The 60,948-nt window shown below is 33.1% G+C and overlaps 1 protein-coding gene across 1 annotated transcript; it reads right to left on the bottom strand.

Moving 5' to 3' along the window:
• Positions 1–23,953: 23,953 nt before the first annotated feature.
• Positions 23,954–60,716, bottom strand: LOC143056825 (aromatic-L-amino-acid decarboxylase-like). The gene is made up of 14 exons (XM_076229990.1): positions 60,510–60,716; positions 45,756–45,869; positions 41,993–42,044; positions 40,165–40,229; positions 34,259–34,393; positions 33,428–33,538; positions 32,572–32,604; positions 31,689–31,850; positions 30,891–30,958; positions 30,014–30,084; positions 28,883–28,902; positions 26,502–26,600; positions 25,782–25,883; positions 23,954–24,514 (listed from the first exon to the last, which is right to left on the bottom strand). The coding sequence occupies exons 1-14, from the start codon at positions 60,708–60,710 to the stop codon at positions 24,059–24,061; spliced, it is 1,689 nt and encodes a 562-aa protein (XP_076086105.1). The 5' UTR covers positions 60,711–60,716; the 3' UTR covers positions 23,954–24,058.
• Positions 60,717–60,948: the final 232 nt, after the last annotated feature.

The raw sequence follows: 60,948 nt of genomic DNA on the forward strand, positions 1-60,948 counted from the left end.
CTGAGACATATCTAAATTGCAGTCCCGTGTAATCTGAAGTTATTTATATATTGAGTAAAATGATCCGAAATGCACAATTATATATGTGTATAAATATATATGTGTTGATACGACCGCAAAAAATGACAAAAATGGTCGTATATTGCTATCACGTTGTCGTCGTCGTCGTCGTCAGCGTCGTCCGAAGACAGATGGTTTTCCGGACAATTACTTTGTATAAGTAAATAGAAAAAAAGAAATCAATAGCACAAGGTTTATAACCACTAAAGAAAGGTTCGGATTGATTTTGGTGGCTATGGTCTCATCTGTTTGTGAATAAGGGGCCAAAAAGGGGCCCAAAAAAACATTTTTCAGACATTAACTTCTTTTTAAGTGTATGGATATCTCTGAAATTTTACCACAAGTTTCCATACCACAAAGCGGTGGTTAGGATGGCTGGGGGTGAGGGGGGGTGGGGGTGTAATGACTCAAACCGTTTAGGAATTAGAGGCAAAAAAGAGGGAAAAACAAGGATTTGGTTAATGGCCATTTAAGACAATATGAAACCAGTGTAAGGAAGGTAAACAGCACAGTGTATTGCGCAAAATAAATTTTAGAAAAAGGGGATGTTGTTTTTTTGATTTTTGGGAGGGGGTGGGGCAATTCACAACAGCGTAGTGCAAAAGCAAAAAAATAAGTATAAATTCAAATTATATCACGAATTCTAAGTTCTTTGACTACAGTTATTCTGTGTCAGAAACCTATTATGTGTCAAATATTTAATTACAATCGAAATTCAGAACTGTATCAAGCGTGAATATTGTGTCCATTTTTGTCCCAACGGTTCATGGTTTGACCTCTGTGGTCGTATCCAGCTGCGCTCGGCGAAGCAATTTATTCAATACTTAAAGTATATACATATTTAGTTGTGAATATGATGAAACTGATAATTAAAATAGGTTAAAAATGCCCTGGTGTGGAATAAATTTGTGGTAAATTGATCATACTTCTTAGTTTCCTTATTTCAATCAGTTTTAAATATTGTATACTGCTTTATTAATAACATGACTTCACTAACTGTTTCAATTTGTTTGCTGGGCATTACAAATTATGGATTCAGTAATTTCCGCTAATAAAACCCGAAGTTTACCGAATCTAAACCACCACCATCACATACATCAAACATCATCATCATCGTCACTGATCATCACCTTCATCAACAAAAATCGTTTAATGTTGTAACCACTGCATATAATGTTGTGAGCACTTCATATAATGTTGTGAGCACTGCATATTATGTTTGGACCACTGCGTATAATGTTGTGAGCACTTCATATAATGTTGTGAACACTGTATATAATGTTGTGAGCACTGCATTTAATGTTGTGAGCACTGAATATAATGGTGTGAGCACCTCATATAATGTTGTGACCACCGCATATAATGCTGATCATCAACATAAGGCAGTCATGCCGTTCAATAGTTTGAGATCCTCTTTTCATTTATTTGCGATTGCCAATGTTTGTCACTGTTGCACACATTGTGCAAAGATGAAACAAACTTTAGATGAATGATCTGGGAAATCCTGGTTATTCATTTCATTGAGTCATTAGGGATTGAAATTTGTTATGCACACTGGAAGTTATTATGGTTACGGCAAGGCTGAAAAAAGTCTTGTATAGCTGACTATTTGGTATGTCTTTGCTCATTGTTGAAGGAGTATGGGGATCTATAGCTGTTAATTTTTGTGTCATTTGTGGAGATCGAGTTGTCTCATTAGCAATCAGTACATCTTTTTCATGTTGGATAGTACTCTTCCATCAGAATATCATGTTTTGTATTCTTGTCTTTTTTGGGGACATATTTGTTTGCTTTTACACTGATTAAGATAACAACAATGTTGGCTACTGTACCTATAATTAAGACCTATTATGTCTGTTTGCTTTATTTGCACATTGTTGTCAACATAATGTCATACAAGTCAAGTGAGAGGTTTAGCTAGTTTTAAAACCAGGTTTAAGCCACCGTTTTTCAACACAAACCAAGTCAGGGGTATGACAGTTGTTTAATATCCAGTCGATTGATGTTAGAATTTATGTTAGAATAAACAATGGCACGTTTATTTAAAAGAGAGACAGATTCCATCACATGATAAATATGTACATCGAAACGGACACGACTTCACTGTAAAACACATATGACCATACATAAAACATCTGAAAATTATCAGACTTGAAGGACAACATAAACTTCAATGCACGTAAAGTTAAAAACAAATGTACGTTTTACCGTTGTTTTATCCAGGACATATTTGTCGTATTGTGGATACGTATTACACAAGTATAAACTTTTTTCTCTGAAAATTATTCGACTTGAAGGACAACCATTAAAGTTCAATATAAAACGTCAAGTTAAATATTTTACCGTTGTTGGTCGTGTATTATACGCACGTTATCCCAAGACATATTTTTCTTATTGTGTATACGTATTACACTAGTAAAAACCTTTTTTTTACAATTGCTAACTATGAAAGGACAACACCAAATTGTATTGAAAAACGAGTGGACGTCCGATTGATAGTAGTTTATTTACTAAATGTTTCAGATCGTGGAATGTTGGCTGAATTGCGTAAAATTGATATTTAATCATGATGTCAAGGCGGATCTATAATGAGTGAGGATTGAGTCTTCAAACTCAGTGATTGAGTTGCCGTACGCTTTCTTCTTGATGAAGATTCACAACTTAACAATCCACTTATCCCCTTCTTAAATTGTGAACTTAGACGACAGTACAACAAAAATATAAAAGGATAGCTGATGTAAATAGCAAAATGGATTAAAGTACTGGTACGGCCTAATATATCTTCCGATATCGTTAAATATCCCATCATATTTAGAGTCCACAAAGCCAGAATTGTTCCGAGACTTAATTCCAACACACAAACTATAGCTAGAATTGTTACTATTATTTTAGTTGTTCTTATACTGTCACTTTGTTTTCGTTTACTAGCCTCCTTTTGGTTTTCAGTTTGAAAAATACTCCTTTTAATTTCTGATTTTCTGATCTGTCTCAGCATTATTGTGTCAAGGATAAGTAAAACAGAGCAAGGAATAATAGAAATACAAATTATATGACACCAGTAGTATATGCATTCGTAGGTCCTCTGGTTATTTACATCACCTACCCAATCAGCATATCTTGCCGAGCACGTGTTAGTTGAACTGTTTGATACAAACTCGGGTACGTACTTGGTATCTACGAATCGACACAAATGAAACAAGACTGAGACAGTATATATGAAAAATATCGTTTGCACAGTTGATTTAATCGTACACCGTCTTCGCATCACGAACGGATGGCATATTCCAAGATACCTATTGATACCCAGGTACATAGTTAGCCAAACCGAGGCGGTATGTGTTACTGCGCAGATGTTTTTCATAAAATACTCCCAAACTACGCATAGGTCAAATGGAACTTCTTTTGCGAAATTCTGCCAGTAAATCGTTACTAACAATGGTGTTGGAGACAGAACAGTCAAAGTATCAGATACGGCAATACCAATCATAATGATATTAGCAGACGACACAAGTTTTTCCTTCACAATCACGATGCCAATGGTAATGTTGGTAACCAGGGCAACGAGTGCTACGACCGGTAGAATGAAGACATAATGTGGTGTTCCTCCTTGTGGATCTAACCAAGTCCACGGATGCAAAACGTAGCTGTCCTGGTCCGCATCAAAAACTTCTACGTATCTATCGACTACTTTAGTAATATTTGACATACCAGTATCCGATACGTTCATATAGTCCTAAACTTTACTATCGTCTCCTATCTGCAACAGAACCAAAGTTGATATTCATTTTCATGTATAAATGCATATATTCTACAAAATAATTATCCATTTGCGAAATACCCTGGATACAATTCTTGATTACAGAATAGGAAAATAATGGGAAAAACCTGGCAGGCAAAACCTGGAGAAAAGTATGACAAAAGTATACAGAATAGAAAATAATGGGATGCTACAATATAGAAAATAGTCAGTCGCAATCAACATGTCAAGGCAGATAATTTATATTTTATCTTTCAATCAGCCAACAATTGTACAAAAACAGGTACCCAAATACTTTTTTGCCCTTATTTGTATTTGTACAAATAAAGTCTCTTGTTGTCCCCGCCTCATGTTTAGAGCAAACGGTAATATGGACATTTCTTTTTGCATAACAGTTCATTTTGGGATCCTCTTCGCGGTCCGCGTTTAAGTTGTCGATTTCTTTGAAAAATAAGATCGACAATGACAGTTTCATGTGTTAGATGTAAATTTCAGGATAAATAAAGGCAACAGTAGTATACCGCTAGCTGTTCGAAATTCATAAATCGATTGAGAAAAAAACAAATACGGGTTACAAACTAAAACTGAGAGAAACGCATCAATATAAGAGAACTACGACACAACAGAAACACAACATTACAATGTAAAGTAACACACACAGAAATACAATAAAAACAATATATGTACATTGTCGGGAAAAAAATATGTGTACTCGCTACGAAACATTAAAAAAGCTCGGCGAGCCTCGCTTTTCTTCCTGTTTCCAAAGCTCATACAAATAAATTGTATTTTTTCCGACAATGTAATTATATTATGTTATACTAGATGTTAATAACTGTTCTCTGCTGTCTTTTGTTTGTTTGTTATGTATTGAATATATCTTCGTTTGTCATAGCATGTAGTACTACATGGTTCTTGCAATTAAGGTTCATGTTGAGCCTCTGGCTAAAATAGGTGTGTTTTCACCCCAAATTATTTTCTGATAAAAAACCTGGAAAAGTTTTAAGACAATTCATGCATGATCTATGTAAATATTATTAGCAAATTTTGAAGTTTAATACGATTAAAAACTTAACTGGGTTATATGTATTAAAACCATTATGATGGACATAAAGTTCAGAATAACTTAGGGCAATAAGAAAAGGAAGAATAGAGAATTATATGTGCTAATATTTATATGAAGAATAGGGATTATTCAAGGGCGTTAAATGTACAGAATGGAGAAATTGGATAAAAAATATATCTAGAGGCTCTCAAGAGCCTGTGTCGCTCACCTGTATTTACTGATGCTTTGTAAATCATGTGAAATTAGGTTAAAACATAATTAATAGTATTAGATATTATATATTATCAGATACTATGATAATCTAAGATAATAACCAAAAACTGCAAAATTTCCTTAAAATAACCAATTCAGGGACAGAAACCCAACAATGGGTTATCGAATTTTTCTGAAAATTTGTGGGCAGATAAATCTTAATCTGATGAACATTTTTACTCCCTGTCAGATTTGCTTTAAATGCTTTGGTTTCAGAGATACACGCCAAAATCTACATTTTACACCTATGTTCTTTTTTTAGCCATGTCAGCCATCTTGCTAGGTTGGCCAGGTCACCGGACACATTTTATAAACTAGATACCCTAATGATGATTGTGGCCAAGTTTGGTTAAATTTGGCCCGGTAGTTTCAAAGGAGAAGATTTTTGTAAAAGATTACAAAATCGTGTAAAAATTGTTAAAAATTGACTATAAAGGGCAATAACTCCTTAAGGGATCGACTGACAATTTTGGTAATGTTAACTTATTTGTAGATCTTACTTTGCTGAACATTATTGCTGTTTACAGTTTAATTATATCTACAATAGTATTCAAGATAATTATAAAAAACGGCAAAATTTCCTTTAAATTACCAATTCTGGGGCAGCAACCCAACAACGGGTTGTGCCAAAATCTACATTTTACCCCTATGTGCTATCTTGGTTAGTTGGCCGGGTCACCGGACACATTTTTAAAACTAGATACCCCAATGATGATTGTAGCAAAGTTTAGTTAAATTTGCCCCAGTAGTTTCAGAGGAGAAGATTTTTGAAAAGGTTGCGGACGACGGACGCCAAGTGATGAGAAAAGCTCTTTCAGGTCAGGTGTGCTAAAAAAAAACCCGATAAAATAGGCTAAAAAATGAAAGATTATTATAGAAATGAAAGACTTTTAAATTCTGGGGCAGCAACCCAACAACGGGTTGTGCCAAAATCTAAATTTTACCCCTATGTGCTATCTTGGTTAGTTGGACGGGTCACCGGACACATTTTTTAAACTAGATACCCCAATGATGATTGTAGCAAAGTTTAGTTAAATTTGGCCCAGTAGTTTCAGAGGAGAAGATTTTTGAAAAGGTTGCGGACGACGGACGCCAAGTGATGAGAAAAGCTCACTTGACCTTTCAGGTCAGGTGAGCTAAAAAAAAACCCGATAAAATAGGCTAAAAAATGAAAGATTATTATAGAAATGAAAGACTCCCCCCTTTCATTAAATTATGTCCCTTTATATGTATGCTTTTTCATTCTTAAATTTGTTTTAATCCAGTTCGTTATGCAATTATTTTCATTTACTTTTGGGTAGCTGCTTGAATTTCTAATAAAAATGAATACAACCAATATCGTATACATTTTCTTTTTAATTTTTCAAAAAGTTTAATAACAACTCTTGGATGAATACCTGCACTTATTTGAATATTGATTAATGGTGGAAATAAGAAAGATAAAAAATATTTTTAGTATGAATATTACTAAGAACCGACTTGTTCTTCAGTACATGGCCAATAAAATTCGTCACATATATTTTTTGTTAGATATTTTTTCAAAAATACATTTTGACGGCATTTTATGACTGGATTTTGACAACAACAAAAAACTAGAGGCTCTTAAGAGCCTGTGTCGCTCACCTTGGTCTATGTGCATATTGAACAAAGGACACAGATGGATTCATGAAAAAATTGTGTTTTGGTGATGGTGATGTGTTTGTAGATCTTACTTTACTGAACATTCTTGCTAATTACAAATTTTCTCTATCTGTAATGAACTTGGCCCTTTAGTTACAGAGGAAAATATTTTGTAAAAACTTACCAAAATTTACCAAATATATGAAAATTGTTAAAAATGGACTAAAAAGGGCAATAACTCCTTAAGGGTCATGTTGACTTATTTGTAGATCTAACTTTGCTGAACATTACTGCTGTTTACAGTTTATCTCTATCTATATTTAGTATTCAAGATAATAACCAAAAACAGCAAAATTTCCTTAAAAATTACCAATTTTTTTGGGGGGGTGGACAGCAACCAAACAACCAATTGTCCGATTTATCTGAAAATTTCAGGGCAGATAGATATTGACTTCATAAACAATTTTACCCATGTCAGATTTGCTGTAAATGCTTTGGTTTCAGAGTTATAAGCCAAAATATACATTTTACCCCTTTCTTCTATTTTTAGCCATGGCGGCCATCTTGGTTGGTTTGGCAGGTCACCGGACACATTTTTAAAACTAGATGCCCCAATGATGATTGTGGCTCAGTATGGTTAAATTTGGCCAAGTAGTTTCAGAGGAGAAGGTTTTTGTAAAAGTTAACGACGACGACGGACGACGACGGACGCCGGACGCCAAGTGATGAGAAAAGGGCCAGCTGTGCTAAAAAAAGGTGTTGAAAGACACATAATTGTCCAAAGTATATTCGTTTATTACATTGGTTGCAATAAATTACATTGATTTCCCAGTTAGATAAAAACCGATAATTTCACATGTGAAATAAACGTGGTTATTTCACTCTCTGACGTCATACAACAATAGGCGTTGTCAAGACGTCGATAACGTCGGATCAAAACAAATTGTAAATGCGTAGGAAAAACATATAGTCCCTTACATTTTCTACATTAATTTCATAAAAAAAAGCCATTTGACAATGTAATAAAAAGTATAACTAATCGCCGTATTTGAATATCAAAAATAAGACAACTTGTGACCGAACGCCGCTATGGATTAAACTCGTGCTGCGCACTCGTTTAATCCATGCGTCGTTCGGTCACGCGTTGTCTTATTTTTTGATATTCAAATACGGCGATTAGTTATACTATAATTATTTTGTATTTTTCGTTGTTTAATGGTTTTCTCCTGATGTGAAAGCGTGTAATAGTTTTTATTTCATTTAGTTGAAATATGCAGCAAACTTCTGAACGAAAATAATACTTTTGTAAACAATATCACAGAAAATGAAAATGAAAATGCTCCACAACAAAAATACCACCAAATAAACCTGCGACAATTTTGCATAGATCTATCATGTCTATTGGTTCAAAGTTGGTTAAAATCCAACCTCACAATAATTTAAAAAAAACGAAGTATCATTTTCGGTAATATATTGCGAAAATCACAAATGACGTATTTTGTATTTATAAGCTAACTTAACTTAGTATAATAAAACAACCTACCTGTTTGACGGCATATTTCGCAGATGGCCGATATCATAATGTCGACCATTGCCAAGAGCAGCTCATCATCAGAATCAGATAAGAGTTTATTATAAATGAAATTGACAATGACATTCGAAGCTTTTGTTGTATGTACATGTAGTATATATGATAAATACACGTTCATTGTCGTATCAAATTATCATTGCATATATATGATTTAATTATAAACATTGTATTACCGCAGTATTTTACACATTTTTATTCTGAGGAATCACATTTTTGTTCATGTTTTAGTGCTAATTCAACTGTTTTCCGAAACATATAATGTTAAATTCTTGCTTTTTTCCCCATTTCTATGTCTGTATGGTATGTGTTTTGCTATTCTAACTCCACCCTAGAGGATCATCCTTTTCGCCAAGGGAGATGCAAATGTACCGTCACGTACGGTCGAATTAAGGTCGTAAAATATACTGTCTCGTGCAGAAAGAGTGCAAAGCTCTTTGCTTGTTAAAAAATTGCAACAACTCTTCTGTGCAAAGACGAGAATCTTATTTCCTATAAAGCGTAGTACTCTCTTTTTTCAATTACAGTCCAAATGTCCCACTAGACACTTCGCGTGTCAGCCTTGATGAGAACCTATACCTATGTGACATAGTGTATGCAACTGTGCGTAATTCAAACAGCAATCATTAAGTGATCAAACAAAAGTAATTTTACTGTGAATTCGAGTTACATTTTCTTAATCATTTTGTTGTTTTCTACGGAAGCCGATAAGGGCCATTCAACAAAAAAAATTTATGTCGTAATTACGACATAGCATGTCGTAATTTCGACATAACATGTCGTTATTTCGACATAACATGTCGTTATAACGACATCGCGATGTCGTTATTTCGACATAACATGTCGTTAAAACGACATCGCTATCACTGTAAGTTACCCACAGCACAAGATGGCGGACTCTAAACTCGTTGATATTTAATTCATACAAAATGTACCTTTTGCGACGTTTTTCATGCAGAATGTAAATATTTATAGGATTATTGAATAAAGAAATGACTAACAATTATTATAAATTTGTTAATATAGAGTTCACTAAAGCGCAAGGTCAACTTTAAAAAATGCATAAGATGTCCGTAACTTTTTGATCGAAAGTAAGCAGACTGTCCGTAACTTTATTTTTAGATGTGGGTAACTTTTGATTTAAAATTTTAAGAATTATAATTTCAACAATTAGAAGACAATTAACATCATATTTGTAACCTTCGCGGCCGTTTATACTACTCATTCACCACCAAATGTGATTTTATTAACACATCATACTTACACCACAGAAGTTTTATGTGGGGTTTGTGGTACTCCATCCTGGTTATGGTTTGAACTTTTTTTTACTGATGTGCGTCTTATCGACGTTTTTCGCTTGTCAGACCAAGGCCTTTCTATACTCTTTAATGTTTTGAGTTTAATTATATGTTTGCGGTTTACCTGTGTTTCTTTCTATGTGTATTTTGATGAATACTTTTTGACGCGGCTCGGTATTTATACATCCCACCAGTTAGTTATAGTGTTATGATTTTTTGAATATGTTTCCTAGTATGTTTTTTTCTCTCTCTCTTTGTATGTTATCAGGGGTTGTTAGACTATTAAATTACCCTGTTGTCCTACGTAGTTATTTATATTTTTATATACTATGTCGAATTGTTACATGTACACTATGTTGACTGCTCTTTTCCTTTTATTGTCACTGACTTTTACCTATTGTGTCTTTAAGTTTTATTCAGTTTAATGAGATTTAATGCAACTTGCATACAAATGAAATATGCAGCTAGCTGTAAAACTAGGTTTATTCATTTATACAAAATGTCCTTTTTTTAAGTTTTCCCATTTACTGTAAATCTTGGCCAGGGTGCCGCAATATCACCGTGTGCAACGTCCCAGTGTGTCCAGATTGACACCCCTTTTATTTTACTGTAAATGCTGATGGGATTTGTTTTTGTGGGGATGAGAGAAAAGTGTTTTTGGCTTTTTCAAAAAGACGAAAAAAGTTTGTGCACTTAAGTCTCGTATAGTCTATCCACTGCATGCCTGGGCAATTATGGTTCCCCTCCAAAATCCCGGATTCACGCTACCCTTGTCGTTGCTGGCAAAAAATCAGTAAGTGTATACATGCTACATGTATGTGTAAAAAAATACTTGTGTAGTCTACTTGTTCAAAAATAAAAACGAACAATGATGTTTCAACAGTTTATCTGCTATGATCGGAAACAACCCTCCGAACTAGGCGATTCGGGTACCCCGACGTTATACAAAATGAGACCCGAGTTTTGCGGATTTATCGTGATTTTTTTCATATTTTTCCCAATTTTGTCTTCCATCATTGTTTTGAAGTTACGGACAGCCTAAGTGTTTTTTAAAATCGTGCTATGATCGTTTATTTTGTAGAATTTAATCACCTTTCCAGTTTAGGGGTTTCCCTAAACGATTAATGCAACTTTTAAATTCAGTTGTTTAATTGATGCATTCGTGGTATTGTTATTCTATAGAAGAAAAGTATCTAACCGACGCAAGGCGGCTCCATCTTGGGCTGTGGGTAACTTAAGTTACCCACAGCCGTTTAAGCACAGTGGCTATGTCGTAATTTCGAAATAACATGTCGTAATTTCGACATAACATGTCGTAATAACGACATCACTATGTCGTAATAACGACATCGCAATATATATATAAAAGAATATGTATTATGATTGCCAAGACACTAAATGACACAGAAATTAACAGCTATAGGTCATCATAATGCCCCCAATATAATTAGAAAAGCCCCCGCATAGTCAGCTATAAAAGGGGGACGAAAGATACCAGAGGGAGTGTCCCCGAAGTGCTGTGTGGCAGACAGTGTTATTTATAAATTATTTAATTTAGCTCCCTTGGTAAAACTCCAAATTTCATATTTAATGTATTTCATTGTTAAATAATTTACATGAAGCTTAATAAGTATATATTTGTTAATTGCATAGCTTTTGCTATTTGAATCCATTGGTTAAAGATATTTATTTATATTGTAAAATTTAAAATATGCATCGTCGCAAAATCTTTGGTTACCTTCTTTGGTTTCCTTCTGAGAGAAACTTATAAATATATTTTATAGTACCCATTAAAGTTCTTTCAACTACCGACGTATCGTGAAAGGCTACATAGTCAGTCAAAGACATTAAAAACTTCAATATATTGGAAGAAAAATATGTGGAACTATATGTGGACTGACATTCAGTCCTACCAAGGCAAACTAAGCTTTCCACATCCCAATCAATAAGCGCAAACTACATGGCTTCTTGTAATAAGGGTGAATTGAAGTATTGATTGCTCTATTTCTACTTTCAAACGTTGGGCACGATGTTCCTACAACACCACATTACACTTAAAATGCGGCGTCGAAGAGGGTTTTTGACTTCGATTAATTTTTGCAAGTTTTATTCGGTTTTTTATACGTTGGTTGATTCTGGTTCTGTTCGTTTTGTGATGTCATTTCAACAAAAAATGCAGAACTGTCGCAAGTAATGTAGGAAGGAAAGATGGGAGGAAGTACATGCATACGGTTTTCAATAAAAAAAAATGTTTTTTAGATGTACAAAACTTTTTTCATAGGTTGTTTAACTTTCAAGGTGCATATCTTCTGTCATTGTAAAATTTCTATATCTTAATTCAACTCCAATTCATATATATCTGACACTGCAAGTAAATCGGACATTTTTACCCTTGGTTAAATTTGAATAGAATTGTGTTTTCCCTGGCACACAAGTTGTCGAAATACACCCCTTCAATTATTTGAACCTTGGCTTGAGAATTATTTCCCAAGTCATCTATAGTGTTCAACTTCTGATATACATTTTAAAATATAGTAATCTACTCCTGGATCGTCCGCGAAAACGGCTAATATAATCCCGGGTTTTTATTAATTCGATGAAACAGTTTTCGTCGCTGTTTGGGATTCGTCTTTCAATTACCTCCGCTTCATGCACAAGTTTATATTGACGAAAAGTTCCGGTTTCGATAGTACAGGAATTACTTTCATCACGACAGTTATAACATGAACAGGACAAATCGCGAATTAAAACATTCCATGAACTGGTATTAAGTCTTTTATTATTGGTGATTGCACATTACTGAAGTAACGACTTTAAATTGTCTATTTCAGAGTACTTCCGCAACATAAATTTCAATTCGCATTTTACATTTAGAGGACTGTCTTGGTGTCTCCAATTTGTCTTTGCAAAAAGTGGACGAAGATCATGTGATTTTTCCCCATTTCCCCATTCTATTAAATAAATCGTTAAAAGCTATAAACGATTAATAAAAATTGCAAAATTTAACCTGTGTCGAACCTATGTCCCCGGGCGGAGTCTATAGCAACATGCACTATTCTTTTTTTCTGCAGCAATCATCAACCTCTTTTTCCAAATTTCATAACACGATTTGTTGTTAATAATAATGAAACTTTAGCACATGTAACGTAGGAAATTAGCGTCTTTCGGATTTTAGACGTTTTCAGACGTTTGGACAAATTGGCTACCGTTTTATAATGTGTGGAATCATTTTATTCCTTGAAGACCCAAATATGAAGTTAATAAGAAAAGAATCTTTGCATTTTTTACTCGTCGTGTATCTAACTTTTGTTTTGATCAATTATAAAAAAAATACGCGTTAACTGCTTTGAAAATGAAATATCAACTTGGACAAAATGGCTACCGTTAGAAAAACGACTGTGAAGAGAAGATGTTATTGAATCAGCAATATTTGAACTCACGAACAATGAGGCAAATATTTGTACTTTTGTTATATATTATTAGTGTCTTACTCTTTTTATTCATTTTCTGCTATATCTACTTATAAAATTCACTTTCAGTCGTTGAGATGGTCATTTTCAAAAAATGTCGAATTTTCAGTACACCAATGCTAAAATTTTTATTTCTAATGGAAATTTCAGTTGTAATGGTTTAAATGAAAGCTTGTCGGATTTGTGATTCAGAACATTAATAATAAACACACCTTACATCTATTTTGATATGATTAAACTGCATTTAAAGACCAAACAGCCTATTCATTTCTACCAGTGATTTTTCCTTAAAACTTTGTGTGAAGGTATTTCATGATTTGAGGAACAAATTATGATGAAAAAAATTTGGGGTCACCGACTTAGTTTTGTCGCTATAACAACCTCAGTTTCATGTTTTCCCGAATATTAACATAATATGTGCTTGTTATATAAACTCTCCAAAAAATACTTTTTATCAAACCTACAAGCATAATTCTTGTTTCACGTTAAACAGTAGATTTGTATCTATCAAATACAGGTTCAAGAGTTTTAGACTCGTATTGTTTTGATCTTTAAAAATATGATTTATTTCATTCCCGCCAAAAATAAAACGTAAAAATGAAAAACGTTTCCAGTATTAAAAAATATCTACCAGTGATTTCTTCATTATAATTTCAAGAAGGAAAGTGCCATGTGTACTCTTCAAAATAAAGCAATAAAAAGCGTATGTCACCGACCTTTCAAAAAAAGTTATGAGTAATTTTCATGTTTTTTTCTCGTTCATTTTGAAGGAAAAGAGTTGTCCTTCTTCAGAACATTGCATCTGACGTCATAGTACAAACTTTCCTTGCTGGTGCACTATTTGAAAAATATCGCAAATTGGACGTTTGAAACCCACATTTAAATTTCCAAGAATGACAACTATATTCACCTACTTTATTATCCGGTAATACAAGAGATTAAATGCATGCATCAGTATCAGATCTTACGATGTTGTTGCCTCACAATATTAACCTTCAGAAACACCATCCGTCGGAATAGACAATTGTTTAAAATAACCTTTCACGCCGCTTTTGTTAGGAAAGTCTGTTTTGTCCTCTGTCCCACATAAGCAAAATGATTGAAAATAAAAAAAGAAATGAAAGATGGCACTGGTTAACTTACAGAGTATTTGACTATACCAGACTAGATGAGCATGTTTCTTTTTCGCGTCAATTTCAGAAGATTGCCGTAACGAACTCATTCGGTACTGTTGAAAGACGGACATACAAAAGCATGGACGGAGTTCTTTATACCATTATTTTTCCCGACCTAGGACGAACGTTTAGAAATTATTGCATCGAGTTTGTGAATTCATTATTTTAGAATATTTAAGATATAAGGAAATTAAAATTATAGGTATAACATATAAATGAAAGTTTTGATTCTAAAACGCTATACATCTATCTTAAAATACAATCCTTTTATTACTACCTCATGTGTTTTCAATAAACTAGACAGTAAATATAAAATACAAAAAGTTTTTGATTCAAAAATTAATTTAGAAATAATTTTCCATTGAAAACTACAAGAACGTAACGCACGCTGTTCCTACAACCCCTAGGATTTGTAACACAATCTTCGAAATTTCCTCCGCAAAACAAAATAAAAATGTTAGCAAACACGAACCACTATAAAACAAATTCAATATATGTTTTAAATTATGTTTTTATAGCTCTTGATCATATACTAAGTAATATCTAGTATATTTGAGGATTAAAATAACAAAGCTATGTGAAAAAAACGGATGTCCAACGTTACATTTATGAAAAACTGTTTTGACTCTTATGTATAGTGATCATATTTCTTATTCTCTGATCTTCCGGATACTTGGCAGGAACAACGGTATGTGTCGGTTCTTTGTGGCGTTAAAGCTGTTATTTTGCCAAATTTCATTTGACTCGGTGGCCGCATATTAAGCTTGAATAAGAAAAATGTCCAACGAGGTTTTTGGTAACTTAACGACTGAAAGTGAATTTTATAAGTAGATATAGCGGAAAACGAATAAAAAAAGTAAGACAATAACAACATCTACCAAAAGTACAAATATTTACCTCATTGTTCGTGAGTTCAAATATTGCAGATTTTATAAAATCTTCTCTACACAGTCGTTTTTCAAGCGGTAGCCATTTTGTCCAAGTTGATATTTCATTTTTCAAAGCAGTTAACGCGAATTTTTTAACTGATATTTCAATAAGTTATTTATAATTGATCAAAACAAAAGTTAGATACACGAAGAGTACAAAATGCCAAAATTCTTTTCTTATTAACTACATATTTGGGTCTTTAAGGAATAATTTTTTCAACACATAACAAAACGGTAGCCATTTTGTCCAAACGTCGAAAAACGTCGAAAAATCCGAAAAACGCTAATTTCCGACGTTACATGTCCTAAAGTTTCAATTAAATGTTCATGATAATTAAAACAAATCGTTTGGTGAATTTTGGGAAAAGATGTTGATGGCTGCCGAAAAAAAAGAATAGTGCATGTTGCTACATGTATAGACTCCGACCCGGACATAGATTCGACACAGGTTAAACTTTGCAATTTTTATTGATCGTTTATAGCTTTTATCGATTTGTTTAAAAGAATCGTGAAAAGGGAAATTAAATCGCATTACATGAACTTCGTTCAACTTTTGCAAAGACAAATTGGAAACACCAAGACAATCCTCTACATGTAAAATGCGAATTTTAATTTATGTTGCGGAATGACTTCGAAATAGATCTTTTAAAGTAGTCTCTTCAGTAAGGTGCACTCACCAATTATATTAAAAGACTTAATACAAGTCCACGGAATGTTTTACCTTGCAATTTGTCCTGCTATTCATGTTATAACTGAAAGTTATTCCTGTACTACATGTACTAGCGAAGCCGAAACTTTTCGTCCATATTAACTTGTGCATGAAATTGAGGTAATTGAAAGACAAATCCAAAACAGCGACGAAAACCGTTTCATTGAATTAATAAAACCCGGGATTATATTAGCCGTTTTTACGAATAATTCAAGAGTAGATTACTTTATTTTAAAATGTATATCAGAAGTTAAACAATTTAAGCAAGCAACTTTAGAAGACTTGGAAAATAATTCTCAAGCCAAGATTCAAGAAATTAGAGGGGTGTATTTCGACAAATCATGTGCCAAGAAAAATACAATTCTATTCAAATTAATCAAGGTTAAAAATGTTTCGATTTACTTGCAGAGTGTCAGATATATTTGTATTGGGGTTGAATTAAGATATAGAAATTTTACAATAACAGATGATATGCACCATGAAAGTTAAACATCCTATGATAAAAGTTTTGCACATTATTTATGGAAACCGTATACATGTACTTCCGTCCAATTTTTCCTTCCTACATTACTTGCGACAGTAAGCACTGCATTTTTAGATGAAATAACTTAAAAGGTAAACATTATTAAATCGATTTCCACAACTTGAAGTAATTTATGATAAAATGATATCACAAAAAGAAAAGAACCAGAATCAACCACGTTATATAAAAAAACCGAATAAAACTTGCAAAAATTCATCAAAGTCAAAAACCCTCTTTGACGCCGCATTTTTAGTGTAACGTCGTGTTGTAGGAACATCGTGCACAACGTTAAAGTAAGATTTCTCCAACAGGATAAAATATAATAAATCTAAATTGCTCATTTTGGAAATTAAAACAAAGAAAATGTTGTTGTCGGCATTGAAAATCGAAATTTGTTTTCAATCTTTCCGGTCATAGTTGTAGCTAAATGAAAGGGATCGATTTTATGTAAGATATTATTCTTGGAGCAATTGTTTTTTTCATAAGTTAAACTTACAACAATTTAGTTTTAAACACTGAAAATTTTGATTTTAATTCACATTCACATTCGCTGAGTATTAGTTTTATTAATACTTTTTGCCTTACAGCTAATTTCCTAATGCATGTAGGGTGAAACTTTGGTTGGCTTCCTTAATTAATGTTTACTCAAGCTCTGTTATTAAGATTGACATCTTTATATATAGGTATGTAAACCTGTAAACATGCTATTTAATTGAATTGGACGTTATCAAAATATAATTATACAAAATATACAAACAAAGCAAGCAGGCAAACCAAAGTGTTGATCTACATACATTAGGAAATTAGCTGTAAGCTTCAGTGAGATTAGACAATATGTTTATCATTTCTCCTTAAGACAATTTGAAATGAAACAAATGACAAACAAAAATGACCCTTTGTTATCATTTTATTTTTACTATAAGATTTTGTCAAATAAGCAGTATAAGGGCCTTTTTCAAAAAATGTGGATTTTCTTGTACAATCAATATTTCTAAAAAAGTGTAAATATTTTTATCCAATTTTTAGATACACCATTTAGTTTTTGGTGTGTGTAACCAGTTCCAGTAAATTCAATATGAAATTTAGCTACAGAAATTGCTTCCAGTGGGTTTCAAAGGGTCCAAAAACCCCAAAATTGCTTGTACGAAATTGAAAAACTAGTCTTTTTTAAATGCTGGTTTTAATACCCAGCGGAAATTATTATTTTTCTTTTGTTATTATAAATATATAGGTATCACTGCAGGTATGTATACACAAATACAGGGAATTATTAGATTTTATTAGCATTTTTTTTTACTTTTCATTTCGTACTTAAAAAAATGTCAACTACATAACACAAATGAAATAATGTTGCCAATAAACAACTGATTATATCCCTTGTAACTAAGGAAGTGTTATCTACTTACTCTTCATCCTCTGATGACGTGCTTAAAGTTACAGGATGACATCATTGATTCATTTCATTATAGATTAGTTTTGGTGAGTACAAATTACTCCGTAATTTTATTCTTTGTCAACTTTGTAACGGCAAAAACATTGATAAATTTTGGCATAAATATTTTTTTTTAACATAAATCATTCAAAGTCTATAATACTGACTCTAATTCAATAAAAACCATTTATCTGGTAGTATTAGGGTCAAGAAAAACATCCAAAAACCACAAATAGGTCAACTACATAACGGTCAACTACATAACGCAGTGAATCGTTATGTAGTTGACAAAAAGCGTTATGTAGTTGACAATGCTGAATTAAATTCACTTTAAAATATGTTTCTAAAAAGTGTTATTTTAACCATGTTAACTGTTTTGAAAAAAGTGTGATGATTTTTATGGAAATATATATCAAGCAAAATGTAAATATTATAAAAAAAAAAAATAGGGACCGAAACTAAATCCGTTATGTAGTTGACATATGTCCCATACTTGTTTCTATGTTATTTTTTAAAATATTTTTGTAGTAGCATTTAAGATTGCATATTTTTATTTCAGGTTGTATTGTTGTTAAACTATTCAATTTCATATATTAAAGTTGAAAATTGAATATTTTTTTGTATTGTTATTTCACAACTGAAATATCCACATTTTTTGAAAATGACCCATAAATAAATTTTAACTTCATTGCAAGATCGGACATTATTTTACGAGAATCATCCAGACATCAGTTACATGCACATGTTGCCAGTATGTCAAAACTTTTAGGAAAATTTGATTATCGGCCTAACCTTGTGAATGCTAAATTTTTTTATTTAAAAAAAAATGACACTAAAATTAGAAGGAACATTGCATAAGGAACATGTTTACTAAGTTTTAAGATGATAGGACTTCAACTTCGTCAAAAACTACCTTGACCAAAAACTGTAACCAAAAACTTTAACCTGAAGCGGGACAGACAAACGGACGAACGAACTGACGCACAGACCAGAAAACATAATGCCTATAAATCGGGCAAAAAAAACCTTTCACCTTACCTGTACACAATCGGCGCAAACGAAAGACAAAATCTACGCAAGTGAAGAAGAAAAAAAATGAAATGCAGATCGACGCAAATATGAGACAAAATCTACGCATGTGAAAGAATAAAAAAAAAATGAAATGCAGAACGGCGCAAATGCAAAAAGTCGAGATCAAAATTTATATTTTTTTATTTTTATTAGAACGAAGGTTAAATATAGTGTAGTATCTTATGTGTCCATTTGTGTTAAATCTCCACAGGATATTAAAGTAGCGCGACGCATGATAGTTCCTCTTTTCTTGGGAGACGTAGCGTACCTACGTAGCGTACACCATGTTGGAATCCGTGAAAAACGCGAAATAGGACGTTATAATTTGACGTTTTTTCATTGCTAGATTAAGAAACAACGTCATAAAGCTTTTATGTCACTACCAAGTTGCGTTAGCTGATGCGCATAAACAATAGGCTGTTTGGTCTTTAAGGCCGATTTTGGGGGTATTTGTGTGCGTACAATGTCAGAAAAACACATTTCAAATGATTTTTTTCCGATTTTCTGATCGCCTTGATATCTGCAAAAGGGACTTTTTAAGAACGTTAATTATAATTCTAACGAAAAATCGTAGCTTCTTTATCATTGTATGTAACAGATTATCTACAAACTAAATTCAATCAGCGTACAGGAGGTTCATGTCTATCCTGTTACCGCTACTTAAATCAGTCGTTAAATTATCCCCCCTATGAATATTGAATCAGTCAGTGTTGATTTCAAAAATGCAAAGTAATCTTTACATTTAAAACGCCTCGTTTCTTGAACGACAGTGTATAGAAAAGAAATTTTAAGACATTTAGTGAAAAAAATAGAGCGTACTTTTTTTCATGTCTATGCTGTTACCAACCATTTTGATTAATTACACTAACAGTATGGTTGTAAAAAGTGCAATAAAGTGTTGGAAACCAAATTCACAATAGAAAACCATGATCACTTCACCAAAGGGAGTAGTTATTTCACAACAGCAATAAAAAACGAAGAAATTTGTCTATCCTGTTATGTCTATCCTGTTACTATGGTTGCTATGGTTACAGTAACAGGATAGACAATTATAGACAAAAACGTCGTTAAATTTTTTATCTTAACATGTAGGTGGAAAACGAATGATCACGAATGAAATATTTCATTGTTTGAACTCATCTTAAGGTTATAACGTCTTAATCTTCCCAATTAAGCATTTGCAGGTGCAATACTGATATCGGTAACAGGATAGACAAAAAGGTAACAGGATAGACTTTTATATAGTGATATATCAGAAACGTACGTTCCTGTTACCAACGAAATAAAGAGAAAAGTAAATTAACTTCTGAGGGATTTACTTGATGTTAAGTTTATTTGAAAAGGTGAAAAAGGCCGAAAAATATAAATTGCTATCTTAGACTTACATTACTGGTGGTAATTTTTACAACCTTTGAAAACCAATTTTTAGAGCCATTTTCAGTACAACCTAGAAAATTGGCAAATAATCTATTATTTTACAGAATGAATATATATAGAAGTTCATTCTCTTGAAAACCATCTAATTGGTAACGTAAAACAAGCTTAACATTTTATCTAAACCTTTTCTTGATAACCCAAAATTTCTTTTGAAAATGGTAACAGGATAGACAAAATATTGTATCACCGATCAAAAAATGTTTCAAGATATTCTTGTATGACATCATTAAGATTGCATCTTTTAATATGTTGTTCTTAAAGTACTGTTTGTTTTGATTTGCTTATGTAGAGGGTTGTTTGAATAAGTAACTTTTAATAAATTTTTCAATTTCAAAATTCGACATTTTTTGAAAATGACCCAGTTAACGAAATACGCCGTTGGACATTTTTTCTTATTCCAGCTTAATATGCAGCCACCGAGTCAAATGAAATTTGGCAAAATAACGGCTTTAACGCCACAAAGAACCGACACATGTCGCTGTTCCTGCCAAGAATCAAAAAGATCAGAGAATAAGAAATAGGATCACTTTACATAGAGTTAAAACAGTTTTTCATAAATGTAACGTTGGACATCCGTTTTTTTCACATAGCTTTGTTATTTTAATCCTCAAATAAACTAGGTATTACTTACTAAATGATGAAGAGCTGTAAAACATAATTTAAAACATATATTGATTTTGTTTTAATATTGGTTCGTGTTTTCTAACATTTTTATTTTGTTTTGCGAATGAAATTTTGAAGATTTTGTTTTAAATCCTAGGGCTTGTAGGAACATCGTGCCCACCGTTTGAAAGCAGATATAGAACAATCACTACTTCAGTTCACCCTTATTACAAGAAGCCATGTAGTTTGCGCTTATTTACAGGGTGGTGGACAGCTTGGCTTGCCTTGGTAGGACTGAAACAAATAGAAGTTAATATCGTCCTTGACTGGCTATATAGCCCTTTCACGATCGGAACTTTGCTGAACTTCAATTGGATCTATAAAATATATAAGTTTCTTACAGAAGGTAACCAAAGAAGGTACCAGAGATTTTGAGACGATGCAAAAATTAAACTTTACAATATAAATAAATATCTTTAACCAATGAATTCAAATAGCAAAAGCTATGCAATTAACAAATATATACTTTTTAAGCTTCATGTAAATTATTTAACAATGAAATACATTGAATATGAAATTTGGAGTTTTACCAAGGGAGCTAATAATTAATTAATAACACTGTCTGCCACACAGCATTTCGGGGACTCTCCCTCTGGTATCTTTCGACCGTCCCTCTTTTATAGCTGACTATGCGGGGGCTTTTCTAATTATTGGGGGCATTATGATGACCTATAGTTGTTAATTTCTGTGTCATTTAGTCTCTTGGCAATCATAATACATATTCTATTAAATATATAGCGATGTCGTTATTACGACATAGCTATGTCGTTAAAACGACATAGTGTATGTCGTTATTACGACATGTTATTTCCAAATTACGACATTGCGATGTCGTTATAATGACATGTTATGGCGAAATTACGACATAGCGATGTCGTAAAAACGACATGTTATGTCGAAATTACGACATGCTATGTCGTAATTACGACATAATTTATTTTTTTTGAATGGCCCTTATCGGCTTCCGTAGTTTTCAATATTCATTCGAACGACACAAAAAAAAATATCACACACTTCAAAACGTCGATCAATACAATATTCGCATTCTGGAACATAACGACAGGGAAGTTATTATTTTTTTACTAAATTCATTTTTGCATTCATAACAGCCATACAGTCATACAATAATGTGCGCTCCTAGCTGAATTCGAGTAAGAGTCAATAAACAGATTGATGGATAGACAAAGAATTGCATACTACGATAGATTAAAAAACCTGCACAATAATCGGCTGTCTAAAATTATCCTAGATGAAAATATTGTACCTGTTAAATGTAATGAATGGAAATATATAGAAAATATCGAAACTATTTTACAGACTGCGGGTCTTGACCATTATGCAAATGGAAACATAAACGTTAACATCTTTAATAAATTTTATGGTAACGAAACGACCAATACTCAACTATGTAATATTTTAGGAAAGAGTAGCCTGAACTTGTACTAATCCTTTGTGGTTGTTAGTCGTAAGCAGCCGTATCTATCAAATGTTGACGACTTCCGCTCAACAAGGCTAAAATTTTTGACAAGAACGAATTGTCTGCCTATAAATGCAACGCTTCAACGAATGAATCTGACAACAAATAATGAGTGTCAGTTATGTTCCTCAAATGCGATTGAGAAAATCTTTCACGTTATGTTAGATTGTCCTTTTTTCTCGGCTATCAGAAAAAGAACAAGTACTAACATACAAGCATGTTTCGAGAATATAAAAATGAATATCTGTTATTCAGAGTTGCCACCTTTATCAAAAATACAGTTCATGATAGGTAATCTGGGCTACTTGTATTCTCCAGACTTAGGTAGTAGTTTAGATAAGATCGTTAAAAAATACTTTACCAGACGTAATGAATAAATGTTCTTTACAAATTGATAAGATTTCCAATGTATAATATCTTGAACTGTGTGCGAAAGTTTTAAGTTTTAAGTTTGAATTTTTTAATCTTTTATGGATGAAAGATTTCAAAGTATTTATGCATATGAAATTTTCACTGTAATGTACTGTTACGAAATAACCAATGTATTATGATATTTTAGCGTTAATGTATTTATAAGACTTGTAAAGTCTTTTTCAAGTATCTTATACCATTTTTACTACAATCATATAATGTAGTTTGTAAATACTATGATGTGCATTTTTGATGACGCAGGTGTATGTACCCCGCTGGTGCTTGCCCTCGTTGTAAAGGGGTAGTTTCACAATAATATATATATATTGCATATATATATACAACTCGTCTAAACATCAACCCAACAATGATATACATAATGTACACAGCCATGTATCACCATCACTGCTGGTGATCCGATGGATAAATCTGTTGTAGAGTTGGCACTGGCTCAGACGTTCTTATATATATGTAACGTATGTATGTGTATGTTTGTACAACGTGTTTGCAATTTTAATTTCACGTATTTTCGCCCTTGATGCTCTTTATTTACCATGTTTCGTGCAAAATGGTGATATTTTCTTTTTATATGATAGATTAGACTGTAAATTGGTTTTTCCTGTTTGGATGGTTTAACACTAGTCATTTTGGGGCCTTTATATAGCTTGCTGTTGCTGCCAAGACCCCGTGTTGAAGACCGTACATTGACCTATAATGTTTTACTTATACAAATTGTGACTTGGATGGAGAGTTGTCTCATTTGCACTCATACTACATCTTCTTATATCTATGTAAGCTATTTATATATCTTTATTAAAAATACTCATCGTGAGATATTCTTTTTAAATCCGATTAGCTCTTAGAGCCCCCACTTTATGCACCTAATAGAATCAATACAAGTAAAGGTACGGTGAATTATGCCCAGTTAAAAAAAAACATGCATGAAGAATTTGCACATAGGTTAGTAGAAATATGTGTATTAACAGACGGACTTTTCTTTAACAATATCTAGGTAAATATCAAGAGATATTTATTAAAAAGAATTGAAATGAAGTAACATCACTACAAGAAATTACACTATTGGAAAATGCATCATTTTACTGAAAAGTATTACATCTATCTACTTTTCACCGTCGGATTCACTTTTATGACGTGGTTTGTCTGTATTCAGTGCTCGTAAAACTTTAGGATTGTAGCATTTGGGATCTGATACCATACGCATGAACAAGTTTCGTCTGATACGAGCTCTCTGAAGATTGCTACGTTGCTGATCAAAAATTATTTCATCATCGAAGTCGGGAAACACGTCATCAAATTCTCCATTGTTTTCGACCTCTTCTGGTCTGTCATTTTTCTCTGCTTCAATGTTAGATTCGATAGACGCTCGTTGATCAAGCAGTTCAGAGGCTTCTTGAGAAATAATTCGCCAAGCATATTCAATATCTGACTCCATTGCATCTTGTGCACATACACAAAATCGGATGACGTAGTTCTCATTAATCAAAGCAGGAACTGTGTACAACCGGGCACTCTCATTGATCATTCTGCATAACTTTTGGGTCAGAGAGTTTGGTCCCTACAGTTAAAAGGGATGATTAATATGGTTCGAGCATATATTAGAAAATGTGAATTGTATAATCTTTTCCAAATTACTTCTATTTGAATTAGTCGTAAATTTAAATTTGAATAAATTGTAAGACGAATGAGGTGAGATAATAACCGGCAGGAGCTTATATATGTTATCTGAAATGAAACGATTACACGATCCAATCAAAAACTATTCATTGAAAAAAGAAAAGAGGACATCTAGATAAAAAATTATAATACAATATATTTGTAAAGTTCGTTTTCATTGAAGAACGCCACGAATTTTAGGGCATCACTTCTACGATTGATGGCCATAAATCGTACGCACAAAAAAAGAAGTAGTGTAATTTTAAAATGTACGATATCTGTGTGTTATCCCGAACTGCTCTTGAATGGGGATACCTGTATTTTATTTGAAGATTTGCCTTTTACTGTCAATGTTAACACGTCTCAAATGACCCCAATTTACGACCATCAAATCGTCAACTGATGACCACGAATCCTCAAATACAAGGTTGCTATAGTCGTAGTTTTTGTTCAGCTATTCTGTTCAGTAATCATGGTGGAAGACGAGGGGTTCGTGTATGGTATACACGATATTAAATTGATCAATACAGCAGAGATTTCGTTTAATGATCGTTAATAATTTATCTTAATAATTGAATGAATATTGTATTGAGATTTAGAAGATACGGTTACTATGCCTTAACAATGCTGAAGGCAAAATGAACATCACATAATTAATTTGTTTGATTATATATATTTAGTCTGACGACATTACTATTCGGTATTAAAACTATCTTTCCAGTCAAAAAAGTATCCATCGTCAAATACTAATAAGAAAATTTAAATGTTAATATACGAATGATCATTTTGCTCTCCATACCACCATTTGTCATTTTTAACATATTTCTTATGAATTTAAAAAGTTATGAGTAAAGTAAAAAGATGAAAACAATTAAGTTGACATCTAAGACTCATAAATTTGATTTTCTTTCATTTTTTAGGTAGTGGATAGTGTTAGCTGAATTTAGAATAATGGCAAAAAAAATAATACATCTTTCATCTAATTAAATTTGTTATGCATCATCAATGGTCATGGTTTTCTCAATTTAGTCATGTCAAATAGGGGAAGATTAATATCTAATTCTAAAATTACAATTACTCATCCTGAACTATCCAAATCATATTTCCCTGCAATTTTGCTTTTATTAATCTTTAAAATGCTACTCAAGTTTAGTTCCTTATTACATTACCTTTAGTCTAAAGCACACCAATCCCATCGTTACTTTCCCCATCACTTCAAATCTCGCATCATTCTTCACATATGTTTCAAAGAGCTTAGCAAGACGTATATGCTGAAAAACATAAATACCACAAGACAGTTTAGCCAGTTTTCTACCATGTTAATAAATCTCAGCTACATACAGATTTGAGGTAATTTGTAGTAGAACATCTTGAATTTATAACACTCGCGATTGTTACATATATATTAGTATGTTTGCATGTTTCGCTCATTTCTCGGTTGCAAGAGGTTTGTAAAAACCATAATTTCACATTTTGCGGTCAATAAATCAAAAATACTTCGCAAACTCGCCGAATGAATTCAATGTTAATTTGTTTTCGGCCAAAGTAGGTATACAATCTTTGCCACAAGACCTTAATGGTAAACAACAAGCTGAATTGGAGCTGACAGCCTTCTGTTTTAGCGGAACGTCCATGGCGGAGTAGAATCGCAAATTTTCAGAAATATCGGTTGTTTTACCCGACCAGGAATAGAACATAATAATTGTTACCCTTACCTAGCCGAAGCGTGGGTTTTCCTTTAATACCTCCGAAAGACAGTGTTTTCAGTCTAGGCCGTGCAAGGGGGTACATGGTTCATGGTAACATGAAAAAAATTTGATGTCATCTCAAACGAATCAATTGATTGTGAAATAATAGTAAAATAATAATCAAAAATATATATAGAGTACCTTTCTTATGTAATGTTGTAACCCTTCCACACCATATGTTCTGATAACAAACCATATCTTTAATGACCTGAACCGTCGGCTTAATGGTATACCCCAGTGCTGAAAATTCAAACGGAATACAGTCAAATAAAGCGTATAGAACATAAAGCATAAATGTTTCCATTTATAGCATAATCAAAACGTCATTGATTTCAGACACTTTTGTACAGATTATATCAAGAAGTAACTTCCGCTTACGACGGTTTGTCAAACTATTTCTTTTTATTAAAATGTTGAGGGAAAACGGTACTATTCATTCTGCCATAGGCGACAATATTAACATTTTCTGAATTTACCACTTTTTATGATAAAAACCTGGATAAAACAGTTATATGTGGTGTCAGTACTTTATTATTCTGTTTTAAAAATTAAAGCCAAATAGTTTCATGACCAATTTCCAACGGAGCTTGTTTATGTTATTCATGCCCACCGTCATTTGGCGCCAAATTTATCAAATTTTGGAAGTCTTTTCGAATAATTCTCTAGAAAATATTTCAATAGGTTTCAAAATTTATATTGTAAATATACACACTGCAGTTATTCATAGAAAAATAAAAAAATATATTGTACCCTTACATTCAATAACAGCGCTACTAATTTGACTTCCTTCACCTGCCTTGGGTACACAAAAGGCCAACCTAATGCTGGGAAAATGTAATAGTACCGTTTTCCCTTGAGTTGGAATCTAATCTGTCGGAAAACAGTATGCAACTTAAATAAATCCATAAACATCCTTACATAATGTATGATAAAATATAAGACAAAGTGAATGCGCATTCATTTGTTGGTCGAACAAAAGTATACACGAAGAGTTAATTAGACGAGACAACAATAATAATAAATATTCTACTCTAACACCAAAGTTACATTTTTTATGTGTACCCAGCTCTTAAATTGGCAAATAAAAAGGACACAACAAAAATCTGCAATTCAAAAGAGATTAAAAGCAGAACATTCAGTATAATTGATTAAGTACCGTAGCACATCGCAGAGAGGATGTGAGATCAGATTGTGATCCCTCGGTTGGCAATTTTTTTCCCCCCCCCCCAGACAATAATTGGCTATATCACCTCTCAGCTATGTCTTATTTATATATTGATATTTTATAAGTATCAACAAGACATTTAGAAACCAGTACGTGACTGTGCAATCGACTGAGGTAATATAAGTAAACGGAAGCATGTCTCAATTCATTGAAGTGAAATTTTGGTCAACGGGTGTTGTAGAAAATATAAAAATTGGCAAACAGTAATATAGGTACATGGCAGATGTAAAAGAGGGACGAAAGATACCAGAGTGAAATTCAAACTCATAAATCGAAAATAAACTGACAACGCCATGGCTAAAAATGAAAAAGACAAACAGACAAACAATAGTACACATGACACAACATAGAAAACTAAAGAATAAGTAACACGAACCCCACCAAAAGCTAGGGGTGATCTCAGGTGCTCCGGAAGAATAAGCAGATCCTGCTCCACATGTGACACCCGTCGTGTTGCTCATAATAGAAAAAAAACCGATAAATAGTCTAATTCGGTATGTCACAATCATGAAAGGGAAGAGGATTGTGCTTATCCGATATAATCTGTGAAACGGTTATTCCATAACGGTCAACCAACTCGTGATGGCGTCTGTAAAGTTTACGTAGGGATGATTTCAACTTCACCATTTGGAACTCTTGGTTTAATAGCTTCATTGTGAGCAGCAACCCTCTATCAAGAAAATCATGATAGGAAATACAAGCACGGAATATCGTGTCATTTGGGAGATATTTACCCCGTATGCAGGTGCTGCTGGAATGTTACTACTTAGGAATGGAAAGTTCACAATTGGAAAGCTGAAATCATCTCTTTTGTTCTAAAGTTTTGTTTTCAACCGACCCTCATTGTCAATTTCCAGATGTAAGTCATATGCTTATATGTTACAAATATACATTACCAAATTGCAGATCAAATATAAAATTACCATTCCCTTTCATAAAAAACAAGAAAACTTTGACGAGAATTATCTATCCATGGTCTTTCAAACGAATGGATGGAAGAAGTCGAACGGTTACTTAATTGATATGATGAATATAATATGTCGAATTTATTTTACTGCTAAATGGATCATTAATTAATTGAACCAAAAAAGTCCATTACTTTAAAACTTATTAGGAAAAAAAACCAATTTGTATTATAAGAGTCAGAAATTATATCAAAATAGTTCCCATTTATTTTTTTACAAATTATATATAGTATTTCATACATATAACTATCTAATAATAAATACTAACAGGCCAGACTATCTATTTCATAAAAAACATAACATTTACTCTATAAATACACATGCAATCTTACCCGGAAGTCCTCTGCTTTATCTTTAGAATAAAGGAAAGTCTCTAACGTAAGATTGATAACAAATATTCACATCGTGTGATGCAACATTGAAAAGGATGATATAATCATTTATCGCACCGCGGATAAATAATGACGCTGTGATTGGTTTAACGCCTTCACGTAGTTATCCCCTATGGATCCGTAAGGGGGGGGGGGTAGTAAATTCCAAATGGGTTCATAAGATCACATCTACTGTTGACGTCATCTATTTATATTGTTGTGTTTCATTGTTTATCTTTTCTGCAAAACGCAGCAAAAAAGGTCCTGCGTGCGATAAATTCGTTGAACGATTCACTTCTGACACCCGCTTGACCATATAGGGTGATTACATTCCATAGGAGACTAGGCCTTCGGCCTCATTGTTGATGTTACTAAGCCTCTATGAGTATCGAATCATATAACTTATAATATTTGTCAATTGTGAATGTCCTCAAAACGTTAAAATTTCTGATCTGATGAATCAACTGATAGAATTTTATTATTGTGGAGTTTCAAAATTTTCTGTAACGAATTGTCAATTAAATGGCTATGTTACCAGAATGTGTGATCACGATATTAGATTCAGTCCTTTGTATTTATATACAATCCCTTGAATTGATCTTTATATCAATACCGACTATTGACTCTGTAGACAGTAGTCAATTTTTCGACAAGTTACCTGCAATGTGGTATACATTCTGGTAATCTGTCCAGAAAGAGCAACTAAAAGAAGTAAAATCAAGCTTATAATCGGTACAATTTGAAAAAAAAAGTTATTTATTTTAAATTTTCTTTACACGACAAAATCACAATTATTATTTTCCCAAAATTGCAACGATTGTCAACTGGATTTTACTTGTTTAGTTGCTCTTACTGACAAAAATACAAGAAACTCTTACCAAAGAGTAAGTAGCATGCCTATAAATTATAAAATCCGGAGTCAATAGTCCGTAATATGAAAATGTCTCATTCCGAACACAAGTGTAAGTCAACTCTTTACAAGTACTCATCATATTATCAATCTTCATTTACACAGAAATGTTTGGGCTACTGATTCTTTTTTATTTCCTTTAGAAATTTAGTGTTTAAATAGTATTTTAAATATATATTCACCATCGTGTTTATGCTGCAAATATAGCGGGTCGACAGCCATTGATGACGTCAGAAGCTCTTTATTTCTAACCCTGCAATATCGTTAATAGAGGTTGCACTCTCATTGGTGTAATTTGTGCTTAATCATATTTTCTAAGAGCATTGAAAACCAAAATTACCAAAAAACTAGTCTGTGTTTGCAAAAACGTATCAAAATGAGTTAATACATTGCGCCTGAATTTAGTTAAGTATCTTCTACATGCGCATCCTCATTAGACGAAACAGCTTATTTATAACAGTTCATTTAAATACCAATTTAATGAATCAGTTAGGAACCTCATGTGCAGTGGTTGTCTTTTGTTGGTGTGGTTGTTTCTCGTTTTTTATACAGATTAGACTGTTTGACTATTGTGTCTGTTTGTTTTGTTCACACATCGTTGTCAATATAATGGAATTTGATGCGACTGTCATACAAGTGAGAGGTTTAGCTAGCGTTAAAAACGGGTGTTATTCACCATTTTCTACATAAGAACATGCCTGTACCAAGTCAGAATATGACAGCTGTTATCCATTCGTTTGATGTGTTTCAGCTTTTGATTTTGCCATTTTATTAGGGACTTTGCGTTTTGAATTTTCCTCGGAGTTCAGTATTTTTGTGATTTTACTTTTTCCTTTTTGAATGGTTTACACAAATGATTTTTGGTGTCTTTTATAGCTTGTATCTTGGAGTGAGCCATTGCTCCTTGTTGAAGACCGTACTTTGACCTTTAATGGTTTTTACTTTTACAAATTGTGATTTGGATGAAGAGGTGTCTCATTGGCACGCATACCACATCTTCTTATATCTTTAAATCAACAAGCTTGTCTGTACCCGTATATAAAGCCATATTGAACATACCACATCAGTGAACAGTCAAAATTTACAAGCATCCATTTGTTTGGGTTGCAATTAAACGATGTCGCATTCTGAAAATCAAAATGTCTTTTATTTACTAAGCCATAAAATTACAAAATTTAAGATTGTGTATTGAAATAGAAAATAAAAAATCTACAATGTTTCGGTTTGTTTAAACATATTGTATTGTTCAAAAGAAACAAACGGACTATACACAAGTGTTTTTACTTAGTAACGTCTTCTTCAAAAAATAATTCGGTAAACTGTGAAAATTAATATTAGGTTGAAATAACTATTACAATGTATTATTTGGAAAATCTACGGACTTTGTGAATTGTAAATTAATCATATGTGTAGAAATTAGTCAAAAATTTTGTATGATCATTGTTTGATCTTTCCCGAACATACCTAAAATGAATAAATTAGATTTCCATGATGCCTTTAAGCAACTAAACATAGATCTTGTCTTAAAATCCATTGCTATGCAATTAACAATAATTTCTTAAGGTTGTAAATTTCCCAATAGCAATAGCAATAAAAACAAACTTATGGGGCAAAATGTAATGACAAAATGCACTCCATTTATCAAAAGCATGTGTACGGCTGGAACTAAAAGATGACATTAATGGTCTACACATGATGTGAGTTTAGCAAGCGTAAAACGATGTTTCAAACAAGATGGATATATACAGCCGTGAGTAACAAATCTTTAAACCACTATGATATAATGTACACCACTTGCACTTATTTTTAAGGTGATGTATATCCCTTTTTTTGACAATTTTAAAAAAGGGTACTTGCCTCAATTCCACGTATATAGTGTTGATTTTCTGCACATATGAGGGCGTTTCCAGCGTATGCAGCGTCAACATGTAGCCATACGCTTTCTTTAGCGCATACTTCACTGAGCTCCTGTAGGTGGTCGAATGAGCAGCAAGCCGTTGTCCCCAATGTGGCACATACCTGTCACAAATAAAATTGATTTCATGAGTTGAAACTTATTTCTTTGAGTAAGTGTCACATACTTGTAGCTAATTTGCATCTAAATATTCAACTTTTTTTTTTATTTGAAGAATGCAATGCCCAATGTAAATCTGAAACTTAAATAGTTTTCATAATTCTATGTTTGCCCAATTTGTTTTGTTGCCACAAAAGTTTTTGTGTTTTATTTTTGATATTCCAAATTTTCTGTCAGTCATGTGTTGAAAATTATGCAAAATTTACTTGTTTTGTGCCAAACGTCATTTATGTTTTTACTATGTGGAAATGCCTGATCAAAGTTTAAAGTTTAAGTGAAAACTGGGATATACTTTGTCAGGACTTCTCCCATCCTATAGTAAAACTCTCTGAGAAAAGGGTGACCGTTCGTTTGTGGGGAAAGCATGAACACGAAGTCATGTCAGGAATGCAGACATTAAATGCGATGTCTGGTGTGTGAAGAGGGCCGCGATATCTGCAACTTGTGAAATCTTACAAAAACTCTTTTAATTAAGGGTCCGTAGTTTGCCTATTGCAAGGCAAACTGTGTAGCCAATCTATTTGATACATCATTATGTTGGAAACTTCTGCACTTTACCCTTAATTAGTATTTCTGAAATATTAGAAACTGAACTTAATGCACAAACAAATTCAAACAATTGGTCCCCATGCCAAAGTCAAAGTCAAATGACAAAAATATACTTGCATAAAACGGAATCAATCCCAAACGACGATCCTCCTGCAATGAAATAAATGAAAAAAATATTAAAAGTGTGGTTTAAGTCTCGTGAAGACATATGCATGCAATTTGTGCATTCCAAAATGAAAAAAAATGCATGCAAGCCGGTCAGGAAGGGGGTCCTTTAGGCTTCTTGTCGCCATTCTTTTAAATTATAAGAGCTTTTTGTTTTTCTTTTTTTTTAATCCAACTTAGAAATAACACTTGACTGTTCAGTAAATTTTTCAAGCAACTGATCTTACTATTGACTATTTCTGCAATTATATGATTCTCTTTACCTATTATGCCTGTTTTTTTGTTAACACATTGTTGATGTGTTTGAGCTTTTGATTTTGCCATTTCAAAATGATATTTTTGAATTCTCCTCGGAGTTAGTTGTTTTGTTATTTTCTTTTTCTGTTCATAATTCATTTTGTACAATAAATGGCATTGGTGGTGTCAATTTTTCATTGTATGAGTATCAAATGACTTTATATACAATATAATCTTATCTATTTGAATAAAAACATATTACGATGTAAACATCAACGAAACAATAACCTACCACCAAGACATGTTGAAGGCCGTACGGTGACCTATAATTGTTAATTTCTGTGTCATTTTGGTCTCTTATAGAGAGTTGTCTCATTTGCAATCATACCACATCTTCTTTTTTATACCAATATAGACATGTGGCCACGTTTTACTCTGTTAATCGACATCAACAAATACTATATCGTTAAATTAATTTGATTTGTATTAATAAATTTAATTTACGGTATCCCTAATTACGTGCCCCTTTTATTATTGTTAATAACCAATATTATATGATTAATTTGATTACCTCGATAGCACGTTCTAAAACATGGCCTCGCAAAGAGAAGTGTTCATCAACATCCAACTGCCTCATCTTGACTAGACCAATCATACCAGCTTTTTCTACGCATGAGTGTGCCTACGAAATAGAAGTGTATTGAATAATTGAAAAGTAATTTGTCTGCGCTGGTGAGCACAAAACAGATTGCAAACATGTTCGATTTAATTGGAAATAGTTTATATATATATATCACATACCAATAACGATAGATATATATTCTACACTGTGTTGGAATTGCAAATATAATTGACAGATCATTTGGAGATCAATCTGAAAGGTTATGTCTGCTGGAAAAGAGGTTATCCGAAGTAATGCTATGACATATTTCGAGTGTTCTTTTAAACATGATTTACTTATTGTTTGTTTAAAATAATTTATTCTGAGCCAAATGAAATCATAAGTACATTTCTTAAACAAATATGTATGTGGGAAACTTTAAATTTGGGTCGCTTTGAAATCTTAATATTACAACAAGAAGCAACGGTTAATACTGTAACAATGGATATAGTTTTCTTCGTATATATATTGACAAATAAAAAAAAAAAGAAAACAGAAAAAAAGAGGAAAAACATGTCAGCTCTATTTTCTAAATCAGTGAAGAATAACGCAATGGAATGGTCCATTAGAACAGATCGAACAATATACTTGGACATCAACCGATCCAATATCTATTTGATCAGATCAAGGAATCAACACCTGCAAAATTCAGGCGAACATGAACCGAGCAAGCATTGCACCGACAACACCGGAAATCAAGGCTGCAACGTTATGATTTACGACGCTAAAATAGACACTTACAAGCTTTGATGAATATGCTACCAGCTTTGGAAGTAATATACCGTCATCAACAAATGGGAATCTCCCCTTCAGATCTTTAAGTGTGGTATGTCTTGCTGCTAAAAGTGTTACAAGTACACACTCACTGGCTGAACCCTAAAAAAAAATCAAAACAGAGTCGTAGCTTTGTATTCTTGAGACATTCCCTCTAATTAAAATTAGTTAATCGCACTTCATCCACAAATATAAAATTTTGAGTTTTTATTTAAATCATAATTATGCCATGACACGGTAATAGTAATTTTTACGATAAATTATAAAATTAAGTGGCGATGGATAACCAGCGAAATTATATTCACATGTTAAAAGTATACAAAACCAAGGAATTGTATATTTAAATATATAATTACTTGACAAAACGTATTCATATATTGCCGATTTGTCATGAAGAATGAATTCGAAAGGCATTCTCAAGAAAAATATATAAACCAAATATTAAACATAAAGTCAGCTTTTCTTACCCACGCTTTTAGTTGGAGATATCAAAACTGATCATGGCTAGCGACATCTTTGCTAGCCAAGGGTTACGATCCACTTCCCTTCTCTCCACCCTTGGCGGACTGAGATAGAATTTCGGAGACACAATGTAATGATTTTCATAGGTTGCAGTAGAAACTCGCTGCATCAAATCAAAAAGCGCCAATCAGGCGCGTAGCTACGTTTACGTCAAAACGCCCGGGCGTACACTTGAATTTTGTTAAAAAAAATATTTTAATCTAAATAAATTAAAACGAACTGGTTAAAAGCACATCAGCCTTCTTTATCTTTCTTCAGACAGTAGCTTTTAATTGCGAATAAAAGTGACAACATTTATTATTCAATCAAATGGTACCGGGCGTGTTATTTTTTTGTTCATTTTTTGTCAAAGTCTGATTCTACTGTAAATTCTACTTACTTTCCTTTGATTTAACTGAAGCATTTCATTATCTGCTGATATTCGATATGTGTTTGCATTTTTATCGAGCCTGCAACATTATTTCTCGAAAGGGAGACATAGAGATCATAGGTTTCGTTGGCGTCGTCACCATATAAATTAAGTATGTGGTTCAAGATGTTTTAAATATCGTTGACTTTGTCAAACCTTCATGAAAGTTTCAAAAAGTTGGACAGAAGCTTTTTGTGATCAAAAGACTTAGAGTACCAGATCATAATGATGAAATAATATTTCAAATGTTCCCGTATTTAACTGATAAAAAGGAATTTCTTTTTGAAGTTAACAAGTAGATACAGTCTGGGGTAAAAGTTTGTTGCACATCAATAACTTTGTCAAACCTTCATCGAATTTTATGAATCTATGGCAGAAGTTTTTTTATGATTAAGAAAAATTTTCAATGTATCATTTTTTTCATTTTTCAGTTGACAACGGACTTTTAGCAATTAACAGTCGTTTTGGGATTATTAGTTTTACATGATCAATTTGAAAACCTTCAGAGATTTTCATAAAACTTGGGTAGAAGTTAAAATATTCCAGATCAAGAATTTTATATTCCAGATCAAGAATTTTTTAAAACCTGTAATAAACCGAAAAATAAATTCTCTTTTCGCGGGAAGTAATCCCAGGCAAAATCAAGGTTTTTAACGGAACCCTTGACGAATTTTCATAATAAACCTGAACATCTATGAAAATTATTTACTTCATGTCATTAACGAAATTTACACAAACAAGGGGTTTTAGTTTAAACATATTTGAGGGGGGGCGAGACCATTTCGGGACGCCGGGATTGGCCGAGTTTAGGAACGGGAAATTGGGATTGCATAGTTTAAAGATCGGGAATTCGGGATAGAAAAACATCGGGACACGGAAAACCCACGTTTTTAGCCATGGGAAATTGGGATTTTTATGTTGAAATATAACGGGATTGACAAAAAACTGTACCTTGGACAGAAAAAAGTGCCATTTTCATTATACTTCAATCAGAACCGCATCTAGAAACAGAGTAGATCCAGATCTTATTGTTATTTTCTGCTCGTTTTTTAAAAGTAACCGTAGCCAGTGCCATATTTAATATCCACTGTACGCTAATGAAATGCCAACCAAAATTCATGATAAATGTCTAAGCTCCTTGGCATTAGAGTCGCTCTGATTTAGAGGATCAGTATACCCAAAGACGGTGGTAGAGGTTTTTTTTCGTGCAACGTGTTTTGCCATTTATAATTTCAACCTTCCGTGAAAAAAATTCGTGATTCACTATGAAATTGGTAAAAACGGCAACGTGCAAGCATTTTTTAGAATTTTTCGTTCATCGTGAAATTGGAATTTTATTTTGCGTTTGTCCGTTAACATAACGCCTCTTTACAATCCTTCCCAAAAGTTAGGTCGATGCCTCTGCTGATGGACTGTTAGTCCCCGAGGGTATCACCAGCACAGTAGACAGTACTTCGGTACTGGCGTGAAAATACGGATATTTGTGTTATTTAAATTTGCTGTTACAAAATGTTAGAAATAATTATAAATTAAGGAATGTATATCCCTCATGCAAAGCTCTGATTCCTTTTACGGATTTGGCTATACTTTTTGAACCTTTTGGATTATAGCTCTTCGTCTTTTAAATAAGCTTTGGATTTCAAATATGTTGGCCACGAGCATCACTGAAGAGACATGTTTTGTCGAAATGCGCATCTGGTGCAGGAAAAGACTTGATTTGGATATTTTCAATAAAAGTAAGATTATGTAAGACCGAAAAGAAAACACATGTGTTTCCGTCACCCCTATATATATCTACCCTAATTTTCAGTACCTATAATCTATTTCTAATCTTAAAAGGTTTTTGGATGTTATGTGGACAAGCTCTTATAAAGTCAGAATTTTTCTCCCATATGAACCAGTCAAAAACGTTGGAAAAAAAACTATTTTGCTTTCCTACCGATCCTAATTTTTAGGGGTTGTTACCTGAAACACATGTATTTTTGTCTTGGCCTTACTACACAGATAGTTTCACAGACACAGTCTTCTCTATAAACGAATATCATTTAAAAATATTTATGGCATTCTGCAATTTTAAAGAAAACAAATACCCCGACTTGACATGTTTAAAATGTACGTACTGAATATATTGGTCAAAATGAACAAATTGAAAGCATATAATTAAGAACAACACTACTCAGAGGGTATAATTTTCAAAGTTTACCAGACGGCCTCCTTTAAAAGATGTGTCAGATGTGTCTATTCGTTACCTAAAATAGTGGAGGACCTCTTTAATATATAAATGGGTATTTCTTGTTTATCGGGATCGGGATTTTTAACAAAATATGTCCGGGATTTCGGGATTTTCTGATATTAAAACCGGGAAATCGGGATGAGACCCCCTCTAGCCCCCCCCCCCCCCCCCTCATATTTTGTTGTAGTGGATTGGGAAACAAGTTATTGTAACTTATAATAATTTCTTTCCACTTTGCGGGTGCGAATGCTGCCTTGTAGCGGCATTATCCTGCTCTTTTTCGAAATCTACAAGGGTGTATTTTACGTGCAAGAGATATGGCTCTCTCTTAACACGGGTCAGTCATTTATCGCCCCCTTTAAAATGATGTTGATGATTTGACCCCATTAATCAGCATTTTAGCATTAATACATTATTGTCTGCTATATTCTGCTCTATTTGTTCCAGTTATGAGAGTCAAAATGTATACCTAGGGTGGGAATTAAACCCATGTATGTTCATTTACTTTATTGTTCTTTGTGTACATAAAATGTACATGTATACATATGAAAGATATCAAATGCAAATTAAACCCTCATTAGTTAAGGACCAAGTAAAGGAAGTCCCTGCACCTACCTAGACGTATTTCTTGGGTAAGATGTATTATATAACTCTTGAAAGTATAACACGATAAAGGTTATTGGTAAGTATATAGTAACATCAACGTGCAATTCAGGTAAGCAAACTGTCAAACATAAACAATCTACCACGTGTTTTACAGTTTATCTGCTGTGCTTGAATTCAAAACGACCCCTCAGGCTTATTTACACGATTTTTTGCTCAAGCAGACAGTTAAATATGTCCGTTTACCTTATGGGGTCTATTAAGAATGGATTTGCTGTTATGAATTGTGTATGCATGGAAATATAATGAAGATAACATTGATTTTTACAGTAACTTTTGAATACACAACATTTCTAAGATATCCCCACAAAACACATGGCTACTATGTAACGATGGCTGGTAACGTGTAGCCACTTTCTAACGGTAAATGTAATTGGATGATCTTCAAGGATCAATAATAAAATTGCTAATAAATGATTGGATACGAAATTGTGTCAGATTATAAATAGATGAAAAAATGTAAACATTGAAATTCGCCATTTTGATGCAGGAAACAAACTAATTTTCAATCCTGGATTAAAGGACATTGCGCACATTGCCAGCGTATCATGTATAACCAGTCATCGTCAAATATATCTTTCAATTTGTTTTTTACACTTACTTTTCTATGTTTTAGTTAATTTAATGTTTTAATTTACTACAGAACGGGAGATCGTTCTCAAAGATGCCGTAGAAAACATTATAGGTGGCGCTGTTTGTTGGCGTAAACATTTTACATACGGGTCCTTTTTGTGTCGACAAATTGACCTTTATCTGTCAGATTCAGGCGTTTGCCGTCCAACAAAATGTTTATTTTCGTTTCCTGATTTACCAAGTGTGTAGATTCTAGACGCTACCGTGTTTTTACCTCCAAATTGAAGAGTGCTACCATTGGTCAATAATAATGTATTCGGAATGGGCGTGACTTTAATCTACCGATAGATGGCGCAACATTGTTATCACAAATGTTGGCTTAATTTGCTAAGTGTGGAGAGGAGGGCAGTGAATCGTAACCCTTGCCTAGCGAAGATGGGCTAGCGAAGGCTCAAACCCAGATTCAGAGAATATGACATATATTAAAGATTTAAGTTAGTAACTTCGTAGTTTATTTACAACCACTGGGTCGATGCCACTGCTGGTGGAGATTTATTTCCCCGAGGGTATCACAAGCTTAGTAGACATGAATTATCATTGATATTGTTATATTTATAAATTAACTGTTTACAAAATTTTGAATTTTTTGAAATACTAAGGCTTTTCTACCTCAGGCTTAGATTACCTTAGCTGTATTTGGCAAAACTTTTAGGAATTTTGGTCCTCAATGCTCTTCAACTTCGTACTTTATTTGGCCTTTTTAACTTTTTTGGATTCGAGCGTCACTGATGAGTCTTTTGTGGACGAAACGCGCGTCTGGCGTATATATAAAATTTAGTCCTGGTATCTATGATGAGTTTATTCGTAATGTTTAAAATTTGGAGAATTAAGATGTGTGTAACTGTTAAAAACTAGGAAGTTTATCTAATGCCTTTTTTCCATATACACGTACGCATGGTACGGTCATGCCCATACACGTATCATGGATAGCGGTCAAAATACTCATATTATCAAGGCTATATTGATTCTAACTACTTAAATGAAGGTGTAATACCACCATTGATTTCCCCTATTAGTCTTTCTTAAATTTGGACTTTTCAAAAACATTGTGCAGAATTATTTTCTGTTTTAAAGAAATATTTGGCATGAGTAAAGTTGAATCCTTCCAGTACTATAGACAAAATTTCACATAAAATGTTATTGCATGTAAGAAAATAACCATCACTGGAAGTTAACCAGACAAATATTTCCCTTTTACTTTGTGTACAAGCTTAAGAAACCATGTAACCTCAAAATTCCAAAATATTCTATAGAAACACCAATTATAACTTTATAACATCCGAGATATATGATTCAGAACTGTTTTATTGCAATGAAATGTTAGTTTAATTTCCTGCAACTCAAATTATTTTCGTATGCAACCATGCAGATGTGACGTACTATGATTTGGTGGTATTACACCTGAACAATTACCTGTATGACCCCTCCTCCTGTTCCTCCTTCGTGCAGAAATTCGTTAGGAAGGCCAAGCATCTTACCTACAACAAAATTAATTATTGACCCTTTATTGGACATTCATAGGAATATGTGGTGTGAGTGCCAATGAGACAAATCTCCATCCAAATAATAATTTATAAAAGTAAACCGTTATAGGTCAATGTACGGCCTTCAACACGGAGCCTTGGCTCACACCGAACAAAAAGCTATAAAGGGCCCCAAAATTACTAGTGTAAAACCATTCAAACCAACGGTCTAATCTATATAAAAACGAGAAACGAGAAACACGTATAAATTACATAAACAAACGACAACAACTGTACATCAAATCTATTAAGGCTAAACATAATATTTAAATTGTTTGATGTAGGCTTCTTACATAACCACATTAAAAGTAGCCTACCAAAAAAAAAAATGACACAAAACGTTTCAAACTTTTTATTTAAAGATTTATTCCCGCTCCAATGTCGTTTTTCTCGTCTAAACATTTCTTAATGTTGGCCTATCGTATATGAATTCTAATAAACTGTAATGTTTGGGGATCTGCATGTGAAATCTAGCAATAGGCAATTTGTATATATCATGCACCTACATTAACATGCATGGCTTACTCAACTTGTGTCATTGGTTGAACAGAAACCAAACGTTGGTCTTAACGGTGCACGTGGCTTCCCTCTCGCATTTTGATGTTTCGTGTATTTAATCTTTAGTTTTAGTGTTGTGATTTGTAGATTGTTGTTTTTTATTATTTTTTCCAAGGTGTTACCTGTTCGAAGAAAAAACTTATATCAACAATGTTAAAAAATAACTTGACATTCAGTCCTTCTTAATGTAAACGTAAGGGGGGTAGGCAGTTTTTGTTGTGAGATATAGGGGGTAAAAAGAGAGAGATCTGGAATATAAGTTTGATAAAATGATGGGATGTGGGAACTTTAGGGTTAAAAAGTCGAACCCCCGTGTACCCCCTCACAATATATATAATATTTCATATCGATAAATCTCTTACGTAAACGAAACAAAATAGTAAATAAATCCTAGTCATTTCATCAAAATGCACTTTTGAGGGACAAACTAACTAACTGGGGATCTACTTTGAGTAAAGTGGACCCAGATAATAAACCTACAACCAGATTATAAATTTTCAGTTGTATTTTCAAAAACAGTTATTTATAATAATAAAAATGTACATTACCAAGCATTAGCCTTTCAAAAAGGGCTAGTCGACTCTTAGCTGATGAAAATGGAAAGTGCTCTCGCTTTGTAGATTAATTCATTTACTAGAATATCCACGTGCATCAATCAACAAATTTTACCACACCCGTGAGGTCACACGTTATGAAGTAGTATATATCGTAACGTTGTTGTTTACGAAACTCCAGAAGATTCGACTATTTACAGATAAAATTTACCTGTGTACCAATATCATGAATATTCATGATTAATGACCAGGCAAAATCTAATTGCTAAAATAGAGAGGACAAATCCGATACTCTACGGGATTGAAGGACATTTACTAGGTTTGGATTGTCCTAACCAATCAATAAACTTTGATTATTCACGTCTCGTAATATCTTCCAATCAGGTAGCAAGAAAAACACACGCACTAACTGTCCATCGTTCAATTCTTAATATCGACTCCTAGGAGTCGAAATAATGATAGTCTATGTTGTTACACCGGCCATGTAATGTTTCCGTATGTGCAATCACTAAGGTAAAGAACAGTTCACGGGTACAAACATACAATTGTAACAGGATAACTATTACTAGTATGTATGTAAATGTTAGTCTAATGCTGTATACCTACCAAACCAATCTAGGACAACTATTTCTAGTTCTGTACAGGCTGGACTTGCTACCTGTTTAAAATAGAAATTTTAACAATGTTAGCATTTTATATGATGCATTTGAAAATAGAGATGGTATTTTTTATGGCCCCGAAGTTGTCGGTGTCATATAGTTTTACCCTTGTCCGAAATTCCGAAATTCCGACATTCCGTAATTCCGTAATTCCGTAATTCCGAAATTCCGTCAGTCCGCAACAAACCATTATACGAAGTTTTTTTTCCAAACGCCTTCAGATATTGGGCTGATTTTTGGTATGTGAGTTAACCATGATGAGTTACAGATCAAGTTTAAGTTTCGTTCTTCTACTAATTTTTGCCGAGATTACAGGCTTTGGACTTTGAGAAATTGTTGAAAATCAGTTATACAGACTTTTTTTCTAAACGCCTTCAGATATTGGGCTGAATTTTGGTATGTGAGTTAACCATGATGAGTTACAGATCAAGTATAAGTTTCATTTTGCTCCACTTATTTTTGCCGAAATTACACACTTTGGACTTTGAGAAATTGTTGAAAATCACAGTTATACAGACTTTTTTTCTAAACGCCTTCAGATATTAGACTGATTTTTGATATGTGAGTTAACCATGATGAGTTACAGATCAAGTATAAGTTTCGTTCCGCTTCGCTAATTTTTGCTGAAATTAAAGGCTTTGGACTTTGATAAATTATTGATAATCATAGTTGTACGGATTTTTTTTCTATACGCCTCCAGATTTTGACCTGATTTTTTATATGTGAGACTACCATCATGTTTGTGTCCACATGTGTTATTGAAATTGCAGATTTTTCATCTTTTTGGGACGGGGCCATTCGTGTCGCTTTGACACATTTAGTTTTTACATACTTTATGCAATCCAACAATACAATGAATGAAAAGACATTTATAAATGAAAGACATTTATATTTGAAAAGACGTTTACCAAAATATTTAATTCTTATCGTAATATCTTAAAGCAATCATTTTCAATATAGGAGTACCACATGCACATTTAGTATTCCGCTCATCATGAAAGGACACTCTCTGTCTGATATATACACTTTCAACCATTCAAATAAAAAGATCTATTTCTATGTTAATATATATTAGGGATGTCAAAAGATTTGAAATTTAATACTCGGATACTCGTTCATGATACTCGCGAGTACTCGGGTGAATCTTAAACGTCTATTGAAAAATTTAGATTTTAGGTGGGATGCAGTGTTTTTCTTATTACTATCATACACATATTTACGAAAGACAAACGTATTAAAAACATAGCTTGATCCTCTGTTGGTTTTTTTTATATATAAATAAAGAGTAATTAAATTAATTTAAATGTACATCTCATACCAATCACGTTTACCTAGAAGTCTTGATTAACAAACAAAGGTAAGTTTTTACGGCTTGTGATGAGTTAATTATTAATCCATGAAAGTGTTGATCCGTCTACAAACACCGGTAAAAATGTCTCTTATCAGTAGCGTAGGGTTCACCACAGTCAGGTCACTTTGATTTTGTTCTTGTTAAGAAATATAATCTGGTCAACAATTTCAGACGAAAGACTAGTAATGTTTGGCTTTCTATTTTTTGATACAAGTAGTGACCATGAAAACATTGCCTCGGAAGGAAAGGACGTTGCTGGTATTACTATAACTGATAGTATCCTCAGAACAAACATATTTATGTTGTAAATTGATTTTATTTAGTATTACTAAGGGGACATTTCAACGGAACTAAAGTGAGTGGAGTGGAAATATGAAGAGTAATATCTCAAGATGTATAACAGGCAAACGAGTATCCGAGTACTAAAACTGCACTCGAGTACTTGGCCTTCCGAGCGAGTACCCGAGTACTCGAGTACTCGTTGCCATCCCTAATATATATATATGTTACAGGGAATTTGTAAAATCACTGGACTATTCAGTGATTTTGTAAACTCACTAACAGTTTCAGTGGTTTTATAAAATCCCTGAAATTGTTAGGGATTTTACAAAATCACTGAAAATAAGGCTAGGGATTTTGTAAAATCCCTGATTACAATTAAGTATAACTTGCTTTTAGAAATGTGTTTTTCTTAATATAAAAATAGACTAATGATCACTAATGATTTTGAAATATATTTGTTTAATAAACACTGTGAGCTAGAACTAGTGTATAATGATAATGACTAAAAGGCATATAAGCAGATATTTAGACCACTGAATTTGATTATTTATGCATGGCAAGTTTGGATGACATCTACTGTTACATCATTGCCCTGCTTTTCGATGCATGTCTGTATCAAATCAACCTGTCCTTCGGAAAATTGAACTCTTTGCTTATTATAGACTTAACGACAATAACTTTATTGTAGCAGCTCTACATTTTTTTTACTTGGCATTCCTCTCAAAATTTTGAAACGTTCTAAAGCTTTGTTTGAAACATTTGCACACTGTCTATTTTGGTACTTTTAATAACATTTTGTCCCTCCAACCATGACCTATTGATATGTGAATTTTCTGAACTATGCTTTACATGTCTTCAAGACTTACATAATATTTTTAAGACATCTTTCTGTAATGAATTGTACCGTTTTTAACGATTTTTCAAATCTCCACATTGAAGAACTTCCTACCTACATTAACCAAATTATCAACTTTTATTTGGCTAAAAAGAGTTGAGAAAGTTTAGAAACTTATTAACAGATATTTCACTTTGTGGTAGAATACATGAAACTGATATATGAGCAAAGTAAGTAAAACTATTTTCATTTTTGCTTGGTTAGAACCTATTCATAAACTTGCAAGTACAAAACAAAGTATTCTTACCTATATTTTCTATTGTCTTTTTATATTAATATTTTGTGAATGTAATTGTTATTTTGTAGACAGCAAAGTTTAATAATACAACACTTATTTGCTTTTTATATATCAATTTTCATGCAACAACAAGATGCTCTTGCTCTGATATGTATTTTTTTACAGAAATTCTTATAAAAACGAATGAATTTATTTTACAAATTCCCTGAATTTCATCAGTGAATCTGTAAAAAAAATCTTAATTATTTCAGGGATTTTGTAAAATCACTAGTCCAAATCAGGGATTTTATAAAATCACTAATCTGTTCAGTGATTTTACAAATTCCCTGAAATTTCAGTGATTTTACAAAATCCCTGATTTCACAAATTCCCTGTAACATATATATATATATTGTGGGGTCACTTGAAAGTTATTTTTTTAATGAAATTATTGCAATCTGATTAAGCAGGTATAGTAAGATTCTTACTATACAAATCCTTGCCGGATTATGATACTAGTATAGATCTCTAATTTCGTTCGCTAGCTTCATAATATGTTGGCTATAAATAAGATGTAAATCCGTGTATGATTTCAGTCGTCTCACTTAAAAAAAAAGAATAAAGTAGCGAATGATGCAGTTTACACATCAATAGATTATAACAAAATCTTGTTTAACTTTACTTAAAACATGCCACAAAAGAAATCAATTAAGATTAAGCATTTTGTAAACACTAATTTACAGAACTATTTCGCCTGTGTAGGAAAACATACTAAAGGCGTCATGAAGCGGATGTTTAATGTGTTTTGTGCTATGGCACTCACAAATGAAATAAGAATAGACATACAATGTACAAATTTTATTTCTGATATCTTTTAGCTTCATGTCGAGATTAAACTCTTACCAAAATAATTAACACAGAAAATAATCATTAACATCTTAAACAACCAAAAAGTAGATACGAACCCAAGAAAATCCAACACACCCAATCGCATCCGACAGCATATCTCCAAGAATTGATGGGAAAGAATTACCAGCTGGGAAAAAAGCGTGAAAGTGTGGATGTTGCCAGTGAGTGATCTGAAAAATAAAATAAATAAATAACTGCATTTTTTTGTGTACTTATCTGTCTTTAAAACAACAGATAGAAATTATAAAATGGTCGAGTTAGGGAGCAACCATTTGATAAAAATGAGATTTGATATAATAGTTATGTAAGACCCATGTTATGTTAGGCTTTGATCCTGTTCATAACGTTATAGTTTGACGCAACGTCAGATATTGCCACCATTTAGTGTAACAGAAAAATGACGTTAAATTGGAAACGCGCACTATCTAATTCTTCCTGTTTTCCTTTTTGGGTAAATGCAAAGTATAACACACAAGTATAAATGCCGTGAGAATCCAATCCAATATGATTTTATAATTAACATAGGATATTCAATTTTACTGCTAGTAATATAGTATTACAAAAAATATAAAAAGTATTTTATATTTTTTGTTTACATCTTATTTCTAAACTTTTGATAATGTAATTTCCTAGGCACATGAGAGTTGGTAAATGCTCATTTGTGAACAGCCAGAAATATTTTTTTATCCTTAGGTAGTTGTTTAAAATTAGGACAGAAAGTGTTTACTTTATCAAATAATAATTTCCTCTTTACATCTATAAAGGACAATTTACTGTAAAATGGGTCTCATCCTCAATAGAATTTGATCCATGTGATAAGCAGTGATGAAATAGACGCTGAGTTCTCTCTATATATATGCATGTTTAACTATATCTATCTTTCTCAATTCTAAGATCATGAGCACTTATTCTCATTTTACATATAGCTCTTCTTATATTAAAATCTTTCATTGATAAATAAACCTCCTTTACGAAGTCAGTCTTGAGGTTGAAATAATTTTCTAATTTACTATTACCTTGTGATAAGGTATCAGATCTTTTGACAATTCAAAATGTTTTAAAACTTTTACAAAGTTTACATTTTACAAATTTAATTAATTTATTGAGCATTGTATTCAAATTTTGTATAACAAGTGACTGAAGTACATATATCATAGATGAATACCAACAATTTTAATGTTTCCTGCATCTAACATTTTATTACAAACATAAGCATCCTAAAGTAACAGTTCGTCCAATTTGTTAAGCCTGTGTGATGACAAAAGCTTATTAGGCCCTTTGGGCCAGGTGAGTTAAAAAGCAACAGAGAGAAAATTTGTATTTTACATCTGTATCAAAAATCATATAATTAATATTCTGTTATAAATGTCAAAAAGAAAGGAAGAATAACTCGTTGTAAATAGAAAAGATTTAGATCTAAGTCAGCCCGAACTTTGTGATTTTTTTTACTGACAAACATAATATAATGTGATGAAAATGATTCATAATTAAAATGCAGTCAATAAAATAAAAGTATATGAGTCATTATCAAAAAACATGCAAATTTCGATGAAGTAATATTTGGAAAAATGATGTCATTGTTTAAAACATTTAAATGTGTCCCTCTATTTTATATAGTATGGTAGCAACTATTTTCAAAAATATGCAATGGGAAAAAGGAAGAGTTCCTTCAATTTTAACAATTTTAGCTCATCCTTTGATAGAAGCGTGTCAATGGTGCTACCAATTTAAAACATGCATTTAGGTACTAAATACTATTGTTAAACATCAAACAACTGTTCCAATTTGTTGTTAAGGTTACAATTACTACTTATTGACATTATTCCAATAGCTATACATTCTATTTAAACATAAATTTCAGCATACATTATCGTTAAAAAGTTGGCTGTCTTGTAAATACTAAAAAATACACTTAAAATGAATATATCTGTATAATGTGTAATGGTGGTCACTTTGTTTACTTGTTTATATTCTATTTATATTGGGAATGTTACCAGTAAATAAACATGTTCATATTGTATACTTTAAATCTGTGGTAACCTTTCATTCGAGGTATAGTACGGTTACAAGTAAGGTAAATTAAAAAATTTAATGGACCGAAATACCTCACGGCTAATTTTGGTCTTAATTTGAAGATAAATATAATACCCTTCCATTAAGGCATGTCGTAGAATGCCAAAATGGTGCAGATTTGTGATAAATGCGATCAAAGGCAAAAAAGGGGGATTTTAAAAAATCATTTTTTTTTGACATTTTGGACAATTTCTCGGTAGTCCCTCATGATAACTGAGAAAAAATTGCAATGGAAGCTAGATCTGGGGATGCTGTACAAATTCAGCTTGTAATATTTATGCCAGATTGACAAATATTAGAACTGTTGACGCCCGCAACCAACATGGAAGAAAATAATAAAGTTTATCTTTATTTGCAAAAATTATCAATAAAAAATATTCATATTTAATATTCAGCTTTGCAATAATGTATTACAATATATAAAGATATTTTGGGGAAAGTTTTGTTAAGATAACATAAAGAATAAAGGAGAAGTTAGTACTGTAAAGTTTACATCCGGTCCATGATTCAATGAAAAATGATGAAATTCATCATTACTTTTTTAAATAAAAAATAATGTTGACACTATTAAAATAGTCTTGATGAATAAATGTCAGCATAAACACGATAGTATATGAAGTTTTATTTATGACAATAGGTCAACCAGTGCAAGAGTAATAACATTTGAAAATGCATGACGATGTGCGTCCCCCTTTTTATAAAACAATACAAAAAAGTAGTAGACTTTTGACTTTAACTGTTTTAAAGCACAAGATATATCTAGAATACCGATTCACAAAAATTTGGATAAAAATGAAGATATTTGTATACATCAGTAACATTTGATATTATTATTCACGTCCGATGATTTGAAGAAAAAACTAACATACATTCAGAGAGATCTACTACGTTTGTATTAAGGTCACTGAATGCATCATGACAAGAAAACATTGTTTGCCAGAACTTTTTGTCTATGTTAGCATTTTTTCGTTGTTTTGAACACCATTGACAAAATTTCTTGAACCATAGTGCCATCACTGTTTCATACGCTAATGTGTAAGTTCTTACTCCGCGATTAAACTGCTTGCCTTGGAGAATCTGATCTACAGTACATCCTGCATATGCACCTGAATTGAATAATAAATCCAGAAGCCCAGCTGATGCCCATATTTAGTCTATTGCTGATATATAACACGAAACCATGTGGAATTTACCTAATCTCACAACGTGCGGGTGAACAATCTTAGGCATATACCACTTTACTTGTTTGGCTATGGCATAAAGCTGTTGGTCGAATGTCTGTACTGGGTTATTCTGACCTGCGACCTTTGACATTTCTAGGCATTTCAGCATTGTCGTATACACTGCCGCCATGTTAGCAGGTTTTGCGTCTATGATAAGGGGATATGCAACGACGACATGAATTGCTTTTCGGTCGGAAAGTTTTTTGTTGAAGCCTGTCCAAAAAAGTATTATTTGTTTTTTTTATCATTTTGAAACCCAGGTATTTCAACAATGTCGCGTGTAAGTCATCGAAGCAATACTCAAGCCATATCAGACACGTCAGATTTATTGGCTGTACATGATTTAATTTGGCTGTATGGCTCAGTACATCTAGGTGGGCCGCATCTTTCTTTGGGCTTAAAGAAAGGCAACCATGACATGGTAGCAGAAGTCTTTTCATCCAGAGCAAGGTATCTTTCTTGACCGCGGGTTATTTTGACGTTAGCTAAGTCTGTCTGAAAAGTCGGATTATTCACAACTTGAAAAACTGCGCGAGCCATAGAATGGAATGTGTTTTTATCATCAATAGTTTCTGCATTGATATCCACATTATCAGATCCTTCTTGAATGAAGTCTCCATCTGAAATTTTAGGACATATGTCATTGGGGATGTATGTTCAATTTTGAAATCTTATAATTTCATGGTTTGCTGAACTAATCAGAAATTGTCTAACCTCAGTGTAAGACGCACAAAAGCCATGTGAATGTAAAGTTTCAATAAGTTTTTTCGAACCATATTCATGATGCAACTGAAGAGCCAATGTTAAAACTAAAAGGGGTGAACTGGTTTTTATGCAGAAATATCACACATTCGGCTAAAGCAATACATTTCCGTCCTGTATCACCTGGGAATGAATTGTAATCCTTCTCCATATGAAAATAGTTGTCATCTATTAATCTGGCAGAAAGTTTATAAAAGAGGTATGTATGAATTGCAAAGCCAAAATTTTGAACGATTGTTAACTGGGTTTCAAATTTTTTGCCGCATCATGTAGGGTCTGATCTTCTTGATGTATGGAATCATTTACAAAACTGTTTTTCATTTCAGAATTTTTTTATTCCGCTTTTAAACTACTGGTTCTTGAAAGAAATGTCATGCTCCGACTCATTTGAAGCATCATCAACAGGTTCCCTTTTCCAGTTTAGCATGTAATTAGCGATGCATGTTGAATGATACAGTGCTTTGTCCTTGAAGTTCTTCATAGAGAGTAAACTTACAATTGGATACTTGTCTTTTGCGGCATTTAATATATATTATCAGTACGTTCAAAAGACTTGACTCACCGTAATTGCTTATCTCGTTTGTAAGACTTTTGTCTACAGAATAAACATTTGGACCAGTCTAATTGTAATACCGTTGAGCGTGTTTAAACGCAAGTTGATTCAAACACAGTATGGTTTGCACTGGATGTTGAGCATTGATCTTTTCCTATTTGAATTTTTTTCAAGTTCTTTCTACTTGTATAGGCTTTAGAACACGACCTATGATATTTTATTTGTTCTAATGGAATCACTTTCGTTGACTCAAATTCATCATAAAGGTTTATGGTACAAATGTTATAAGAAATGAGTAATTGAAGCATTTTAGCAGAATGAACAATCCATATAAAAGTTTACCGTCTCCAAGGAGATTTCAATAAGTCCTTACGTAAAAATTAAATTGATGCCGCGTTCCAGACAGGGACATAAAAGGCTTCTCTTTTAGTGAATAATTTGTCGTTACAGCATTAAAACTAATTTCATGTACTTATAACTATATATTTATTTAAGTATTTCCTAGGATAATGTTCTATTATAGCAGAATATAAGAAATAAGGAGAAAAAGCCCCACCCCCCCCCCAAAAAAAAAAAGAAAGAATATCAACTGAATATTCATGGTAGAGTCCTATTTCAAGACAATTTTCTCATAAAAAGAGTTTTGGAGACTCGATCCACACAGAATATTTCATTTTTTGTAATATTTCACTTAAATAGCAAGAAATTTTAACACATGAGATTACTCACAAGGTCAAAGGTGCATGTACAGCTTCCCATATTAGGTGTAATACCACCATTGATTTTCCCCTATTAGTCTTTGTTAAATTTGCACTTTTCAAAAAAATGTGCAGAATTTATCTTTGTTTCAAATAAAGAATAATTGGCATGAGTAAAGTTTTATCCTGTCCAGTACTATAGAAAAAAATTCACATAACATGTCATTGCATATAAGAAAGTAACCATCATTGGAAGTTAACCAATCAAATTTCTCCCCTTATTTTATCTGTGTCCAAGGTTTAGTCACCATGTAACCTCAAGATTACAAAATTTTCTATAGAAATCCCAAATAAAAAATAATAGTGTTTTGTAAGACATATGTTTATGACACAGAAATGTTTTAACTGCAATAAGATGTAGGATTAATTAACTACCATTGTCAAATTCAAGGGAATATTTTTTTAGGCCTACTTTCGTATACAACCGAATGTGACATACCATGATTTGGTGGTATTCCACATAAAGGCGGCGATAAACATGTCACGGAATAGAAGTTCCTTCATAATATAAGTTCCAAAAGGAAAACAATATTCTGGAATATTATTTCCATAGGAATGAATATTACACTATTGGTCTTATATATAACGCATAATTCCCAATTACTCTGAAGCCTATTCTTTTTTTGGAACTTAGTGAGCAAACTCGTGTCCATTATTTTCCGGATTATTTCGGGGGTTTACCGATGTGGTTAAAAATTAGTTTATTCAACAAAATCAACAAGGAATAAAACACAAAAAAACACTAACACATGAAATTAGTATACTCAGTCAAAAACTAGACACAGACATTGATATAATTATGTCTTATTAAATATGAAAATAAAGTTTTATTTTCTGTAAAAACACAGCAAATCACAAGTCAGGGGAAAATAACAAAAGGGAAAGCAACAAGACTTATTGAGCTGAAAATCGAATAGTAAAACTGCTATATATGATAAGTATTATAAAACGGACCGAAAACGTAATTTGCATGCTTTTTCGAAATTTTAGGTATTAAAACTTCTTGCATATTATACTATATTTTGTGAAAATGTACCACTGGTGATATAAATAGGAAATGTTATATACTTTGTCAGACGGTAACATTGTAAAAAATGAAATAAACATTTGAAAATCGTCCAATTCACTTAATTTATATGTTCATATCATCAGAACGTTTGAAATCAAAATAAAGCTGATACATTACTCTTTCATCTGATAACAACTTTTGTGATGATATCTTCATTCGGGAATTAGTTATAAACGTTCCCGTTTTTGAAAATGAAAAAGTAAAAAATCGGAAAGTCACACTTTATCGCAATTTTACAAAAAACTGCACCGTGGGAAAACTCTACGACAGGGCATAAATGAAAGTATAATGTTAACTCTATCTTCATGTTCATTTTCAGCCGTGAGGTATTTCGGTCTATTAAACTCCTTAACTAAGCCACTTTTCCTGATTTGTCACTCCACTAGTAGGGGTAGTTAAGAAAATTAGTGTTAGTTTAAACTCTGAGAAGTTCAGGGCATATAAACGTTGAAAATATGCCGCACAGCCCTATATTTTGACCTTTGAAAAAAATTGTAGTGTATATGAACTTTCAATTCTAGGATAAGATTTTTTTCAAAACTTCATAGTAAAAGTGGTAGGGGAGATTGGGGTAAGTGGACATGTGGGGTAAGTGGTCTACGCGTTAGATATTTCCGGTAGCTGTCTTTATGCGAGTTGTCTCCCGTCGGACACGTAGCTGATCAACACAACGGACAAAGTCAAAGAAAAGTTAAAAGGTAAATTGAAGGTCAATGCACCTTAGCAGTAAATATTCAGGCATATTATTTTTTTTGCTGGTTGCGATAATGGAAGTGAGAGATAATTAGTAGTTCTAATGAATCATACGTTCGTTTTAATAACATAACACACAGAAATCTGTCCCGTTCGGCGACAAACGTTCGTGAATGCATACTTGAGAGGGTGGTAAAGGGTTATTTTCGTGCAACGTTTTCCGCCTTTTTAATTCACGTGTTTTCGTTTTTTGAAGTTTTATTTCTCGTTTTCTCGTGTTTGGCTCGACGTGCGTGCCTCGTGTTCTCCTTTATTTTTTTTCCGTGTTTCGTGTCGGTACTCTAATTTCTCGTGCTTGGCCTGCATTTGATTTAAAGTAAGGCCGGGATTAAATTCAAGGCCCCGTTCAGTCAGGAGATTGTTTTAAATTATGTGTTCCCATGCAGAATTTTTAAAACTGCTATAAAATTAATTATAATGAATAATATTTTTCTTTTAAATCAGTTGCGACTAGCGGACGATAAAATGGGCCATTCCAGTTAATTTCTGACAGGTGGGGATGGATGGGGAGATTTGTTTTCATACCTATCAGAAAAAAACATCATGAAAAACTACCTATCAGATCTATAAATTAAGACCTATTAGATGTAGACTTTCTGTTCATATTGGGTGGATGGGGTTTCTTGGGAAAAATGACCTATCAGAATGTTTTACTGCAAGGATTGTACCCATCAGAATTTTAAATACAATACCAGATAATGCATGATACGAAACTGTCTACATTCCAAAGCAACTCTAAGATCTGAAATTGGTAGTTTTTGTAACCCCTAAGATGTAATTATATTTTATAATTTACTGCTGCAAGACCCTCAGAAATTTTTGCATATAAGTGTACGTGTCAGATGAAAAAAAAAAAATTTCACCCCTAAGATGTATAAATTTTACACCCCTCAGAAAGGACCATCCATCCCCCTTTAGCAGATATTAACTGGAATGGCCCAATGTGACTGCAGGGTCATCATGTCCATCATATATAATGGCTAGATGATCTCCAAGAACGGCTGATTAATAAATTATTTTACTTTTTACAATAATATTTACTATTTTATTTCTCGTGCATCGTTTTTTTCCGATTTTTATTTTCTGTGCAACGTTTTTGCCATTTTTATTTCACGTGTTTCCGTGTTGAAGCCCCCCCCTTTACCACCCTCACTTGAGATTCTTCAAACGACAAATATGGCCTTAAAATGAGACTTTCAATGATTTTTTGATAGTACAATGGCATAAAAAATGCACAACTAGCTAAATAAAAACATCCTGCTTCTGCAATATGGCGGCGTACATGTCGTATAACCGCCGAATATGTACGTTCTCAAAATTGTCTTTTACAATAAATGTATGTGGGATTCCGTTGAAAATAACTTGACTTGATCTAACTTGGATATCAAGGATTACGATTCAAACCCAAAGACTTATTTATCTGTGTCGAAAATTGCTGCTTTGAGTAAAACAGAAGAAGCGGTGCCGTGTTGCAAGTAGCTTTCAATATGACGTCATAGCATTCATTAAAAAAACCAGAAATTTGCATAAAACATATCCTAAAGCAGATCAGTGCACACACACACCCTTTATGCTTAGTTATAATTCAATAGCCACAACAAATGCATCATAATAAAATGTATCACTTTAAATGGTCGACAAGGAATAAATTTGTTTCCGTTTCTTAAAAAACACGACAACAACCGAGGTGTCCACTTACCCCATTACCATGGGGAAAGTGGACAACTCGTATTGTTAAAAAATAAACATACTTGGTATGTGTCTTTACTTTTCTATTGTTTTGTGTTGTGCATCAAAACTTATGAAAACTTACAAAAAGGTTATAAAATGTTTTCCAGAGGATTTTTAGGTACATATGAACAAATCATAAAAGAAACAAAAAGGAGGGGGGGGGGGGGTAAATAACATGTTTAATTGGATACATCTCAAAAAGCTCAAGAATCTGATAAAAAGTTACAAATACTAGCCAATGTTTGTAAACAATATGTGTTTCCCGCAGTCCTGTATATCGACGGCAGTCTCAGGTGTTGAATAGCAAGGAAAGTGGTCAAAAGAGGGTCTGAAAGAAGCGGTTCGCCATGTAAAGAGTGGGGGCATGTCTAAATTGAAAGCATCAAAGTTGTATAATATACCAAGAACAACACTACTTCGGAGACTGAAAACTATGGATCTGGATTCACCAGCAACAAAACCCACAGTACTTGCCATAAAGGATGAAGAAGCTTTGGTCGGGCATATACTAAGAATGGAGGAAAGAGGGTTTGGTTTAACTATCACAGATGTCCGAAAACTAGCCTACGAGATAGCCGTGAGGTCGGGGAGAAAGCATTGTTTTAACAATGATAAGAAAAGTGCCGGTTATGATTGGTGGCAAGGGTTTAGAGATCGACATCCATGTTTATCTGTACGCATACCAGAGGGTCTAAGCGCAGCACGAAGTTCAATGCTGAATCCAAATGTCATTTCAGCTTACTTTCAAAAGCTTGGAAGTTTCATGGATAAACTGAACATTAAGGATAAGCCCCAGCAAATTTTTAATGCGGACGAGACTGGCGTGAGTACAGTACATGCTCCATCAAAGGTTGTCGGTAAAAGAGGCAAAAAGAGTGTGCATTCCAAAACAAGCGGAGAACGAGGCGAAAATGTAACCGCGTTATGCTGTGTGAACGCAGAGGCAAGAGTTCTACCACCAATGCTCATCTTTAAGGGACAAAGAGTAAGCCAATCATTGATGGGCAATGCACCAGCAAACACATTATTTGCAGGCAGTAAGAGTTCATTTATTGATTCAGATTTATTCAATAATTGGTTTAAAAAGCTGTTTATACCTAATCTTCCTCCTCAGAGACCTGTTCTGCTCATACTGGATGGACATTCTTCACACATAACAGTGGATCTGTTGGAAACAGCCGTATCTAATCAGATAGAAATGTTCTGTCTTCCTCCCTATACAACGCACTGGACACAGCCACTCGATAGAAGCGTATTTGGACCGCTGAAAAAGGTCGTACAATCTATGTTGTGAGGCATTTCTTAGGCAGAATCCAGGAAGAATAGTCACGCGCTACGATTTTTGTGGCTTATTCAAGCAAGCCTTCAATGAAATAATGAATCTAGTGAATATATTCAGTGGCTTCAGAGCTACTGGGATATTTCCATTTAAACCGAATGCTATCCCAATAGAGGCATATGGACCATCAAAGACGTCTGTGCTCAATGTCGAGGTTGAAGCATCAATAGAGAATGGCCATGATGTTAGCAAAGACCAGAACCAGTCGCGACTAACTACAACCGCCAATGAAGAGCAATCTGTCTCTGCCGTAAACCCGCAAGTTCCATCAACTTCATCCGAAAAAACATATTTGAGGGAAATTCTAAGAACCCCTGAAGTCGTCAAACAAAGAACGGAGAAAAAGACCAGACGAGTAACAGAGGCTAGATGTCTAACAGAAAGAGAATTTTTAAATGAACTGAAACGAAAAGAAGAAGAGAAAAACAGAGTTCAAGAGGGAAAGGATCAAAGGAAAATGGAGAGGTAGGAAAAGAAGAAGAAAAAAGAACTGGATCAAACATTGAAGAAGAGAATTAAGACAAATAAGAATACAAAGAAGCATTTGGCTAAAAACAAGGAGAATGACAGTTCACTAGCTAAAGACCAGTCTGACTCCACCTGTACTTATTGTAACGGGAACTACATGGATGACAACTCTGACGATGAAGACTGGGTTAAATGTACGAGATGTAGCGATTGGTATCATGAGTCGTGTACTGGAAAGTTTGGGCATGAACTTTCACACTTCGTGTGTAACAAACATTGACATGTTTCAAAATATGACCAATTATTATAGTGGGTTGTGTTGTCAATAGTTATCATGATCATTAAATATGTTATATCCTCTTAATATTATTAAATACTATTTTAGAGATTTACCCAATCAAAACATTCATAAAAAGAAGTGCTGAAACACTATCCAGATATAACCAGTGGATAACAGACAAACCCGGGAACAAATAAGACAAGACACACAAGGACAAACAACAACATATAACATCGAAAACTAAAAACAAATGTGAGAAACACGGATCCAAAAAAAAACCCACTTTAATAGGCGACTTCAGGTGCTCCAGAAGGGCTTTACATTTTCCCTTGTAACTATACATACATGTAGATTGAAGATTGATTGATTGACATTTAGTTACAAACGTGTCATGCATAATCAGGACGAAAACACAAATTAAACAGAACAGAATGGCATACCATTAAAAGGGAAGAGTTTGGGTCGATTTTAGAACGCAGCAATCATGACTGGAACCATTTTTCCCATCGGTATATTTCAAGACGTCACAAAAAAAACCCCAAAATAACCATGATTTAAATTTCCATCCAAAACACACAAAACAAATTCCCAAACCAATCAAAATTTACAATATTCGAAAATCATCCCACACATACCCTTCAAAAAAAAAAACCCGACAATGACTTAAATATGAAAGCAAAAATTCTGTATTTCTTTTTGCTAAATTTGCAGACCATTTCTGAAAGGCAGAGATAGACACTGAATTAATAAGAAGTAACATGCTGTATGAAAAGCTAATAAAATTGGTTAATATTAGCATCATGCAGTTGGCAGTCGGAAGTTAGGCGCAAATACATTTTTTTCTTTGATCAATCAATCTGACAGAGTTCGGAGGTAGGAATAAAAGGTGGAATCGAGGCGATTAACCCAAGAAAATGGACTAAGAACACTTCTTTTACATTTACTCGTTTATGACCAGTTACCCCAATACATGGGGTAAGTGGTCCTTTTTGGCTGTTTGATCTAGTCCTTGATTTCCAACAAGCCCGTGATAGGAACGGAAAAAAATGCCTAAAAATATGAAGAAAGGTCTACACATAATTTATTGGAACGGAGGTGGAAAATATCATCCATGTCCCAGCGAGCTGAAACGTGTGTATACGCTTAATGTGTCCACTTACCCCATTCTCCCCTACAGTTTTAGCGGTAAAAGGAGTTCCTATGGGAAATTGCATTGTCAATATTTACAGAAATGCAACCTATAGTTCCGTAACTCTTTCTCCCGAGACCGGCAATGTAATTATTCTTTTCGGGACTTCCTGCTTCTTGCACGTGCCCGACATCCGGCCCGGCCGGGCTCGTTGTCCCCAGGAACTATAAGTATGACGTCACTCACCGGGTTCGGGGCAGTCTACACTTAGGATTTGAAATGAGCAGACGCTCATTCTATTTGGCTTGCAAATATGGAACTTCACAATGACAAGTAGACTAGCCACGACCGTATATTATTCTTGTATGTAACGTATATTCAACCATAATGTATGTCTTTCAAACAAACATCTTTATGTTTACGTGTTTTTAGTAGTTTGTCCAATATCCCAGAACTTGTGTAGACAACGGGAAAACGAAGCCAGTGGAAACTTCTGAAACTTTGTATATGTTTTACATGATATTGTTAAAACATTGTTAAATAAGTATTGTTTTTCATAAATAATATAATGTTTCGCTTGTTAAACAAGAAAAAAACACACAAAAATGCTGATTGTCAAAATATATTCAGTAGTGTTACTAAGCTGGTCAATGGTTTTATTTTATTAAAATGGTCTCACCATTGACAGTAAAACTATTGATTTTCATATGTAGTTTAAGATTTATTTACAAAATAAGTGCTCCATTTCCCTATTTTACATGGTGTTCCTGGTGCATGTTTCTACCATCAATATATTTCATAATTCATAGTTCCGGAATTTATTAAAAAAAAATATTTTTATAAGGGTACGCCATAGACACTATTTTCAATTACGATATAGCTTTTACTTACTTTCAATATTTTTTTATAATTCAAAGGCTATATAAAAATCAAATATTTATGCCACAGTTAGTTTCCATCTCGAATTGTATTCTTAAATTTACGCTTAGCATGAGGATGGCATTAACTTCCACACGGTAGATCTACCATAACTTTTTCTGCATTTGCACGTCTTGATTGTGCACGATCCTTTGCAAATACACAATTTGCATTCCAGCGAAAAGCTAGCCTTCTTTTCAGCTGCGTGCAGTGATACCGAGGTCTCGGGAATTTCAATAACAGACTCCGTCATTAAGAAATTATGGAAATATCTACCTAAGTCGACATATTGCCATGCACTCGTAACAACAAGTCGGTAATGACTATATGTGTAAAATGTGTTTACTATAGTGACTAGTGAGTAAAATTAAATGCACGAACGTGCTTATTTTTTTATTATAATATAATGACCTCTGATATCGTCTTTTTAATGACGTGACAACTACAAGGGTTATACCTTATGAAGAGTTAGGTGTTACCTGTAAACTTGTTAATTACCCCGACCATATGAGTATATACCCATATGGTCATGACCATACGCGTATGGTCCAAATACGCATATGGTCCGGAACAGTTACACCATTGACTTAAAATATGATACTTTTCCTTTTGGTGATTTTTTTATCAAATCATTAAAAAATGTGTGCATGTATCAAAATGCAATAAAAAGTGATAAATCTTAACAATAAATGATATGAATAATAGTCCTATTTCAGGTCTGAAGGGAGTTATAGTAAAAAATAACAGTTGATTCTGGCTATATCAAAGAGTTTGAGAAAAAAATTAAGGGTGTTTTTATAACATGTCATACTGTATAGTGTATCACAAAAAAAATCATATCTAACATATGCAATTGTTATTTTGATACATTTTCATATATGTTCATGTCTTTTGACTTAAAAAGACCGAATAACATAGTTAAGAATGGTTTTTTTTATAAAGACCCATATGTGTAGATCGGCTCACAGAACTTTGATATCTTTAAGCTGATGTAATTCCACTCATCTTTCTTTAAATTTTATAAATGAGGTACCAAAAGAAAGAAAAAGGATTAATCTTTCAAGTTGTGATAATTTCGTTATGACATAGTTATTACATAATTAATTGTTATGTAATTAGTTGCCATATTGTGATGTCCATACTTGAATGAATTTAGCTTCTTTGTTATTCATAGCATTCCAAACTATTTTATAGATTCTTGCACAACACAGTTTGACCTCCAAAACTGTGTCTCAGATTTTTCCTACTGCATTTCATTCTCTCATAAATCTTCAATGAAGTTTGCAACATCAGTTCATAAGAGACCACTAAATTCAATTGGGTGTAAAATTTGTTCTATTGATGTTTTTGGAAATCTGAGACAAAGTTTTGGAGGTCAAGTTGTGTTGTACAAGAATCTATAAAATATTTTGGGATGCTATGAAGAACAAAGACGCTAAATTCATTCAAATGTGGACATCACAATATAGGAACTAATTACATAATAATTAATTATGTAATAATTATGTCATTATGAAATTATCACAATTTGAAAGATTAATCTTTCTTCTTTCTTTTGGTACCTCATTTATAAAATATAAAGAAGGATGAAATGAATTACATCAGTTTAAAGTTGTCTGATTGGGAGTGAAAATATCTTTGTATTGTGCTACCAAATAATAGAGAATAAATGGTAAAACAATAAATCAAATTTAGAAATTAGAACCCCATTTCAATCGAGACCTCCGTAATTATAATGAATAGTTAATACTCACTCCTGGTATGATATATTTATCCACATCAATCATAATATCGTTAAATTCTTCTCCTTTTTTCGGAGCTTTTTTGGGGAGCTTCTCCGCGAGGTATCCAGGTTCTACATCCGGCGTCACTCTTCTGTTACTTATCGTCTCCATGTAATCTGCAATATAATCCACCATTTCTTTCCCGCGTTTTCTAAAGTCTGATGCATCCATCTTGAAAGTAAGCATGAAAATATTTGTTTGATTCAGTGCCGAATCGAAATGTAGACTTTAACTTGCAAGTTGTAGAACTTGAATGATATATGATTTGTCCAAAGCAGACAATCCTTAAAACTCAAAACTCGTTGATCAATTTGTTGTCTGCAGTTGACGTTTCCAAAAATTAAGACGCCGGTTTTAAATAAACGTCAATTATATCGGTATCATAAATTTTCGATCGTCGGTAATTTAG

Source organism: Mytilus galloprovincialis, chromosome 13 (genome assembly GCF_965363235.1).
Source record: "Mytilus galloprovincialis chromosome 13, xbMytGall1.hap1.1, whole genome shotgun sequence".
NCBI lineage: Eukaryota > Metazoa > Mollusca > Bivalvia > Mytilida > Mytilidae > Mytilus > Mytilus galloprovincialis.

Coding starts and splice junctions, on each gene's coding strand:
- LOC143056825 (XM_076229990.1), bottom strand. CDS start 60,710: ATGGATGCATCAGACTTTAGAAAACGCGGGAAAGAAATGGTGGATTAT. Junction 32,605..33,427: donor TTTTAGAACGTGCTATCGAG/GTAATCAAATTA, acceptor ATTTCATTGCAG/GAGGATCGTCGTTTGGGATT. Junction 30,959..31,688: donor ACTATATACGTGGAATTGAG/GCAAGTACCCTT, acceptor TTTGATTTTCAG/AATGCGACATCGTTTAATTG.